At 47.5% G+C, this 62481-nt stretch overlaps 2 protein-coding genes across 5 annotated transcripts; both read left to right on the top strand.

Annotated features, from left to right (window-relative positions):
* Window positions 1–2911: 2911 nt before the first annotated feature.
* ZNF16 (zinc finger protein 16) lies at window positions 2912–25799 on the top strand. Its single transcript, XM_060393546.1, has 5 exons — window positions 2912–3198; window positions 5608–5668; window positions 8700–8872; window positions 11443–11648; window positions 21359–25799. Exons 1-5 carry the CDS (start codon window positions 2912–2914, stop codon window positions 23116–23118), a joined length of 2487 nt encoding a protein of 828 aa, XP_060249529.1. The 3' UTR covers window positions 23119–25799.
* A 6203-nt stretch (window positions 25800–32002) lies between these two features.
* ZNF250 (zinc finger protein 250) lies at window positions 32003–46314 on the top strand. 4 transcript variants are annotated; one of them, XM_060393586.1, is made up of 7 exons: window positions 32003–32055; window positions 34575–34682; window positions 35848–35913; window positions 37871–37964; window positions 38175–38301; window positions 38392–38505; window positions 40550–46314. In XM_060393586.1, exons 4-7 carry the CDS (start codon window positions 37920–37922, stop codon window positions 41872–41874), a joined length of 1611 nt encoding a protein of 536 aa, XP_060249569.1. In that variant the 5' UTR covers window positions 32003–32055; window positions 34575–34682; window positions 35848–35913; window positions 37871–37919; the 3' UTR covers window positions 41875–46314. The 4 variants fall into 4 exon arrangements, with proteins under 4 accessions (XP_060249569.1, XP_060249568.1, XP_027828612.2 ...); XM_060393585.1 differs by lacking the exon at window positions 35848–35913; XM_027972811.3 differs by lacking the exons at window positions 34575–34682; window positions 35848–35913.
* Window positions 46315–62481: the final 16167 nt, after the last annotated feature.

Below are 62481 nucleotides of genomic sequence, written 5' to 3'. Positions count from 1 at the left end.
TTTACCTTCCAGACTTGAATAGTGGAATCAATGCCTTTGAAGCACTGGAAGAAGTTCTGCAAAGATGACCTGGCCCATATTAGAGCCTATCCTATTAATATTTTCAGCCCAGTTTCTCCATTCTGACTAAACAGTCTGAAAGTCACAGCTCTAATAATAACCAATGTTTTCAAAAGAGAGAGCCCATTGTGCTTTCATGGTCTCTCAGAACAGGCCTCCCTCTCACAGTTCTCACAAGGCTTATCTTCCCACAGGCTTTGTAGCCACATAATTCAGTGCTTTTCGAGGGGTAGTTTTGTTTTTGGTAAATTCCCTTTCATTGAATCACAGAATTCTGTTGTGTCATAGTTTTTACAAATTTTCAGGTACTTTCACACATTGGAGACATGTGGCATGCACTGATGTACATGTCTGGATTTGTCACCTTGTGCTGCACCTGCTATTGAACGGGTAGATTGCTTCTTACTTTCTGTTTTTTCCTATTTTCCATAATTTACTTCTGCATAACCAAATTGTCTATATCAAAGAATTTTTCCCACTACTCATTACTCTGTATGCCCTTCATTTATTATAAGTTATTTTTGATACATTTATTTTTCAACTGTAGGGAATATGCTGTGCACAGGTCTGTACTATAATTAATAGGTCTTCTTTGAAAAATAAGAATGACTTTCTCATCACCCCCAGGCAAAGGCTGGGAGCAGTAAAAAGTACATCGTGGGAAAACATCTTGAAAACAAGATATTGAAGTACTGATGCGACTGATGGAAAACCATTAGTGACTGTTCTCATACCAGAGCCTTGAGGGGTTGCTGAGAAAGGTCATCACCAGCTGAAGGGCTAAACAGAGTCATGAAAGGCCTGAAGGTTTGACATTGAGGACTGTGAATTGTATATATTTATCCCCGATCTGAGATTGTTAAAAACAGATATCTCTAGAGCACATACAGGGAAGTAGATGTTAGCAATAAAAAGCATGCAAGGATTAGGATCTGGGGTTTTGCCTGCGAATGGCATCCCCTGATGCCACATCAACCCCCTGATCCCCGCTTTATTTCTGAGTCTTGTTTTCTTTATTTTTCTATGGCACCGCTCCCTCAGGTCAGTTCGATGTTGGGCAGGTCCTGACATCAATAAATGTTTGAATGTCTGTTAGTGTTAGCCATGGACAACTAAGCTTGCCAGTCTTCCTCCTCACTTTCTGAGGGCATCTCTTCCTCAGGTCACACTTGGAAGCTCCTGCCCCATCTGTGCCTGTTAGTCCATCTCAGAGGGAGGTCTTTGAACTTGGGTTTCTTCTCTCCCTCCCTCCCTCCCATGCCAGCTTTCATGGCTCTGAGCAATTGCTTCTCTGTCTTTGCCTTCTGTTTTCTCTTCCCAGTGAGGTCATTTTTTGGTTTTGTATTCTGAGAATCTAAATCATCCTAGGAGATAATTGGTTCATATAAGTGTTCCTACTTTATGCTTTTAAGTATTTCCTGCAATAAAACATGAATAACTCTTTCTTCCATTCTTTTATGCTGTGAATATAGGATGGAAAATACAGAACTGGCTCCAAAGCAGGAAATTTCTGAAAAAGTGGACTTCTAGAGAACAAAATCAGGACATGTAAGGAGTATTTCCAAGGGATCTGATTTTGAAGAGATATCTAAAATGGAGGGAGGGATGCAGAATTGCTGGGAGAAACCTCCAGTAGAGGGATTGAAGGAGGAATTCTCCCAGAAGACCCAGTTCAGGCCAGTGACAGTGGCAGGTGTGAGGACCTCCAAAGAGGAGAGAGGCCCAGAGCTCAGTGCTGCTGAAGACTGCACTGCAGATGTGAATCCTGACAAAAACAGTAGGCCATCTTCAGGGAGAGTCTCTCCCAGAGTATGTCATGTGGAGAAAACTTGCAGTCAACTGTGGACCTCCTTAACCTTCAGGGTGTCTGTGTAGGAGAATGAGCTTGTCATGCAGATGTTTTTGTGAAAGTGCCCAGGCAGAGTTCAGTTTTCAGTGAGAACCAGAGCATTAACAGTCCAGAAAACCCTTTGAAAACTGTGCTGTGTATGGAAAAGCTTTTGCTCAGAGTACCAGAGAATTCACTGTAACACTCACATTGGAGAAAGACTCCATGAGTATGACACACATGAGAAAGCTCTTAGGACACATCCACCTTACATTCAGCCTCTTACAGTTCACTGTGGGGCAAAGCCCTGTGAGTGCAGTCAGTGTGGAAAAGCCTTTAGTTATGTCTCCAACCTGATCCATCATCAGAGGGTATGCAGTGCAGAGAAGCCATACACATGTGTGGAGTGTGGGGAGGACTTCTGGAGACAGCATCAGAGAACCCATTCTGGAGAGAAGCCCCATGATTGTGTTGAATGCAGTTAAGCCTTTAGCACGTGATTTTCTCTTATCCAACAGCAGAGAACTCAGACATGAAGAAGACCTATGAGTGTAGTGAATGTGGAAAATCCTTCCATCAGTGCTTACAGTGCTTACATTCAACATAAGAAGGTTCACACTGGAGAGAAGCCTTATGTCTGCAATGAGTGTGGAAAACTCTTCAGGGCTCATCTTTGCTTCATCCCACATCAGAGTATTCACACCAGGGAGAATCCTTATGGGTGTAAGTGTGTGAAAACCTTCAGTCACAATGGACACCTTATTCAGTATCAGCAAATTCTCCCTGGAGAGAAGCCCTATGAGTGTGATAGTGTGGGAAAGCCTTCAACCAGAGTTTTAGTCTCATTCACCATCAGAGGACACACAGTAGCGAGAAGCCCTATAAGTGCAGTAAGTATGACAAAGACTTCAGCGTGCTCTCCTCCATGGTGCAGCATCATAAGGTTCACATTGGAGAGAGGCCCCACGAGTGTGACAATTATGGGAAGACCTTTGGAAAGATAATCATGATAAGTACGAGAGGATGCACAAAGGGGAAAAGCCCTATGAATGCGGTGACTGTGGGAAAGCCTTCAGCCAGAGCACACGTCTCATCCACTATCAAAGAATACATGCTGGGGAGAGCCCTTATGCATGCAGTGAGTGTGGGAAGGCCTTCAATGTCTTCCCCCTCCTCATTCAGCATCTCAAAGTCCACATTGATGAGAATCCTTACTGGTGTAGCAAGTGCAGCAAGGGCTTCAGCCAGCATTCTCAGCTTACTCAGCATCAGATGGTTCACAATGGAGGGAAGCCCTATATGTGCACCAAGTATGGGAGAGTGTTCAGGGCACGCCTGTCCCTCCTCCAGCACCAGAGAATCCACACTGGAGAGGAGCCCTACAAATGCACTGAATGTGGGAGATCCTTCCAACAAAGCTGTCACCTCACTCAACATCAGAGAACCCACAGTGCAGAGCAACCTTACATGTGTAGTAGATGTGGGGAAACCTTCTGCCTGAGAAGAGGTCTTATTAATCATAGGGAAGCACACAGACTCCACAGTGGAGGGCAAGCCCATCTATATGATGACTGTGGGAAACTGGTAGGTGCGCAGGCAGCATTCCTGCAGCAGCAGAAGTTGCCCTGTGCAGAGTGACCCATTCTGTCATAAATTCTTCCTTATTTCACAGCAGTAGAGCCCTACTAATGAGAAAGCTCACTTTATGACTTTCATTTTGGAAATTCAACCCTTAAGGAATTAAACTGTCAGTGTGCTGCTTACTGAAGGCAGGTTGCCAGATTACATGGTAAACATTCCAGGGCAGCATGCCTTCCTTCAGATTCAGAGGATAGCTCTCTGTTTGAGTGTTTTAAATGAACGCAGTTCAGCTCAAATATATTTTCTTAGATCATGTTTTTACAACACCAGGCCTTAGTGTACAATGAAGTGTTTCATTATCCCCTGCCTTTTTCTTTCATCTTCATCATCTATTTCAGCTTCAAGAAAAGTAACTGGGATCCATGGACTTTCAAGCCTGATGGAACTGGATTGGGGTTTTCTTCTTTTTCTTTTTTGATATGGACCATTTTTAAAGTCTTTGTTCAAGATGTTACAATATTGCTTCTGCTTTTGTTTTGGTTTTTTGGCCTCGAGATATGTGGGATCTTAGCTCCCAGACTAGAGATCCAACCCACACTGCCTGCATTGAAAGGCAAACTCTTAACCACTAGACCACTAGGGAAGTCCTGAGGTTTTCTTATTTGTTTGCTTTTAGGGCCTTTTCAAATGTTTTGTTCTATTGTGAGGGATGTGATAACTTTAACTTCAAAGGGGTTGTCCCTTTTTGGTTGAGAAGCCTTAGGCACATTGCAAAGTTTGTTAAGAAATTAGATGAGACTCCTGTGTAAATTCAAACTGTTGACATCCTGCTGAAAAGTCAAGAGACTCCTGTAAACTGGGGTTTACTACGGGCTGAACTCAGGTGGACACAGGCTGGCAAGGGGCTGGGAGACAGCTGACAAATTGTGTTGGTGTGATCTCCATCCACTTCTGGGGGAGAGGAGGCGAGTGGGCAGATCTGTCCCTATCACTGTGTGGCCTCTTACTGAGAGACTCTGGTGGGGGAGGCAGGTCCTCCTGATGAAGTCATGGCACCAGCTGGCTTCCCATGGGTTGGTTACGGTTGCTGTGTGGGGAGTTTGTCGGCTTTGGATCCTGACTGTGAGCTGCAGACATGCTTTGCCCTCCCCTGGGCAATGTGGCCCAGTGGTGTCTCGGTGCCTGTGTTCTTGCCGCCTGGTGCTTGAGGTGCTGCTTGCTTCCTGGGAGCTAATTTCCTGAGCACAGTCTTCAGAGTTGCTGCCCTGGTTCCTCATGTGAGTTCCCTCCCATGTCTTCAGAACCCTTCTCCAGAACTTTCTATGGTACTGCCATCTAGTTTTTTTGTGGAGGAAAGATTAGCATCAAAATGGTTGGAATAGGTTATGAGAGATTCAGCAGAAACAGTCCCTGACAGGCAGCTCTGGAAACAAGTCTGGCAACTGAAAGTGGTTCTGGGAGTCTGATGAGAAGCTGGCACCACGTGTGCCTACCCTTTGGAGGGGACAGATGAGTTGGACCTGGAGGGGGTACAATGGGCAGTGCATTGTGAGTGAGGCAGAGGGAGAATGCAGTTGAGTGAGCAGTATGAGCTGTTCAGGCACTTTTCAGTAATAAGTTTATTCCACTTCCCCTGCTTTCAAAGAAACTTTCTCTTAGAAGTTAACGGACCTCCCCTCCTTACATGGACTTGACCTATGGCTCAGGCCTTATCTCCCAGGCTCTTGTATATCTAGAGGTTGTATTGGTCTTTATTCATTGGAGAATTTTGAAAAGCTAGTAGGAAAGTCCACCTCTTGGTGATACTCTTCCTAAGCACACTTTACCACAAATAGCTTTGACATTTCTTAAAACTGTAATTAATACACAGAGATAATGATGGTTATCAATTGCTGAACAAAAGTGCTGACTCAGTCCATAGACCTTTACCTTTTATCTTAGTATCAGCCACGGTCTATTCAAATGTCCTTTCGCTGGGCACATTTTTGTGGGTTTTGTCTTGGATATCTATGTTTTTCATCTTCTGTTTCCTGTTGCTGCTGCCTGGCTTTGTGTGGACCATGTTATTTTCCCTGTGGTGGATGTGGAGAGCCTGTTCATCTTCCTCACTGTGTTTTCATTCTCCCTGTCCTTTTCAGAGTGGAATTTTACCTGACACTTGCCCATCCAAGCAAAGGTGATGTTTCCAAGGGCGATGCTGTGAGATGTGTCATGTGGTCCACAGGCTGAAGGGACCTGTGCATCTTCAGGGTCTCACCTTGTCCTGTTCCTACTGGCTGAAATAGTGACTGAGCTCTGGGCAGGGTGGGGCCCATGCTCCTCCCTCTTCAGGCATACAGCCCTGAAAAGGCACAAACAGCCCTCTGCCGCACTGAAGCCACTTTACATCAGTTGAACTTTATTCTAACTAATCCAGTACTTGATACCAGAGAGTAGGTTGGTGCTGAAACAGAACCTACTCCATGTGCAGTTGGCTTAATAGTCAGGCAGTGAGGGTAGTCAATCTTAAAGGAAATCAGTCCTGAATATTCACTGGAAGGACTGATGCTGAAGCTGAAGCTCCAGTACTTTGGCCACATGATGCGAAGAACTGACTCATTGGAAAAGACCCTGATGCTAGAAAAGATTGAAGGCAGGAGGAGAAGAAGATGACAGAAGATGAGATGGTTGGATGGCATCACTGACTCCATGGACATGAGTCTGAGTAAGCTCCAGGAGTTGGTGATGGACAGAGATGATTGGTATGCTGCAGTCCATGGGGTTGCAAAGAATTGGACATGACTGAGCGACTGAACTGATCTGAACTGAAGTGAGGGCAGAGGTGTTACAGGTGGAAGCTGGTGACCCTTGCTATGTATGGCACAACATTTGATATGACCCTTGCTTGAGATACATTAGGAGTAGACTAGTTACGACTATAACCATCACCCTAGAGAAGTTGGTTCAGAATTGTTTGGACTGTTGGTGAGGATTGGTTCCTTCTTGCCACTTTCAGCAGAGCCCCCCTAGAGAGACTCAGGCTTCAGGAAGACAGATATAGGCACAGGGGGAGGAGAGCACAGCTTGGCAGGGAGTTTCCCACTGCCTGTGGCCTGTGACTTGTGCCTGTGTGGTCAGCAAGCCCAGCACTGCAGATGGTCTCAGGGTACCATGAGCTGGAGAGAGACAGGAGGAGAGCAGGCACGTAGAAAGCAATGAACACAAGACAGGGGACCCAGGGCTTTAACCCATGACTAGATGGGACCTTTGCATGTGGAACTAAATGGAAGCTAACCTAGTTCCCAACTGCCAATCAGTGGCCCCTCTACATCTGGGCAGTCCTGATCAGCGCAGCCTCTTGCCTCACTTCTCAGGTGGGTATGAGGATAGGTCATGGACAGTGAAGGTGCTGGAGAGCCAAGTCAGACCTGGTGAGGCACAGGGTCCATAGCTCTCCTCCTGGAGCTGAGTATGGGTACTGGGTGCTGTCCCGGGGATGCCTCCCCACCAGGAGAGGGCCTCCAGCACTCATGTAAAGTTGCCCACAGGGGACGCTGCACACCCTGCACAGAGACAATGGCTCAGCTCACTTAAGTGTGTGCAATCATTGCATTTAAAGTATCCACACCATATGCACAGCAGCCCCACAACAGACTAACCCTTGGACACGGCAGGCAGCTTGGATGCTGCTGTTTGCCATCCTCCTCCTTCTCCATACTGCAAGTTGGGCGTAAGGCACAGGCCAGGTCACCTTTAGTTCAAGGACCTGGTGGAGAAGCTGCACCTTGTCCAGAGGGATTCAGCTGAGCTGCTTCAGGGACTGGATGGGACTTGGTTTGTTCTCTTGGCAGGGGCTACATCTTGCTGCAGCGGGGACTACATAGGAAGAGTGGAGAAGCAGCTCGTTATCCCTGTTACCCGTTCTCTTCCCTCTGAATTAGCCAGTGGAAAATCCTCAGGTGGGGAACCCAGGTCTCTGATTACTGTCTAGGGGAAATTGCCATACAGACTTGTGACTTTACATAAGAGAAGAATATTTGAACTTCAAGTGCTGACCAGCATTACCTAGGGTCCTAGCATTTCCAGCCCAGTCATATGAAGTGGTTTCACAGCATCCCTTCCATCCTAGGGTCTGAAAAATATTTCCTTTGTATTTCACTCATTCCTTGCTGTCCATTTGTAGGTTTGTAGCTCATTTAGAGACCACCACTGTGTGTGTTGTTAGGTCAGGGTCTGCTTTTGCTTTTCTCCATTGAGGGAGGCCGTTTTCTCAACACTTTCTGATGAACAACCCGCTCTCTTGCCATTTATGGTGGAGCTACTGTTGCCACGTATTAAGTTCCATTTGAGCAATGTCCAACCCTGAGTCTTTGAGTGCTCTTTGAGTGTCTTGAGTGCTCTTTGTTAATTCCCCAGTATTTCAGAGTGTCTTGCTGTCTGTAGAAGAGATTTCATGTTTTGTTACATTTTCTGATTGCTTATTGCCAATGCAGAGAAATGTTCCTTTTTCTAAGTTTTAAGATAAATCCTTTCACCTTCTTTAATAAAGAAAAAGTATTTAAGGTGATATATTTATATATTTTTGTCTGGAAAATACTTAGTGGATATTTTATATTTTATACTTTACACTGAGTTCTATAGATGTGGAATAAAGTGTTTTGCTTTCATTGCTTTATAAATAGTCTGTAATTTTCCAGCTGGTATCACTTTTCATCCAAAGGTTTTGTAGACAGTGTTTCATAAACTCCAACAGTTAGAGTTTGGGGAGTCAACTTTTTATTACATATCTAGTCTAATCTTGATAGTTTAAAAGGCATACTTTAAAATATTTGTATTCTTTGTGTTGTCATCTACAAATCTGCACTTGGCATCTTTTGTCATCAAGGTCTAACTGTATGGTCAATTTATGTAGATGTTCCATGGGTAGGCCCACAAAATGTGTATTATCTATATAACTAGTGAGCCTTTTGACACCTAGGCACTCATTTACTGATGGAGGGATTGTTCCTCCTCATGCAGCATCATGTTTTTATCAACCAAAACCTGTTTTGATTGCAGGTACCTATGTATCTAAGTCCCTGGTCCTTCCTGCATTCATAATGGCTTGTTGCACCAACCCACTGATCCGCGGGGCTCCCAGGGTTCCCAGCACCTCGCGGAGGCATGGGGAGGGCTGGTCCCGGGTCAGCAGTGGAGCCGCCGAGTCGCTTCTCCTCCCTCAGCCTAGAGCAGCCACATTGGGCGGGGCTAGGCGGGTCCGCAGGCCGGAAGTCGAGGCGGGACTCCCGAAGCACAGCCTCGAGGCCGAGCAGCTCGGTTATCTCTTGGTTGCGCTCTTCCCCGAGCAGCTCTAGGCGGCGGCTGTTCGCGTGGTGGCGTTTTCGCGTTGCTGATCGCGCTCCCTATGACTCCGATGCACCGGCGGTGGGTGCTGGCCGCGGGAGGCCTGTCTCGGGTGCGCGTGGGGCCGTGGAATCGTGGGCGGCTTGCAGTCTCGGAGGGCCCCTGACGGGAGGGCGTGTGAGGGGCGCCCTGTGGACGCTGTGCGACAGAGCCGAGCACTCCCTGCCCTGGAGCCGGGCGGCGGGACCGCTCGGCGAGGCAGCCGCAGAGCGACCGGCAGGTGTGCGCGAATAGTGTTCTGTCGCGTGTGGTTGGGGCGGAGGAAGGGCCTCCGGAATTGGTGCAAACGTTAGAGCTGTCCGGAGCCGGGGGAGAAATGAATGGGGTTGCCGCTTGGCGCCCGATTCTGCCTGAAGGCACAGTCGGTGGTGGATTCGCCCTCCGGGTGGAGAGGGGGCTCACGGAACGGGGACGGATTTATTCTCCCCCAGGGGAGTGGGACTGAGGATGGGTCAGGCCCATCCTGGGGCTGTCTGTCGTGGAGTAGTGGCTGGTAATTCTCACAGTTGTGTATTTGCTTAGCACCAGGTGAGCCGTTAGCCAGGAGAATATCTGCTTCCAAGCTCATTGGTAGAATCCAACTCCTGAGGTTGCTTTTTCCTTGCTGACTGTCCTTATCTCCTGGAGACCCCACTTCTTGCGCACGATCCATGCATCCGAGTCAGCAATGGCTCGCGTGATTAGATTGGGTCCACCAGGTAATTCGGGCCTGTAGCCTTAATTTCCTCGGCAAAATCTCTCTTGTTGTGTAGTGTAGGTCCCGGGGATTAGGATGTGGACATGGATGGGGAGGAGCATCCTGCTACCTCCCGGACAGGATCCCACAACTACTAAAGTGGGAAGAACAAGATGTAAAATGACATAGTTTGGTGTAATTTATAATAAAAAGACAAAGAAAACATACTCATGTTTGCTTGTGTAAGCTTAGAGTAACCAGGATGGGCATCTTGGAAACTGGGAATGGGCACTGTGGCAGGCTGGGGGATGTTTCACCTTATGGTCTCTTTAACCTTTTGAATTTTGAGCTATGTGACTGTGCCCCTGTTCAGAGGCAGTGATGATAACCTCAAGACTTTAAAATGAACTGAATAAATACTACAAAGGATGGACTCTCCCATGGGAGAGAGAGAGTGAAAGTTCCCCCTGCTCTGTTCTATTGCTGCATGGATGAGTGCCTTGAGTCAGTGTTTTCCCTGCTTGTGCACTGTCTCTCCAAGCGGCCACGCCAGGTGAATCTTCCTGAAATGTTTCATTAATTCTGCCTCCCAGTGGAGAAATGCTGCTGGTGCCTCACTTTCCTCAGGTAGTCAAAGCCTCGTCCAGTCTGTGCACCCCCGCCTCCCCCAGGAACTGCCTCTGAGGTGCGTTCACACCTCTGTCCTGTCTCACCTCTGCCGCCTTCTGCCTTTCCAGCCAGGACCTGGTTTAAATGCCCACCTGCCCCAGGCTCTGCCCCTTCTCTGCCCAGCGCACCTGCCCATCTCACTGATGCATTTGCTGTTATCTGTCTCCCCACTGAAATCCGTGAGGGTGGTGGTCACACTGTCCTCAGAATACCTTGACATATAGTGGGTGTTTTGGAAACACTGAAAGCATGAGTCCAAGAGAAGAAAGTCAGTCCAAGGGTTTGGAGGCAGTGTCTGCCAACATTTCCTGCCTCGTCTTCATTACTGAAGGACAGAGGGGTCAGTGGTACCTGCTCATGGTGCGGTGTGAATCAGGGGCCGAGGGATGTTGCCCCCTCCTAGGTGGGATGCTGGTCAGGGCATGGTGCATTTGCTCAGAGGCAGGGTAGTAGGGAGGGGGAGAAAATCAGTAACTTGTCCATATGGGGTCCCATCCTGTGCCTGATTGGGCAGGCCTCCCTACTTGGAGATACCAGTTAGAGCTGGAGATAAGCCCAGTCTTCAACGTCTTCATGGGGTAAAGGATGTTGGTACCTCAGGACTGGAAAGATTAGCCAGGGAATTTGATGTGGATGCAGAAGTGAATCCTGGGACACCAGCGTGAAGAGGGACCTAAGGAGGAGTCTGGGAGGGAGCCAGCCACTGGTGCAGTGGGAGGGCAGCCCAGGAGGGTGGGATGGGGACAACCACTGTGGGTGCTGCTGGGCAGCAGAGCTCAAGCTGGTCAGTAGAGTGGCACTGTGATGACTCCGCGCATGTCCGTGCTGAGGCTCCCCTGGCAGCCCGGCCTCTGAAGTTGCTGCTCCCTGGGAAGGTCAGTTGGGCCACTTTCAGGGCACTGTGTCAGGACCAGGGTGGCCCACAGCAGATGCAGGTGCCGTGAGAGCTGCTTTCTCTTACCATGGCAGTCTTGGGCCCTTCCAGATGTGCTCACAGACACTGTGGGTCACCTTGCTCTGTGGTCAGTATCTCATTCCTTCCCACCTGTGTTCCTGGCTTGTGAGTCTGTGTCTCCTTGGCTGGCTGACCTCCATTGGTTCCAGGATCAGAGAATGTGGTATCAATCATCAGGCCTTCCTGAGGTCTCAGGGTGAGGGGTGGAGGAAGTGACCCCTGCTTGGTGTGCCAGTGAATCCCTGGAGTTAGCCCCTCTGCACATTCACCTGTGTCCTTGCTGGTCTCCAGGTCCCAGCCATGCCCAGCTTCAGAGTATGCTCTAAAGAGGCAGCAGTGGAGCTCTCAGTTCCTGGACCATCCCCTTGGACCCCTAGAGCCCAGGCCTGTGTGGAGTGATGCTCCTGCCGAGACCCACGCTGGATCTGCACTTCATGTTTCCCTCTGTTGTGGTGACGCTGAGCCAGGAGCCACCTCCCCTCACCATCAGCAGCCAGGTACTGGGTGTGCATTCCCCACTGATGCCCTTGTTCTGGGGAGACTTGGTCTACATTCCCCTGCACTTACCTCTGGAGGTGTCCTGTCAGCGTTTTGGGCAGAGCGCCTTGTGGACTTGCAGGGCCAAGGCTGGAGGTCAGAGAGGAAGTTGGCCTGGCACCTGGCTGCCCTGGTGCCCTGAGCGGGACTCTGGTTTCTTCACCTGAAATAGAGGGTGTGACATGATGATCACCAGCTGAGCGCTGCCTAACTTCCTTGCCAGACTGGTGGTAGGCCTGCCCTGAGGTCTCTGCCCTAATCCAGGCCTTGGCCCTGTTCCCTCCTGGCTGCGTTCACACTGCCCAGCTGCTCCCATCCCTGTTAGATACCAGACAGTCCTTCCTGAAGACACCTCACCAAGTTGCCTCCTCTGTGGCCCTTTCAGCAGGGATCAGGGATTACACACTGTTAGCTCTCCTTGCTGGGATCTGATGATGGCTGTTTTACAAGAATACACCTACATGGGAAGTATTATACTGAGGACATGTGGGCAGAGTATCCTGGGCAGACTCTGTGTGGCCAGAGAAGGTTGGGCTAGGGGCAGAGATGGTCATAGGTGTGTTGGAAGGATGAGATGGGTAGAGGATGAGAGGCATGATGGGGCCAAGAAGTGGCTCTGAGGGAAAAACTTGCTGCCAGATGACCAAGGGTGTGCCAGGCAGAGAATGGCGAGTTATATCAAGACCCTTGCTCCAGGGAAAACACAGGTTGATGGTAGCTCATGTTTTAAAAGCCACTATAGAGCAAAATAGTGGAATAGGCAGCTCCAAACACCCATTTCTTCACATAAACTGTTAAAACAAAAACAAGTAGAAGCTATCAGGGCCAACGTAGTCAGAAATCTAGAAAACAGGTTTACAGCAACCAAGCAAATGCTGAATCAAGAAAAAGGCAACTTAAAAATGAAAGCTTCGCAGATACTTCCTGGTTCAGCATCATATTGAAAGTGAGCATCCTGTGTTCCTAGTGTGGGACCCAGAGGGAGCAGAGCAGAACTTATTCAGAAATCACTTTGTTCTTCCCTATGTGGGGTTGGAAAAAGAATTGAATCCAACTGTTTGTCTCTGTGTTGCCTAACTCAGAATTACTTGGTGGAAAGTGCTGGGCTCAAAACACAGAAACATGAACTGAACTCCCTTAGGCACTTGGGACATCACTTAATAGTACAGTCAACTTCCTAAAGCCCAGGAGGGAAGGGCAGAGAAATGAGGACATTCAAAAGCACCCTCGTATGTCAGGGAATTTAGAAAGCCATGTACAGACCCAGGATAGAAGGTATACCCAGAAAAGACCTATAAAGATTGTAGTGTCACCTCCAGCTGATCTCTGTGATCTGTGGAAGCAGGAGCCACAGAGAGTAATAATTAGTGCTGAAGTAGTTTCCCAGCGGAGCACAGTAAATATTCTCAAATGTCCAGTTTTTAACAAAAAAATCATAAAGAATACACATAAGCAGAAAATACAGCTGCTTATGTCAAATAATTAATTGACAGAAGTGTCCCTGAAAAAGCGCAGATACTTAACAGATTATAAATAAGCTGTCTTAAATGTGCTCAAAGATCTGAAAGAAACCATGGACAGGGAACTAAAATCTATGCACGAACAAACTGAAAAAGTCAGTAGAGATAGTTGTAAATATACAATTCACATTTTATTTATTATAAAAAGAAACAGAGTGGAAGTCCTAGAGCTGGGACTTCCTGGTGCTCCAGGGGCTAAGGCCCTGCTTGGCACTGCATGGAGCACAGGGTCGATCCCTGGCCAGGGAACTGAGATCTCACAAACCTCGTGGTGCAGTCAAAATAAAGAAGTCCTAGAGGGAGAGCTAAAGAAACTGAAGTGAAGAGTTTTCCGGAGGATTTCAATAGCAGGTGTGAGCAGGCTATAGAATTGGTGAACTTGAAGTTATCCAGTCTGAGTAGCAGAAAGAGAAAAGGTTGAAGAAAAGTGAACAGAGCCTAACAGACTCATGGTGAAAGGCTGTTGCTGAGCCATGAAAGATGCTGGGATTCTTGTCCTTTGGAGGAGAGGAATTCAATCTGCGGTCAGTGACAAGGCTTGACTGCTCAGAGCTTTTGTGTAATAAAGATTTATTAAAGTATAAAAGAGATAGAGAAGGCTTCTGACATAGACATCAGAAGGGGGCAGAAAAAGTGCTCCCTTGCTAGGTTTTAGCAAGAAGTTATATACCTATTAGCAAGTTGCTAAAAGGAAATGTCTCAAAACTCAAGAGTGGCACCAGGCCCCTCACCCACAACATACGTTTTGAGATAACATTGGCACAAGGTGAGTCATCTCGGGCCATACAACAATTGACATGAATCTTGAAGAAAGGCATATTTCCAAGCAAATACATAGTCTCATTCACATAGCTTAAGAGAACATTTCCGTGAGTAAAACATACTGGTTTGTTGAGCCATTATCAGTTCTAAGTCTTAGGTGGAACCGACTTGAAGAAAGATAGAGTCTAAGATAAATACATAGTTCATTAACATAGCTTAAGAAAAACATTTCCATAAGAAAAACTCATTGGTTAGCTCAGGTTTGAGAAAAGTTAAGTTCAGGTGGAACCAGGTGTCATTATGGCAACACAGAATTTTAAAAGAAACTTCCTTTTAATTTTGTATAGAGAAGGGAAAAAAATCTGACAACTGTGGTTTGTTTCCTCCTGCTGATTAAGACAGAGAGAAACAATGTCTGACACCTGCAGCCTATTTCCTCTCTTGGGGCCCCTAGCCTTCCTGCCTGTTACCCTCTCAGTGGGACACACATGGGAATCCAAGAAAGAGGGGAGAAAGACAGAAAGGGGTGGAAAACATGTTAAATTTGATGAAAGATGCAAAAAAGCTTTGCACCTACATGTCTAGAAAGCTCAGCAAGCTCCCAGTAGGACAGAGTCAAAGAGATCCACACTAGGACTCATTATAATCAAACTGTTGGAAGATTGAATCTTGAAATCAACAAGAGAAGCAAACCATCTTATATAAGGTATCCGCAATAAGATGAACAGCTGGTTTCTCATCAGCCCTTGGAGGTTGGAAGGCAGTGGGATGACATTTAAACTGCTTAGAGAATGAAACTGCCAACTAAGAATTCTACATCTGCCAAAATTATCTTTCAGAATAAAGACAAGGTATTCTTGGACAAACAAAAGTTCAGGGTGTTTATCACCAACAGACGTGCCCTGTGAGAAGTGTCAGAGGAAGTGTTACAGGCTAAGAGGAAAGGGTATTAGGCAGGAGCTCAAAGCTACACAGAGAACCAAAGATCTCTGATAGAATTAACCACATAGGTAAGGATAAAAGCTAGTATTGTTGTATTGGTTTATAACCTCACTTATGATTTAAAAGACAAATGTGTGAAATGATCATAAACCTATACTACTGAACATATAACATGTAAGGATACATTTGTGACTGCAACAACATAAAGGTAGCAACATATCTGTAGAGGAGTGGAGTTTCTTTATGATACTGTGGCTACTTTGGTTAACAGTTCAAACTTGGTGGCTTTATTCTGAGGATTTAACATACAGCATGGTGACTATAGTTCATAATGTATAGTGTACTTGTCAACTGCCAGGAGAGTTGATCTTGAAAGTTCTCACCACACACACACACACACACACACACACACACACACACGTTACTGTGCAAGGTGATGGATATGTCGGTTATGGTGGTCATCATTTGCATATATATGTGTATCAATTCATCCCATTGTGCACTTTAAACTTAATATGATGGACTTTCCTCGTGGTCCAGAAGTTAAGAATCCACCTGCCAATTCCGGGTACACAGATTTAATCCCTGCTGCAGGAGGATCCCACGTGCCACAATGCAGCTAAGCCTGTGTACCACAGCTGCTGTGCCAGTGCCCCAGAACCCGTGAGCTGTAACCACTGAGGCCCGTGTGCCCCTAGAGCCCATACTTTGCAACAAGAGAAGCCACTGCAATGAGAAGCCTGTTCACTGCACCTAAAGAGTAGTGCACCCCCTACCCCTGCAACTAAAGAAAGATGATGCAAAGCAGTGAAGACCCAGCACAGCCAAAAATAAATACATTTCTTTATTAAAAAAAAAAAGATAACAACTTACATGATGTTCTATGGCAATTTATTTCAATAAAGATGGGGCAGGGGACCAAAAAAGCTGAAGGGAGAGGGCCAGATTAGATTGTTTTAGGATGTTAGAGTATTAATTATAATCGCCATGATACAACTAAGAAAGTATCTTTAAAATATACACAAAAGGAATAAAGAAGAAAATCAAATGGTATGCTGCAAAAAATAAACTGAACACAAAGGAAGATAGTAATAGATCAAATGAGGAACACAAAGGTCAAAGACATTGAAAAGATTCAACAAGCAAAGTGGTAGAAGTAAGTCCTTCTTTGTCAGTAATTAAATGTTAATGGTTTAAACTCATGTCAACAGGCAGATATGTCAACCGGCAAATACGGACAGAATGGATTTAAAAAAGTATGACCCAACTGTATACTGTCTACAGGAGGCTTACTTCAGGAGGCTTCCAAAGGAAAAAATAAGCTTAAAGTGAAAGATGAAAAAGATATGTTCCACGCAAATAGTAACAAAAGAGACCTGGGGTTACTATACTAATATCAGACAAAGTAAACTATGTCAAACAACTGTACAAGAGAAAAGAAGGATATTATATATTGATAAATGAGTTAATTAATCAGGAAGATTGTTGTTCAGTCACTTAGTCATATCTGACTTTTTGCGACCCCATGTACTGCAGCCCACCAGGCTTCCCTGTCCTTTACTATCTCCAAGAGTTTGCTCAAACTCCTGTCTACTGAGTTGATGCTTTCCAACCATCTAATCTGTTGTCCCCTTCTCTTCATGCCCTCAATCTTTCCCAGCATCAGGGTCTTTTCAATGAGTTGAGTCTTCACATCAGGTGGCCAAAGTTTTGGAGCTTCAGCTTCAGCATCAGTCCTTCCAATGAACGTTCAGGGTTGATTTCCTTTAGGATTGACTGGTTTGTTGTCGTTGCTGTCCAGGGGACTCTCAAGAGTCTTCTCCAGCATCACAGTTTGATATATATTGATAAGTCAATTAATCAAGAAGATAGAGCAGTGATAAACGTAAACACTAAAAAGAACCCCAAAACATATGAAAGATGCATAGATTTGAGCGAAGAAAGAGATGCTTCGGTAGCAGTTGGAGACTTTAATACCTCACTTCCAAAAGTTAAGAAAAACATCTAAACAGAAGTTTAGTAATGAAACAGGGAAATTGAGCAATACTATAATTAATAGATCTAATAGACATAGATATACCCTCTGCCCAAGGGAGCAGATACACAGTCTTAAGTGCATATGGAACATTCTTCAATGTAGACCATATATTAGACTACAAAACCAGTCTCAATCAATGTTGAAATAATATAAAGTATCATCTCCAAGCAATAACTGCAGGAAAACTGGAAAATGCACAAATATGTTGAAGTAAAACCATACACTCTTAATCAGTTGGTCGAAGAAGAAACCACAAGGGAAGTTAGAACGTACATACAGACAAATGAAAACAAAGCCACAAACTACCAGAACTCACAGGATACAGGGAAGCCCAGAGTGGAAATTTACAGCAGTCAATGCCTATATTAGGAGGAGGATAGATAGGTCTTAACAGCAGTACCTGACTTGACATCCTAGGGGTCTGTGAGAAGAGTAAATGAAACCCAGAGCTGATGGAAGGAAATTATGAACATCGGAGCAGAAATAGAGACTGGAAAAGCAATAAGAGAATCAATGTATTTAAAAGTTTTTTTGAAATGATTTAACAAATGACAAAAACACCATACTGAAAATCAAGTGAACATGGGATGGGGACATTATTACCAACTATACAAAAGTGAAAAAGAGTAAAAAGCAGTTCAGTCCAGTCACTCAGTCATGTCCAACTCTTTGCAACCCCATGAATCACAGCATGCCAGGCCTCCCTGTCCATCACCAACTCCCGGAGTTTACCCAAACTCATGTCCATCGAGTCAGTGATCCCATCCAGCCATCTCATCCTTTGTCATCCCCTTCTCCTCCTGCCCCCAATCCCTCCCAGCATCAGAGTCTTTTCCAATGAGTCAAATCTTCGCATGAGGTAGCCAAAGTATTGGAGTTTCAGCTTTAGCATCATTCCTTCCAAAGAACACCCAGGACTGATCTTTAGAATGGACTGGTTGGATCTCCTTGCAGTCCAAGGGACTCTCAAGAGTCTTCTCCAACACCACAGTTCAAAAGCATCAATTCCTCGGCACTCAGCTTTCTTCACAGTCCAACTTTCACATCCATACATGACCACTGGAAAAACCATAGCCTTGATTAGACGGATCTTTGTTGGCAAAGTAATGTCTCTGCTTTTTAATATGCTATCTAGGTTGGCCATAACTTTCCTTCATTGCACACCAACAAATTAGATAACCTACATGAAAGAGCTAAATTCCTAAAAAAGAGACATATTACCAAGAGTGACTCAAGAATAGGTAGAAAGTAAGAACACACTTATAACAATTAAAGATTGAATCTGTAACTTTTAAAACTAACAAACCAGGGCCAAATGGCATCACAAGACATTTAAAGAAGGATTTATGCTGTTTTGTCAAGCTTGCAAACTATACAAGAGGAAGGATAATCAAAGACACCACAGGAAAAGAAAATTACACATTAAGACATTTTGTGGCTGTATATACAAAACCCTCAACAAAATGCTAGCAAACTGAATCCAGCAGTGTTAATAAAAGTGTTATATCCCATGACCAAGTGGGATGTAACCCAGGGACACAAGAGTGGTTCAACATAAGAACCAATCAGTGTCATTTACCACATTAAACGAATGAAGGGGAAAAGCTATAATCATCTCAATTGATGCAAAAAAAAAAATGTTTGACAAAACCAAATTCATTTTCATAATGAAAACACTGAGAACTCCATTCAAGGCAACCTCCTCAACATGATAAAGGGCGTTCATGAAAAACCCACAGCTAACATCATGTCATTAGTGAAATATTAAAAGGTTTTCCCCATAAATCAGGAAAATTTGCCTGCTTTCACCTCTGCTCTTCAGTTCTGTTTTGGAAGTTCTAACCAGAGCAATCAGGCCAGAAAAAAAAAAAAAAAAAGGGGATTCAAATTGGGAAGAAAGAAAGAAAACTACCTCTGTTTGTATAAGGCACAATCCTATATATATAATAGGAAATCCCAAAGAATGCATTAGAAACCTGCTAGAGTTAATAAATTCAGCAGAATTGCAGAGTACAGGTGAGTAGACAAAGTCAGTTGTGTTTCTATACACCAACAATGGTGGGAATGTAGAATGGCATAGCCATGGTGGAGTACAGTTTGGCAGTTCCTCAAAGTTTAAACATAGTGTTACCATGCGTGCCTGCTCAGTCACTTCAGGTGTGTCTGACTCTTTGCAACTCTATGCAGTGTAGCCCACCAGGCTCCTCTGTCTGTGGGATTATCCAGGCAGGAATACTGGAGTGGGTTGCCATCCCCTCCTCCAGGGGATCCTCCCAACCCAAAGATTGAACACATGTCTCCTGCGTTGGCAGGCGGGGGTTCTTTACCACTAGCACCACCTGGGAAGCCGCGGCATTACCGTGTTACCCAGTAATTCCACTGCTGGATACATACCCACAGAATTCAAGGCAAATACTCATCAAGTACATGGACGTCAGATTCATAGCACTGTTCACAGTAGTCCAGAGGTGTAAGCAACCCAGATGGCCCGCAGTGGATGGATGCAGAAGCCAGCTGTGTTGTGTCTGTACCGTGGAATATTATTCAGCCAGAAGGGAGTGGGGCACTGGTACCTGCTGCAGTGACTGGACCTGCAGAAACATTAGGTTGAGAGGAAGAGTCCAGACATCAAAAGTTGTGTGTCATGATTTCATGCACACGCAAGGTCAGGAATGAGGTAAATCCGTGGAGACAAAATGCAGGTGGGTGGTCACCAGGCGCTGGGGGCCAGGAGATACGGACGAATGCACCGGGGCTTTGAGGTGATGGAAATGAAATGTCTTGGAACAAGATACAGATTTTGGTTGCACAACATTGTAAATGTACTAAATGCCACTGAAGTGTTCATTTAAAACAGTTATTTTGTTTGTTAACTTCACCTCAATACACATAACAGTAAAATGAAAACAGAGCCCCTCTGGGGACGGAGAGGGGTGGAGCCCCCGTCCGAGGCTGCGGTGCCGCCGGGGGCTTGTGTGGCGGGGCAGGTGCTGCTGAGTCTCTGCTAGGCCCCTTGACAGCCACAGCCATGCAAGGACTTGTGAACATGGCTCCGATGGGGCACTTTTCACAAACCTGGGAGCAGCTAATCATACAGGTCTCCATTGTTTCCTCTTGGGAAGTCTAACAGGTTTGTTGTGTGCTGGCTGGGCCAGTCGGTGCCACACTTGTGGGGGCAGTGTGGCAAACAAATGCGTTTGTTTACACATCTTTTCCTTCACCATTAAACCCAGTGTTTTTAATGAAAATTTTTCTTAAAGCATATTTCTGATTTTATATTTCCTTTCAAAAAAAGAACTTTCATTATTGTTTCCAGTAATTCTTATGTTGCAGAGAATTTTATCCAGTCTAGCAAATCAAGAATGCCATCACCCTTACCCATAGGACTCACTCTTGTTTCCCATCTCAGTAAAATCCTTCCAGGCCAATAGTTTCTCTGGCCCCAAAAGCAGTTTCCATTTCCACTCCCTCAGGAGCCACACCAATGACCTTGTCTCAGTTGGGTCAGCAAGCCATGCCCCACAGGCCAGATCCAGCTCACAAGTTGTTTATGACCTGCAAGCAAAGAACAGTTCACACTTTTTTAAGGATTGTAACAGAGCAGACCTTATGACAGAGACTGCAGCCGCAGAGCCCAGAATGGGTCCTCCCTGACCCTTCATGGAAAAGCTGTGTCCCTTCTTGTGCAGCCAGGAGAGGGCGGGGCTCCCTGGGCCATCCTGTCCAGACCCTTGTTTCCTGCAGTGACCGCCCTGTTTGTCCCTGCAGCCCTCACTGTGCCCCTATCACACATGGGAGCCCTGCTGGTGCCCCACAGCTGGGGCCCTGGGAGAAGATGGAAGCCCACCTGCAGGTGATGACAGGCCTGCCTGACGGTCAGCAGGAGGGTGAAACAGGTTGCCTCTGTGTGCAGCCACATGGTCAAGCTCCACCGAGGGGGTCTTGGCACAGACACTGTGCAGGGCCTTCCAGCTGGGCCATGAGTCAGGTGACCAGAATGCAAACTGCCACCACCAGACACATTGGCAGGGCAGTCAGGCTGAGCATACAACACAGCTGGGTCTTTGTTGAGGAGAATAGAGGCCTCCAGGTGACGTGGGGAGACAAAATGCTGTTGTGGGGGGAGAGTCTAGAAGTTCCAGTAGGGGAATGGAAATCATTCCTGAATCGAGGGGCAGGTCAGAGGGCAACAGGCCCAAAGAGGCTGAGAGTACTGTGGGGTGCCCTTCACCTACCCACTCAGCACCCCTGCGTGGCCCCAGCCTTGGGATATGGAGCCCTGTTGGGAACAGTGGTCAGAGAAGTCCTCTTCTGTGAGGTATTTCAGCTGAGACAGGCTAAAGGGAAGGAGAGAGCATGAAGACCATTGGGGAGGTGGCACCATGAGACTTTCTGTTTGTCATTTCAGGCTGGGACACCAGGACTAAGGGCCAGGAGTTTGTTCAGAAGGAAGAAGTTTCTGAGGACTTGGAATCACATGTAGAAATATCAGACAGCTCTGGCAGTGATACTCCCCAGACACCTGAGCTTGGAGTGCTCCGTGGTGGTGTAGAAGAAAGAGACTGGGGGGTCTCTGAGGATGAGAGGCAAATGCACCATCCTCACCAGGAGGGGGCCTTCACTCTTGCACAGATGCTTCTCAGGAGCCCCTCAGGAGAGAGAGAGGTGGACTGGGATGACATCAAGAGCAGCTGCAGCCGGAGCCCAAGCCCAGTGGAGTGTCAGGGGCCTCCTGCGGAGGAGAGGCCCCATCCACGTGGCGTACAGAGCCTGCCCTGCAGCCTGGACCTGCCCAGCTGCACAGGACTTAACGTGGCCAAAAGCCCGTTCATATGCAGCGAGTGTGGGAAAACCTTTGAAGGAGACCCTGATCTTACACAGCATCAGACAGTGCACACTGGACACAAGTCCTTCATCTGTAACGAGTGTGGAAGGCTCTTCAGCACACACACAGGCTTCCTTCAGCACCAGCTCACCCACCATGGGGAGAAGCTGCATGTGTGTTCTGAGTGTGGGAAAGCCTTCTGCCAGAGCTCTAGCCTTAAAAAGCACCAGAAGTCCCATGTGAGTGAGAAGCCCTACGAATGCAGTGAGTGCGGGAAGACCTTCAGGCGCAGCTCCAACCTCATCCAGCACCAGAGAATCCACTCTGGCGAGAAGCCGTACGTGTGTCCTGCCTGTGGGAAGGCCTTCAGGCGCAGTTCCAACCTCGTCAACCACCAGAGGGTCCACACAGGGGAGAAGCCCTTCGAGTGTACTGAGTGTGGGAGGGCCTTCAGCCAGAGCTCACACGTGAGGAAGCACCAGAGGGTCCATACCGGGGAGAGGCCTTACTCATGTAGCGAGTGTGGCAAGCCCTTCAGCCGGGTGTCCAACCTCATCAAACACCACAGGGTCCACACGGGCGAGAAGCCCTACAAGTGCAGTGACTGCGGGAAGGCCTTCAGCCAGAGCTCGAGCCTCATCCAGCACTGGAGGATCCATACTGGGGAGAAGCCTCATGTGTGTGCTGTGTGTGGCAAGGCCTTCAGGTACAGCTCGGTGCTCCAAAAGCACCAGATCACCCACACGGGGGAGAAGCCGTATGAGTGCGGCGTCTGCGGGAAGGCCTTCAGCCACAGCTCCGCACTCGTGCAGCACCAGGGTGTGCACACGGGCGACAAGCCCTACGAGTGCCGCGAGTGTGGAAAGACCTTTGGCCGCAGCTCCAACCTCATCCTGCACCACCGGGTCCACACGGGGGAGAAGCCCTATGAATGCACTGAGTGCGGGAAAACTTTCAGCCAGAACTCAACTCTCATTCAGCATAAGAGGATCCACAATGGGTTGAAACCCCACAAGTGTAACCAGTGTGGCAAAGCCTTCAACCGGAGCTCCAACCTCATCCACCACCAGAAGGTCCACACTGGAGAGAAGCCCTACACCTGCGTTGAATGTGGGAAGGGCTTCAGGCAGAGCTCGCACCTCATTCAGCACCAGATCATCCACACGGGCGAGAGGCCCTATCAGTGCAGTGAGTGTGGGAAGTCCTTCAGCCAGTGCTCCGTTCTCATCCAGCACCAGCGGATCCACACTGGGGTGAAGCCCTACGACTGCACGGCTTGTGGAAAAGCCTTCAGCCAGCGGTCAAAGTTGACCAAGCACCAGTTGATCCACACCAGGGAGTGAACCCCTCGTCGCTTCACCCTGACCGCCTGGCTGTGCCTCGCTCTCCCTCCCCAGACTTGAGGTGCTCTCACTCACTCTGTCCACCCATGAGGCCACCGTCCACAGAGGCCACCGTCTACACTGTACTGGGGGCCCTCCTGTGGTCCTGCTCCTTCTCCCAAGTCCCCTGCCATCACCCTTGTCTCCTGTGAGCTATTTCTCTTTGTTGTTTGTTTTTCCAGTTTGTTATGAGACAGCTGTGCTTGTTAGAAGGGAAAGGATTATAGAGGCTGTGCACTCATCCATAGAGTTTATTACTGTAAAGGAACATAACCAAGAAAGTAAATGACATTTGGTTTGAGACCACCACAGACCTTGGTGTGCTCACTAGTCAAGGGACTGAGTCCTTTGTCATTGGTTGTGGCTGGTATCTGTTTTCATGTCAGGTTGAGAGTTTTCAGGTCTGGTTGCTGTCACCCCCCGTACCCCCCCGCCCCACATCCTACCTGGTAATGGGACTTGACCCTCCCTGCCTCCCCCTTTCCAGGGTGTCCGTCTTCAGTCTGTGGTTATGTGTTCTTGCTCTGCGGTGGTCCAGGCCCTGTGGCCCCACTCAGGCTGCAGCACAGTTGTACATGAGGCAGTTCCTGAGCTCTGGTCCTGGACCTCACCAACAGGGGCCGCTCTACATGCTCCTGCCTTCCTCTGTCAGGCTCCCGGATCCATCGCCAGACATTTACAGGGCACCTAAGGGGCATTTACAATGCCCCTAAGAGGTGGGCATTGGCTCCCGACTCCCTGCACAGGGGAACTTAGCCCAGAAGCCACACTTCTGCCACCAGGGAGGTCATGTCCTGGGAAGAATGGGGGACCCCTCCGCGCTGTGCCAGAAGGAAAGGAGGCAGTGGCTTGTAGTCACGAAGGGAAGGGAAGGTGTGGCTTCTGAGTTTTCAAGGAAGTAGAGGCAAGGCCAGCAGTTGCAAATGTGGAGGGAGAGGTGGTTTGAGGCTGGAGAGAAGAGAGGGTGGAGGGGTGACTCGGATGCACAGGCGAGTCCATGGGCTTGGGTGGCACAGGCTGCCCAGGCTCCCCTCCAAGGCCCCGTGAAGCAGCTGTCCCTGCTGCCCTGTAGAGGCCCTGTCATACCCTCCCCTACACTTTGGGCGCCATCCCACCCCGTCTCCCCAGGCAACAACTAATGGGATACAGTTTCCAGACTTGGCCTCAGCCTGACAAGACTGCTCCTATTCTTACTGTCAGGCAGCTCCTCTGGCTTCACGCTCCTCCTCCGTCAGTCTGGCTTTGATTTATGATTCCTTTTCTCAGTAAGTATCTGTGTCCGCCTCTACTCCACTCTGTCACTGATTGGCCTGCTTGCTGCTGGCCTGCGTCGCTCAGCCCTGCTGCACATGGTGCGCTGTCACATCCTCTGCTACAGTCAGAGATCCCTCCAACAAGAGGCTAAAATTGGTGCAATACCAAATTTGTGCAAGACTGCTCCACGGAAGGGGCTTCAGCCACCTCCTGCTAGGCCTCCTGGAGTCTCTGGACCACTCATGATGGCACTCAGTTGTCCAAGGGCTTCTGATGCAAGAAATTGCCCTCTTTCCCCCATACAATATGCCACTAGAGCTGCAATTACTGAAACTGGACCTCCTGAGCCCATGACCCTTTGTACCCAGCTGCTCATTACGCTCTGGGTCACAGAAGCAGTACCCATAAAACTTAGGGGTTACCGAGCTGCCTTGGTGCAGGATGGAGCTGAACCTGGGCCTTTGGCCTGTTCCACCTGAAAGAGGAATAGCCTCACCTAGTCTCAGCCCCTTTCCAGATGTCACGCTGCTGGACCCTGTCCACCTGGGGAGCTCCAGGGTGGGATGACTTCGGGGGAACAGCAGTGGGAGTTCCAAGACTATAGGCAGAGAAGTGACAACTGTCATGGAAGATGGAGCTCAGAGGGAAGCTGCTCCTCATTTCTAACCAGGACGAACCTGATACAGGGCCAGACTGGAGGGTCAGCATGACTGGCCAAATACCAGGCAGTTGTCTTAGCACCCAGTGACTTGACTCACAAACAGCCTCATCTGCACATTTCTACAAACTTGTGCTGTCACCTAAGAGTTGAACCCTTTGGTGTAAAAAGCTCCAGGAATCTCTTGCCTCACAGATGCCCCCAAATACTAATCAAGCTCTCTAGATGGCTCTCCCTATACTTAGGCACAACACGAGGCCTCCCCTGCATGCCCTCATCCCCTCCAGAGTTCCAGGTTTTACTGAGAGTGGCTAAGGCGCTCTTGTCAGTTTTACCTGCTGCAGGCTGCAGAGTCCACACAGCTCGTTTAAACAGGCTCTGAATTAGCTGAGTGAAACATGGTGTGTCTCTCATCAAACATCAGGGTGAGTGGTGACTAGCAGGCTGGCACCTTGAGGCCTCATCCTCCTCATTTTGTGCCCACATCTGGAAAAGGAGAAAAGCCAGCCGAGTGCTCTGCCCTCTGATGCCAGCAGGAGACTGAAGGCATCCAGGCCCTCACCTGGGCCCAGGGACCTTCCCTCCAGCCGCTCCTGCTGACCGCAGTAGAGGCCCAGGCTGGTGACCCTTCTTGCTCTCAAGCCACCTCAGACCTGTTCCAGAGGCCTTCTCTACCCTCCTCAGAGACCTCCTTTATGTCAATAATAAAGCTTTTCATACCTTCAAAAAACCAGAAGCTCTGCTTGGCCTCCACACCTTCTTCCACTCTGGTCTTTGGTTTATGGACGTCAAGTTCCTCTGTACTGTGACTTCTCCCTCAACTCCTTGTTCTGACAAAAGCCCGGCTGCTGTGACTGCACAAGTTCCCCGGAGCCCTCACCCTTTCCCACGACCTCGAGAATTAGAGATCAGGAGGACAATCTCCTGGCTCCTGATTTCCACATCCATACACTTCTGCCTTCAGCCAATAATCCCAGCTCCATTGAGAACAACAGAAAAGCAGCCCTAACAGCTCAGAGCTGCCCTGCGTTAGGGCTCCCTGGGCAAAAATGCCAGTTGGGGCCCCTAGGCCCAGCTCCAGGTGGCTCCCTGGTACCAACTGTGCCATGGTTTCCATGTGCTGGCAGAGTTCTGGGAGACTCCTCCATGGATCCCACAGCCCAGGCCTCACAGATGATGAATGTAGGGGAAAAACTGTCCGTTGACACCCATGGCCTCTCCGTGCAAGGAGAAGCAGGGAGACTGGAGTGGTGTGTGAGAGCAGGGCCAGGGTCCAGGACCATCCTGAAGTTTCTATGGCTTTGGAGGCAACTCAGGTCTGAGTGGAAAACAGGGCCTTGATGGCTGAGGACAGTGCAGGCCATGCCAAAGCAGCCAACCACGTAGGATGAGGTTGGTTCTTTCCCCTGGGGCTTGGCAGACACTGGCCCCTGGGCTTCCCTGGAAGTAACACAAAGGCATGGGGTGAGGTGGAGGTGGCCTGACTGCAGGTACCCTGTGAGGCTTATTCTGTATGCAGGTTCTTCTGGGCTCATGGGCCAGACTGTGAATCTTCCAGACATTAGAACATTGACTGGGGAGACCACTGCCAACTGGAAATGTGATAGAAAGATGGTCTCAGATTCAGGGGAAAGGACCAATCTCATTCTATGTGGTAGCGGGGTAACAAGATAGCCTTTTGGAAAAAGGACAAAACTAGACTTACTCTTTACATCTCTTGGCAGCATAAAGTCCAAATGGAACAGAGATTTAAATGTAAAGAAACAAAACCAGATGAGTACTGGGTGAAAACATGGGTGGATTCCTCCAGAACTGGGAAGTTAGGGAAATTTTACTGTAGCTTGAAATCAAGCAACAATAAGGGAAAACATGATAAATTTCATTGCACAGAAATAAAGTTTTGCAGGACCAACACCTTTATATTCAAAGTAAAAAGACAAATGGTGAACTGGAGGAAGTGTTTACAACTTATGTTATACATAACATAAAAATTAATGTACATAAGGCTATTTAAAATTAGGGTTTCGTTTTCAACAAATGTTGTTGTAATTATTGCATAACCGTATGCCAACAAAGTGAATCTCAATCCTTGCCCCACACCATCTAAAGAATTTAACTCAAAATGTATCATCAACTAAAATGTACAGCAGAAACTTCTAAAAGAAAACATAAGAGAAAACCTACTGACCTTCACTTTGGTCAAGATTTATTAAACAAATAATCTTTGGTGAAGATTTATTAAATAGGACACAAAGAGCAGGAATTTTAGAGGAAGGAATTCAGTGAGTAGGAGCTCATCAAGATTTAGAACATTTGTTCCTCAAAGGAAAAGGCAAAGCATAAATTGGGAGAAAATATTTGCAAAACATATATATCTAAAAAAGGACTTGTACTCCATGCTATAAAGAAGTCCTGGTGACTTCCCTGGTGGTTCAGTGGGTAAGACTCCATGTTTCCAATGCAGGGGACCCTGGTTTGACTCCTAGTTGGGGAACTAAGATACTGCAAACTGCAACTAAGCCTGTGAGTCAAAGCTACTGAGCTCACACAATCTACAGAAGCCCGCACTGGAACGATGACATGGTGCAGCCAAAAATAAAATAATAAAAAAATAATTTATTAAAAGTGATTTTGGAGTCTACTCTTTATACCATCTCTCTGGTATCATATTGATTGCTTATATAACTTGTCAGTTGCATCAAAAAAGACTGTAAGTGCTTGCAATTTTTAATCTTAGTGTTAAGAACAAAGTTTAAAAAAATCTACAACTTATGTCACAAAGGGTTAACATAATCAGTTCAGTTCAGTTCAGTCACTCAGTCATGTCTGACTCTTTGCAACCCCATGGACTGCAGCACACTTGTCCATCACCAACTCCCAGGGCTTTCTCAAACTCATGTCCATTGAGTTGGTGATGCCATCCAAACATCTCATCCTCCATTGTCCCCTTCTCCTGCCTTCTATCTTTCCCAGCATCAGGGTCTTTTTCAATGAGTCAGTTCTTCACAGTAGGTGGCCAAAGTATTGGAGTTTCAGCTTCAGCCTCAGTCCTTCCAATGACTATTCAGGACTGATTTCCTTTAGGATGAACTGGTTTGTTCTCCTTCCAATCCAAGGGACTCTCAAGAGTCTTCTCCAACACCACAATTCAAAAGCATCATTCTTCGGTGCTCAGCTTTCTTTATAGTCTAACTCTATAGTGCTTCTAAAATGAGAGGAAAGAGACCAACAAGCAGGTTCACAGAAAAGTCAGTGAAAGTGGCTCTTAATCATATGAAGAGATGCTCAACCTCACTCCCAAGAAAGATGCAAAAGGAAATTACACCAAGATGCTATTTCTTGCTTCTCAGATTGCCAAAATACCAAATATTCGACAACATTCTTTGTTCACAAGGCTGTAAGGAAACCTCACCAGCGGAAATGTAAGATCCTACAACCCTGTGGAAGGGAACTGGGCAACACACAGAAAAACAGATACAAGTGCCCATTTCTAGGAATCTATCCTAAAATTAAACCGGCCAAACTGAAAAGACCTAACTAAAGCTACTTACTACAGCACTAATTTTATGGCAAAAGATGTCCAGTAATAGCAGACTGGCTGAATACACGACAGCACATTCACAAGGGAGGTGAAGGCAGCTGCATATAGGAGAAAGGGACATGCCCAGACGCTGCCAAGGAGAGGTGGCTGGATACTGACAGGAAAATGCCAAAATGTGGGGCCAGTGGGAAAGAACTACTGTTCACTGACATTCACTCAGATTTTATGGAATGGAGCCAGAAACCATAGTGTTGATAAATGGTTACCGATAGGGCAGCGTGGTAAGAGATTGGTGGGAACAGGGAGGGAAGCAAGTCTTCTGAATGTACTTTCTTTTGTGTACTGGACTTTGAAACCATACAGGGTTTCAGTTCAGTTCAGTCGCTCAGTTGTGTCCAACTCTTTTGCGACCCCATGAACTGCAGCACGCCAGGCCTCCCTGTCCATCACCAACTCCTGGAGTCCACCCAAATCCATGTCCATCGGGTCAGTGATGCCATCCAACCATCTCATCCTCTGTCCTCCCCTTCTCCTCCTGCCCTCAATCTTTCCCAGTATCAGGGTCTTTTCAAATGAGTCAGCTTTTCACATCAGGTGGCCAAAGTATTGAAGTTTCAGCTTCAACATCAGTCCTACCAATGAACACCCAGGACTGATCTCACTTAGGATGGACTGGTTGGATCTCCTCACAGTCCAAGGAACTCTCAAGTCTTCTTCAACACCACAGTTCAAAAGCATCAATTCTTTGGCGCTCAGCTTTCTTTATAGTCCAACTCTCACATCCATACATGACCACTGGAAAAATCATAGCCTTGACTAGATGGACCTTTGTTGACAAAGTAATGTCTCTGCTTTTTAATATGCTGTCTAAGTTGGTAATGACTTTCCTTCCAAATGTACATGATCATAAAACAAAATTGTATCAAAATGTTAAAAATGTAACTTTAAAAAGCAAACAAGTGAAATAGTAGAGTTAAGGTCATATCCCAAATGGGATATATCCTAACAGCAAGAAGAACTGCAAAACAAATCTGGACTATTTTCAATAATCATAGTGTTAATAATACTGATATTGTTATCTGACATCATTACATAGAACTAATAAATGTGTTTATATAATTAGAACCTAGGATTTTAAATACAGGAAAAAACTGCCTCCATCTGGAGCTGAGGATGAGCCAGGGGACACTGTGAGTAGCAGTGGTGCCCACCTGGACCTTTAACGGCTCATACCACCTCTGGACACTCTGATTCACATATTGATAGTGTGTACTACCTGCTTTCCCCACTCACAGGTAAAGCCTATGAGAAAGGGACTTACTGGGAATGTTGCTTGTTTTACCTACTCATGTAGCTCCGGCACTTAGAACACTGCCTAGCATGCAAGAGGCGCTCAATAAATACCATGCCTTTGAAGAGTTGCAGAGCTGGACATACACACAAAAGCTAGTTGTTGAATTGCTAAAAAAAATAAAGCAAAATGTTAGTTGCTGAAACTAAGCAAAAGACATGCAGGTATTTCATTGTAATATACTTTCAATTTTTATGGATGAACATTTTAAAAATAAGTTGTTGTTCAGTCCCTAAGTCGTGTCCAGCTCTTTGCAACCCCATGGACTGCAGCCAGGCTCCCCTGTCCTTCACTATCTCCCAGAGTTTGCTCAAAGTCATGTTCACTGAGTCAGTGATGTTATGCAAACATCTCATCCTGTCACCTCCTTCTCCTCTTGCCCTCAGTCTTTCCCAGCATCAGGGTCTTTTCCAATGAGTTGGCTCTTCGCATCAGGTGGCCAAAGTATTAGAGTTTCAGTATCCGTCCTTCCAATGAATATTCAGGATTGATTTCCTGTAAGTTGACAGGTTTAACCTCCTTGCTGTCCAAGGGGCTCTCAAGAGTTCCCCAGCACCACAGCTCAAAAGCATCAAGTTTTCAGTGCTCAGCCTTCTTTATGGTCCAAATCTCACATCTGTACACGACTACTGGAAAAGTCACAGCTTTGACTATACAAACCTTTGTCGCAAAGTGATGTCCCTGCTTTTTAACACGTGATCTAGGTTTGTCATAGCTTCCCCTCCCTCACCCCCTCCAAGGAGCAAGCATCTTTTAATTTCATGGCTGCAGCCACTGTTCAGTGATTTTGGAGCCTAACATAACTCAGCAGTGGAAAAACCACAGCTTTGATTATATGGACCTTGAAATAGCTGGGAAGAGAAAAAGAAAGCAGGGTGTGCTGAGATCCTAGAAGCATCAGTTCTCTGCTGGGACTAACGTTGCCAGGCTCAAGCTCCTCATTGTTAAAAGGTAAACTGAGGCATATTAGAATTTGTGAAGAGCTTATGTGAGCAAACAGAAGATGGAATAGTGGTATGGAGTGCTCTGCCAGCAGGAGCTCTATTAGTTTCTATAGACGGAAAAGCAAAGCAAGGGCTTTGACAGGCCACGACTTAAGCCGTCAATTTAATTGGAAAGCCTAGCTGGGGGCTTCCAAGGCAGCAGAGCCACCCCCAGCCTAATGGCCTCCTCGTTTAATTATGTTAACACTGGCAACTGGCCAACACCATCGAGGATGGTCCAAAAATAGGGCCAAATCGGACGACCTGGGTCCTGAGCTTCAGTCTCTTGGCAGAGAGAGGACCCTGCCTCACCGGGGTGTGTGGGGCAGACGAGTTCCCTGTGGGAAGCTGACCTCACCTTTCCCGAGTAGAAGCTCTGCCCCTGACGCCGGGGCCCGCTATCCACAGAATTACTGCCACATCCTGCCCCACTTCCAGCCTCGGGCCTTTCCCCAGACCACCTTTCCCGCCAAAAGTCGGGGCACTAGCTTGGTCCTCCCAGCCAGAGAGCCATCTGGAAGGACTCCTTGGGGGAGACAGCGGGTGCGGCAGGCAGCAGCGACGGCCACCTCTTCGTCTCGCCCCCGCTGGTCCTGCCCTGCCGAAGTGCGCAAACACTAGCGTAGGGGGACGGGGAGGAGGTCGCCGCCACACAAGACGACCACCGCCAGCCAGCGCCAGGCCCCGCCTCGGCAGGTGTGACATCTGGAGGCAACAGGGCGAGGATCCACCCGACTCGGGCTCGGGCTGCGCCCGCAGAGCCAGAGGTACGAGGTACCCGCAGAAGCTTCCGCGAGGCCGCCGGATGTGCAGCCTGTAGGAGACCCGGACGCGGCGTGGCCTATCTAGGCGCGGTGGAGGCTGCGTCTCTCGGTGGCTCTGGAGAGTGCGTCCGTCAGGAGAAAGGCTCAGGGCGGGGAGGGCGGGAGGGCGGGGCCCAAGGCGGACTGGGAAGTGTCGCGCCCTAGGAGTGGCGGCCTGGGAGGCGTGGGCGGGGCCCTTGGGGGCGGGGCGCCCTGCGATTGGCGGATGCGCAGACGGGGCGGGGCGCCCCCTTTGTCTGAGTGCGGTGCGGGCGGCCACCCCTGCGGATGAGGCAGCTGCGGGGACGGTGAGTCGGGGCGCGGGCTGCATCTGCACCCTCTACCCGCGCGCCGGGTTGGGGGGCCAGGACCCTCCACGCGATCGGGTGCTGCCCGCGAGCTTCCCTTGCCTTTCCCTGCCCACTCCGAGCCCCTACCCCGCTCTCGCCTCCCCTGGGCCCTCCCCGCTCCCGCGAACGGCGAGCCCTACGCCGCCGGTACTCGGCGGCGCCCGGAGCTCCGGCCTCGCGCGGGGCCCGGGTGCGGGCCGGGGGCGCGAACACTCATTCCACCGGGATCGCCATCGGCATCTCTCCGGGGAGAGTGCTTCGTCCCGAGTCCACTCCCGCCTCCATTTTTATCGAGGCTCGTCTCTCGGTTATTTATGAAAGCCCCTTTCGTGAGCGCGAGCAGCCATTCCCGGGGTCCGCGGGCGCCTGCCCAGCGCGACGCTTCGGGGCCGGGAAGCCGGACCCTCGGTGTGCGCTGCCTGGCGTTTCCGTTCTGATCAGCTTGGTTCTCTAACGGGTGTATCGAAGACTTTCTTCTCAGACTATCATCTGACTCCGGTTGTGATGTTTTGTTCTAAGATGGAAGATTTCGAGTGTTCAGTGGTCAAATATTTACCCTCGAGGCTTTTGGCTTTGTGCTGTGTCTTAAAGGGCTTTCCCTACTCCAAGTTTAGTTCTAAAATAAACTCGTTTTCTCTGGTACTTGTGAAACGTTGGCTCCATCTGGAATCATTTTGATGTGGGGAAAGTTGGAAATCCAGCTTCAGTGTTTTCCCTAAACCCAGGTATTTCTGGCACTACTGAATAACTCATTTCGCCGTTGATTTGGAAAACCACCTTTGTCCAGTGTTAAATTCTCCCAAGTCTTGGGTCCATTTCTGGCATTTGTGTTGTTTTGATGTGAAAAGGTTTTGATTTTCATGCACATCTGTGGGTTTCTGCTCCCCAGAGTTTATTCAGGTTCTTTTTATCATATAATTTTAAAATTTAGCTCTTTTTCATTCATTAGCTGTGTGCTTTTCAGTATATGATATGAAATGATCTCCTTTAATTTCTGTTCTTTTTTAAAGCTTAGTTACAGCTCAGTTTTATTCAGCAAATAAAGGATAGTACACCCTCAAGGCGTGAGGGCAGGCTACTGGGACCCCAGAGGAGAGGCTAATTTCTGCTTTTGCTTAGCTTTCTGGGAGATTGGTTGAGCTTTGTGCAGAGGACTAATTTTAGACCTGTTGTCTGAGTGAGGTTACTGGAATGTCTTCCTCAGGATTTTAATGCCTGGCCTATCTTGTTTGTTTATAGATATGGCCCTCCTCTGCCCTTTCTAGTCCAGGACTGCTTGGCTCTCTGCACTACCACTTTGTGGTTACAGGGGGCAGCATTAACATTTTTAAGGTTTACTTTAACCTTGTTTCTTGCTGTTTGTGACTAGAACTGTTTTCCCTGAATATTTTCTGACTCCGTGTTGCTGCTGTGTAGAATAGCTACCTGTGTGGATACATGTCTGTGATCATTTACCTCTGAAGCATGTAGGGTTGTGGTTTGGGCTTACAGGTGGATCAGAACTGCCTCTTTGGAAGGTGCTTCCAGCCTGGAGAGCCAGGCTTTGAGCAGATGAAGAAAGAGGAGCGGGTCTTCCAGTGGGAAAACCTAGGGGTGAGGATGGTAAGGAAGAGTGGGGAGACCCTGGAGCTATCCACCCCAGGCCAGGGACTGCAAGTGTGCCTGTCACACCTGTCACCGTTGGCGGGGTCTTTGGGAAGAAGATCTTCAGTAGTTCCAGCAAGAGCTGCTGCTGCTAAGTTGCTTCAGTCGTGTCCAACTCTTAGCGACCCCATGGACTGCAGCCCACCAGGCTCCTCCGTCCATGGGACTCTCCAGGCGAGAGTGCTGGAGTGGGGTGCCATTGCCTTCTCCGCCAGCAAGAACTAGAAGTTACTAAAGCTTAGCTTACAGAACAAAATAACGTTGAATCCTAAGCTCTCTCGTCTCTGCAGCCCCGTTTTCAGTTCCTGTGCCTTAGTCACCACCCGAGCCAGAACTCACTTGGAAGAGTGTCTCACTGCAGTGTGATCACTGCTGCAGAGAACGCTGGCCTGCTCTGCTTTGGTTTGGGTTATTCTCTGGGGCGTGGGTGGATGGGTCACTGTTGTGGGCACCCCTTGGGCGGGTGCTTTTTGTACTTGTTTCTGTGTTGGGGGTGGCATGGCTTCCCTCAGAGCCAGTTTGACCCTCCATGGTGTTAATTCCGACTTCGGGGACCATCTAAACAGGACTTGACCTGCTTACCTGCTCTCCCTTCCTCCCTGAACTCCTGTTGCCTTGAGCTATGGGCCCTGAGTAAAAGCCAGCTTCAGTGCCTGGGTGGCTCCGTTGTCATCCCTGTGGTGTCAGTCAGCAGCCTGCAGTGTTTTTGCATGTCTTTTCATTCCACGCAGATTTGTTCTAGGAGACGCAGACCTTATCTACCAAAGTACAGGTAAAGAAAAAGGAAAAACTAGTTCGTTTCACTTTTACATGTTTTCTTTCTCTTTTATCAGAATATAGAGTCCTGTTCCATTTGAGCTACTATAACAGAGCACCGGAGACCGGGCAGCCTGTAAAACAGCAAATGTCATTTCTCACAGTGTGGAGGCCAGACATCTGAGGTTAGGATCAGCAGAGTCGGGAGCCCTCGTCCTGGCTGCAGACATTGCGTCCTCACGTGGAGGGAGGGGGCTCTTATCAAGGGGACTCCACTCTCAAGACCTGAGCACCGCCCCTGCCCCCCAACATTGAACATTAGGTCATTTGGAGGCACAAACATTCAGAGCAGAGCAACAGGCATACTTTATGATATACTGTTTTCCTTCAGTACTTAGAGGTCATCCTGGGTAGAGCTCTTCCACTTTCTGTTTTCATGTTTCTCTGGAATTCACTGGGTGGGAATCTTGTCCCCTTCTCTGCCCCTCCAGTGCCTCAAACAATTGCCCGGGGGTTTGAGTTAATCTCATCAGATGAGGTGACACTTGAGTTACATGCTCTCTTGAACCTTGCTGTCCTCCGGAGGCCCTCAGAGGAGCTGTGTCATCTCAGTCTGGTGTGCCTACTGCTGTGGACAAGGGCTCACATCCCCTCGTGGTCCTAGGGTCATTGTTGTGCAACAGGAGCATCGTGAACACTTCCATATCCTGTTCTTTCGCTGACTTGTCTGGCCGCTTGGCGCAGCCTGGATCTTGGTCTTCGTGGGTGCGGGACTGGTGGGGAGAAAGACTGGTGGATCTGGCGGCAGCACTATCTTGGAGTCTGTTCTGAAACCACACAATTCATGTGGGATTCGAACTCACGAGCTGAGACTCGAACCCACTGTCTCTTAATTGAAACCACACACCTTTGCTCAGGACTTACTGAAGCTCAGGTTCTGTGTCTTTCAGTGCAAAAGGAATTCACAGCAGGATGCAAAGTGATAGGTGAGAAGTGGATTTATTTAGAGAGATACACATTCCTTAGACAGAATGGTGTCTGTCTCAAAATGCCCTGAAATGTAAGGTGGTTAGTTTCTATGGGCTGTGTAGTTTCATAGGCTGCTGAATAGGAGGATTAATCCAACTATTTCAGGGAGGGCCAGGGGCTTCCAGGAATTCAGGAATTGGGCCACTGCCCACTTTTCACTTTCTGGTCATCTGGCCTTGGAACTGTGGGGACTGTGGGTGTGTTGTCATTTAGCTCATGTATTGCAGTGAGCATATAATGAGGCTCAGCCTCCACTGGAAGGGAAGCCTTCCGCCATCTTGGGCCTAGTTGGTTCTAACCAGTTTATGTCTCATCTCTAAGGGTTGTGCTCAGTCCCCTTCCCTTCTGGTTTCAAGTCCATCGGAGAAAGGCGTGCATTGCCCAGAGGTATGTCTGCTGCACCTAAATAGGCCAGGTGACTTTCTCACCTGAGGGAGAGCTAGCAGAAACCCCACTTCCCCACTGCGGCTGGAGTAGCTGCTCCTTCGGCACTTGTTGCTGTTCTGAAGGGTGGAGTGTGGAGTCATTTCTCCTGTAATTTCATACACTTGTTCAGCCATGCTTGAGCCACTGGCTGCTCCGCTGGGACTGGCAGGGGGTGTGAGAACGATGAGGCAGAGGCCCCCAAGGTGGGTCGGGAACGGTCTCAATGAGAGGGTGATGCCTGAGCGCCAGCTGAGGGGCAGGAGGCAACCGGCCGCGGGCAGGGGCCCTCAGAGAAGGGCTCTCAGCAGCCTCAGGAGCGGAGGCGGGGCTTGGAGCCGAGGCGGGGCCCTGCGTCCCGTGGGGGCGGGGCCTGGAGCCGAGGCGGGGCCCTGCGTCCCGTGGGGGCGGGGCCTGGAGCGGAGGCGGGGCCCTGCGTCCCATGGGGGCGGGGCCTGGAGCTGAGGCGGGGCCCTGCGTCCCGTGGGGGCGGGGCCTGGAGCCGAGGCGGGGCCTTGCGTCCCGTGGGGGCGGGGCAGGACTGTGCTGGCACTGGAGGGCGGATCCAGTGGGCGTGAGAGGGTGAGCAGGACGCCGACTGGATCGAATGCAGGTGCCAGACCAGGGGCAGGCCAGGCCTGGGGAGGGGGTGGGTGTCGGGGCTGGATGTTAAGTGTCTGAGGTGCTAGAGGACACCCATGAGGAGATGGCCAGCTGGAGCGGAAGGGGGTTGCCAGCTTAGCGCACCAACAGGAGCCCTGTGCTCCTGGACGTTCAGGCCTGTGGGGCGGAAGCAGCTCAGGTTACAGACACGGGCTCGGGCAGGAGCCGGCCTGGCTGGAGGCTTCGGGCTGAATGATCCAGTAGCTCCTAGATTAGCTGTGCTGACTGCCAGCACCCAACCGGGAACCCGCGAATGGGGTCCCTATGGGGGCTCATTGTTAGATCCTGCCCAGGTGTGGTCAGGTCATCGTGAAAATGACTGTCTACCTCCTTTGGGTTCCCAGAGGACCAGAGCTGCATGGTTCAGGGAGGCAGTATCTTGTGCTGGTTAGGGTGGACAGGGGTGCCTGCCGTGACTGACTTGCTGGAGACTGGGGTTATCCACCGCTGACAGCAGACAAGGAGTTGGTCATATGGAGGTCAGAGGAGACCCTGACAGGGGCCACTTGGGATGGAGGGGACGGGCCACCTGAGGGAGTGGCTGGATTAGGCCATAGGGAGGATGACTGTCCATGAGAGATGACAGGTGTGGGCAGCTCTTCTAGGGGGTGTGGGCACTGGAGTAGCCTCAGGAGGCAGCGGCTCCCCCGCTGTTGGTTCTGAGAGCTGGTGAGGCGGGACCAGCCCCGTTGTTTCCAGTTCTTCATGCCTGGTGGCACCCTCATGCCTGTTTGTCCAACATCAGTGTTTCAGATGAATTCTAAGCTAACTTTATCCACTCCTTTCATTTTTTCCGGGTGATGGGCCTGCTGGGCTTGTGCCCCCTTCTGTCTGGCGGGGTGGGTGTGGCGCACGCCTTAGCAGTGCTTGCCCCAGTGTTCCCAGAGCCTGCCCAGCCCCAGGCCTCCCCATCAGGTGCTCAGACCGAATCTCAGGGTCCCTCTGGTTGCATCCACCAGAACCGGGCTCCCACTGGAGCCGCCAGGCAGGACCAGGCATGCCCAGGGCATCAGCGGGTCCACAGGAGGGTTGTGGTCCCCACACCACAAGTGCAGCCTCTCCTCATGGGGGTTGTCTCTGGAGGCAGTCAGGCCTGGTGTTTCCCCCTCACCATGATGCGCTCACCCAGCCCTGTGTGTGTGCTGCAGGCCATGCCTGGTAAACTGGGCAGCCCAACGGCCCTTGGGGTGCATGGCATCCCCAGGCGTCTTGGATGGGACCATCCTGGGGCCCTCATATGCTCCTTCCTCTTCCTCAGCCCTACACGCTTCTCCGATACCGTCTCCCTTCGACGTGCCACGGCCCAGATGATGGCAGCGGCCCGGCTCCTGCCGCCACCAGCGGTGCCTCAGGTGAGTAGCCCAAAGGCCTTTGCGGCGCCCCTGCCATCCTCACATCCTCCCACTCCCAGGGGCCTGGTGGCATCTTGAGCATCACTGCATTTTGAACACTGTGGCTCCTTCCTGTTGCCCCCCACCCCGTCCATAGCCCACCCTGCTTGCACCCTCCTTGTCTGGGACATGGACTGTGAGTCCAACCTGCAGCCCCCCCTGTTGTTCCAGGCCAAGGTGACCTTCGAGGACGTGGCTGTGTTCCTCTCCCAGGATGAGTGGGACCGTCTGGGCCCTGCCCAGCGTGGCCTCTACCGACACGTGATGATGGAGACCTATGGGAATGTGGTCTCTGTGGGTAAGGCCCCCTGCAGGCCTTGGGAGGGGGGCGCGGTGAGGGTGCTTGTGGATATTGTACAGATGAAAGGACTTCCCTTCCCATGAGCAGGAATTCCAGGATCCAAGCCCGAGGTGATCTCCCAGCTGGAGCGAGGAGAGGAGCCGTGGGTCCTGGACAAGCAGGGCAACGAGCAGCTCAGGGGCTGGGGCATCAGCCGCTCAGGTGAGCTCGGAGTGGCCTCTGTGCACTAAGGGCTGTGCACCTGCGGGTGCTCCTGGGGTCTGACCTGGCAGGGACTCCTGCGGGTAAGTGGGCAGCAGGCAGAGGCCCAGTGCAGGGACTGGGCAGGGAGGTAAGTGCAGCTGGGTGTGGGTTGGATGCCTTGAGGCAAGGTGAGCACATGTGGCTGCCAGGCCCCTGACAGGTCCCTGCTCTGAATGGACATCAGAGGTTGAGGGACATGGGCTGGTTTTGGGAAGAAGGAAGCACCTAAGTATGAAAGGGAAGTTTCTTAACCTGACTCTTAGTGTGGTTAGAGCTGTTTGCCGTGAGACAAAGGAGCCCACTGTCCACAGCTTGGGGGTTCCACCCAAAATTTGGCAAGACCAGACACAATAGCACAAGTAAAGCTGTAAGAATTGGAAAGAAAGAGGAAAAGCATTGCTTGTAGTTCATGATATTGTCTATATGTGAGAAGACTGATCAGGACCTCCTTGGTGGCCCAGTGATTGAGAATCCGCCTGCCAGTGCAGGGGTCACAGGTTTGATCCCTGGGCCGAGAAGATCCCATGTGCTGTGCCAAGCCCATGTGGCACAACTGCTGAGTCTGCTTTAGTCCGGGAGCCACAGCTACTTGGCCCACGAGCCACAAGCGCTAGAGCCTGCATGCCTAGAGCTCGTGCTTTACCGCAAGGGAAGCCACCGCAGTAAGAAGCCTGCATATCACAACTCGAGAGTCACCCCGCTCACTGAAGCTAGAGAAAAGCTGTCACCGCAGTGAAGACCCACCGCAGCCAAAAATGAAATAAATTATATTAAAAAAAATGCAAACAAGAACATGTTGACGTCCTAGGCACAGACCCCTACAGATGCTTCAGGCAGAGTCCGTCTTGGAAGTGCCTTTCCTGGTGTAGGGACTGCTTGGTTTTGGAGCCTGCTATTTTTCAGGGGCTCTTGTTGGGGTTTGAGGAAGTCCATCGCACAGTACCTGTCCTAAGTTCTGAATGAATTCAACAATGAAGTTTACATCTCAGTAATGCTGTTACCACCAAAAAAAGGGAAAATTGATAGGACTTGAAAATATCCCTGTTACAGAAAAAGCAAAATCCAGTGAATGTGGCCGGTTGCCATTCAGTATGCTTCCTAATAAGAAACCCCAGAGAGACCCTAACCCCCCACAATCAGGTAGGGAGGGCTTCTGGGTCTTGGCCATGAGGCAGAACATGGATCCCCTGGACTGAGAAGGCCCAGCTCTCATTGGCTGTCTCCCCCCTCGGGTCTTGCTCTGCCTGCTGGGCTTCTCGCTCTAGGACATCCCTCAAGGACCGTTTTAACACTGTCCCCAACCAGGCCTTGTGGGAACTGGAGGAAGCAGCAGAGGCGTTGCTGAGATGGGCCTGGGAGGACTGGCTCTGCCCCGTCCCCGTCCCCTGCTGTCACAGCCCTGCCCGCCTGTCGAGTACCCTGGATGAGCGTCGTTCTGAGTAGCCAGTCCTCCTGGGACAGTCCTGTTTCCTGGTGACGTCTTGTCAATTCAGTGGCTCTGTCTTCAAGGTTTACAGTCTGCCATCCTCAGCATACCCTGCTCCCCCCGCTCAACCTGCAGTGCCCCTGACCTGAGAGTAGGGACACCCCTGCCTTCTCGGCCATCCTCACTGCCACCTGCAGGCCCCGTCGTGTTCCCCAGGTGGGAACCTGCAGGACGGGCTCTCAGGAGCTCGCGCTTCGCTCCCGCAGCCCCCTCCTTGCCCCGCACAGTAACAGGTGTAGTCCTGCCTTGGTTCCGCCTCTGATGGCCTCTGGATCCTCCAGGGAGGGCAGGGCTGCGGCTGTGACCGCATGTGCCCCTCCCAGGCTCTCGGATCGGACCTGGCCATTCTCCAGCCACACTGTCAGGTGGGCACCTTTCCTGTTTGTCACCCGCTGGCGACTTCTAGCCGTGGGCACCCGAGGCCGCCCTGTACCAGTGAAGCACCTGCAGGGTGGAATGTACTCTGCAGTCTCAGAGCGGGTGAACACGCTCCCTTTGCTTTGGGTTTTGTTTCAGGATGTGAGCACAAGGATCAGGACCAGAACGCAGACTCCAGCCTGAGGCCGCTCACTTCAGAGGAGATATCAATGATTCTGAGGAAAACGCCTGCCGAGTGGAGTGATCCGGGAAGTTACGAACCTGAGCAGAGTTTCCGGCTGAGTCCCAGCCCTGCCGGCCCCCCTGAAGGCCAGGCTGTGAGCCCCAGCGCGCCGGTCGCCCAGCGCCCGGCCGTTCCTGGCGGGGAGAGGCCCTACCGGTGCGTGGAGTGCGGGAAGTGCTTTGGGCGGAGCTCCCACCTGCTGCAGCACCAGAGGACGCATACTGGGGAGAGGCCCTATGTGTGCGGTGTGTGTGGCAAGGCCTTCAGCCAGAGCTCGGTGCTCAGCAAGCACAAGAGGATCCACACGGGCGAGAAGCCCTACGCGTGCCACGAGTGTGGAAAGGCCTTTCGAGTGAGTTCGGATCTCGCTCAGCATCACAAGATACACACAGGGGAGAAGCCACACGAGTGTCTCGAGTGCCGCAAGGCCTTCACGCAGCTCTCGCACCTCCTGCAGCACCAGCGCATCCACACTGGCGAGCGGCCGTACGTGTGCGGTGTGTGCGGCAAGGCCTTCAACCACAGCACCGTGCTGCGCAGCCACCGGCGGGTGCACACGGGGGAGAAGCCTCACGAGTGTGCAGAGTGTGGTCGCGCCTTCAGCGTGAAGAGGACCCTGCTCCAGCACCAGCGGGTGCACACCGGGGAGAAGCCCTACGCCTGCGGCGAGTGTGGCCGCGCGTTCAGTGACCGCTCCGTCCTCATCCAGCATCACAGCGTGCACACTGGCGAGAAGCCGTACGAGTGTGGCGAGTGTGGCAAAGCCTTCCGGCACCGCTCCACCCTCCTGAACCATGAGCGCATCCACACGGAGGAGAAGCCGTATGGCTGCTACGCCTGCGGCAAGGCCTTCGTGCAGCACTCCCACTTGACCCAGCACCAGCGGGTCCACACCGGCGAGAAGCCCTACGTGTGCAGCGAGTGCGGCCACGCCTTCAGCGCCCGCAGGTCCCTGGTCCAGCACCAGCGGGTCCACACCGGCGAGCGGCCCTTCCGCTGCGCACAGTGTGGCAAGGCCTTTAGCTTGAAGGCCACGCTGATCGTGCACCTGAGGACCCACACGGGCGAGAGGCCGTACGAGTGCAGCCGCTGCGGCAAGGCCTTCAGCCAGTACTCGGTGCTCGTGCAGCACCAGCGCATCCACACGGGCGAGAGGCCGTACGAGTGTGCGGAGTGCGGCCGCGCCTTCAACCAGCACGGCCACCTCATCCAGCACCAGAAGGTGCACAGGAAGCTGTGACCTTGCCTGTACGTGAAGCCACACTTGGGAGCTCGGGCTCCCAGCCCTGGGAAGCCTCCGGTCCGGGCGAAGCCGCTGCCAGTGACACCCAGTGTCACCGAGGAACTCACGGGCAACACCGAAGCGTCTCTGTAAGAACTTCAGAGGACACCTCATTTGCTTCTCTCACCGTCTTGAAGTTACGTCGCAGAGTAGTCTCACAATGTAATGAGTTTTGGTAAAGACAGCTACTATTCATTATTAACGTTAGTTTGTTAGAAATGAGAAACTAAAGGAAGTTTCAGCATAAGGACCACTGTCCCAGCAAAACTTCCTCATGCTCCAAATAAAGGTTTTTTTTCTTAGAATATTATATGCCTTTCCTAAATACAATGGTGGTTCTGATTATTGCACTTAAAATTGGGATGTTGGACTATATTTTCAGTATTCTGTTAAACAGTAAAGTACTGTGTAGAAAAATGGTATTAAAAATATTGTTACCAAGTGTCATCATGTAATGTGGCTGAAAATCCTAACTGTGTGGAACTACTTGTTTTCTATGAAAATGATCTAAAGGTTAATTAGTGAGAAATGATATAAATTTAGAAAACCCTTCATCCGGTCCTTTAATTTTATTTAAGATCAGAAGGGATGTCCTAACTTATTAGTGAAAATTCAACTCAAAAATGGATCTTTCCCCTGAAACCTTTGCAGATTCATAGGATGTCTTGGGCTTCGGGGCCCATGTGGGCTTAGGACTTTGTACTCAGAGCCCAGACCTCACAGCTGCTGTACCACCTGGGTGCCTCTTTTTTTACACATTATGATGTTTCCCAGAAATGTTACTAAAAAAGTCTTTGGTGCACACTTCTAAAACAAAATTCTCAAATAGCTTTGTGTTTACTATTTCTAATATTTCTATTTCTATGATGAAGGGTTTTCTTCATTTTTTACTTCTAGTTCCAAGAGAGTCTAGTGTCCATTGTCATATACTGTGATAAATCTAGTTTATTTATAAGTTTTGTTTTTTGGCCAAGCAATGCAGCATGTGGGATCTTAGTTCCTCGACCAGGGATCGAGGCTGTGTCCCCTGCACTGGGAACACTGAGTCTTAAGCACTGGACCACCAAAAGCCCCTGTTCATTATTTCTGATAATTTTTTTTTCCCTTGATGTTGAGAGCATCATCACCTCAGGAAAAATTAAGCAGTAGAGTGTTGATCCTGAAGTCCATAGCAGTCACTGGTGAAGATGAAAACGTCCCTTAGAGCTAGTCACAGTGTTCATGCTTCTTGCTGATATTTTTAGAATAGGTAAAAAGTATAAATTGTAAACAGTTCATAAAATTATGATAAGCTGCAGAATAATAAAAGGCAAAAATTACTTTTTAAAGTTTAAAATATAAATTTAAAAGTTTATAATTAAAGGTAAATCAAAATAACTGAAAGGAAATTCTAGAAATATTTAAAGTTATCATAAAGGAGCTTTTAAACAAAGTTTAGACAATAATTAGAAAAAACCAAAAGCTTGCAGTTTGTTACAGACTTAATCAGTAAGTAAATGGTGCAACAAGTAAAATGATACAGTTTGGTTAAAGTTGGTAAATTTGGTGACTAGATGAAGGTTCTAGAGTAATTCTCTGAGATGGGTGGGCATGGCATAGGCTTTGTGGATACAGGAGCTGCAGCCCAGAGTGGTCTGTGGTCTGAGTTCCCAAGCCGGTGTTTGCCTGCTTGTGTGTATGTATGACGCCTGGGGATGGTGTGCAGAGACACTGATGCACTTGGGCTCTCTCCTTTCCTCTGCTGATCGCAGGTATTTGATGTGCAAAGGGAATTTGCGAAAGAACCTGAGCACCGGGTACAGGCCAGAGATCCCCTGCACTGTGGCGGCCCTGCATCTCAGTCCAGTTCAGTCGCTCAGTCGTGTCCAACTAACCCCATGGACTGCAGCACGCCAGGCTTCCCTGTCCATCACCAACTCCTAGAGCTTGCTCAGACTCATATCCATTGAGTCGGTAATGCCATCAGCCGTCTCCTTCTCTGTCACCCCTTCTCCTCCTGCCTTCACTCTTTCCCAGCATCAGAGTCTTTTCCAATGAATCAGTTCTTCGTGTCAGGTGGCCGAAGTATTGGAGCTTCAGCATCAGTCCCTCCAATGAATATTCAGGACTGATTTCCTTTAGGAAATTGGGCTGGTTTGATCTCCTTGGAGTCCAAGGGACTCAAGAGTCTTTTCCAACACCACAGTTCAAAAGCATCAATTCTTTGGCGCTCAGCTTTCTTTATGGTCCAGCTCACATCCATATGTGACCACTGGAAAATCCATAGCTTTGACTAGACAGACCTTTGTCGGCAAAGTAATATCTGCTTTGACATCTGTGTCTTTGCTTTTTACATCTGGGTGCCAGCAATTCATGGGGGACCCACCATCACACGTGTCCTCCTTTCCTGGGCCGTTGAACCATCCGTGAGCTGTTCTTCCCAATATAGAAGAAGAACTGTCTGCTTGCCAAAACTCCCCATCCAGTAAGATCCACATGAGCCAACTGCCTCCTTGAGACACAGATCCCAGTTAAATGAGCTCTTTCTATGAGATGTCTGCTGATTGTCCCTCATTGTCCCACTTCCTAGAATGGGGACCTCCATTCCTAGAATGGTGACCTACTCTTCAAAACTTTCTTTCCTTGGTAGACAGGCCAATGTCCTACCTTCTATCTACAGCAGACATGAAGGTGACCCCAAAAAGCTTCAGTTTTGCCAGGAAGTTCTCCCTGCTCCTATACTTGGTCTCAGCTGCTGACGGTACCAATGTTGTGAAGGTGATCGGAGACTGCAGAGACAGTCTAGTGAGGAGGGGAAGGCCTGGTGCTGATGTTTCTGGGGAAGTGGTGGAGAAGTGGCTGACTGCAGGGCTGTTGGTGAGCACGGCACTGCTGGGGGGCCCTGGTGAGCGCGTTGTGACAGGAAGGGATGATTGTGGGTGTCGACAGTAGGGGAGGTGATGGTTTGGGTCAGGTATTGGAAAGAAAAGGCATATTGACCAGCATGGAGTCAGGGGACGGGGGAAAGGTGATGATTTTAGGGTGGAGTATTGTGTGGACAAATGATTACGATGGGCCAGCGGGTACAGGGCAGGCAAGAGTCCCAGCCACTGGTGCCCATAGCCTTATTTTCCTTCCCACCACTCCAGCTCTTCAATGATGCAATTCAGCTAGCTGTGTCTTATGAATAGAACTCCCGGGACCTCCTGGACAAGGTTTTGCAGGAGCTTGAGGTAGGTTCGGCACAAATGTCAGGTGGCATAGAGAAAATGGGTTCTCTCCATAGGGTGCAGTACATAAGCTGGTAGACGGACAGCAGGCAGAACATGCTCGTGGGCATGGCCCCTAGAGGTGTCAGAGCTACAGCTGGGTACAGGCAAGGCCAGGCCTCACCTCCTTGTTCACAGAACGTTGACTTGGAGCAGAAGGAGGAGGATATGCCAGACAAAGCAGCGTGACCACGTCCAGAGCCCTTCTCCCTCCTGAGCCACAGGAGGGCTCTCCATGGCCCACCTGGTGGTGAGGGGCAGTTCAGAAGACCCCTCCCTTGATAATCCTTCAGCTCTCGGTTGAGACAGGCTTCCAGGCCTCCCCCTGCCATACCTCCTACAAACCCAGCTGTCCCATTTGCACTGCCCGCCGCCCCCCCCGCCCCACCAAATTTCCGTGGCCCGTGAAACTTGATCCTTCCGCATGGTTCCCTCCCCTGTGGGTCAGGGTCAGAACATGCCACTAACAGGTGTAAGGCCCATACCAGACCCTGAAGCCAGATTAGAGATGGACCCTCCAGGCCTGTGGGACAGTAAAGAGAATCAGAATATTTTAAAAGGATATTTAGGTGTCTTATTTCTCCCCCTCTGTGAGCTGATGTCAGGGCCTATTCATTGCATTTCCACCAAGGGGTTGGTTTCTAATTCCTGACTTTTTCCTTTTTAATCTCAACAAAGCCAGTCATTAAAAAAAAATGATTTTGAGCAGAGAGCTGTTTGTTCCATAAGTTTTTCTAGAGCTCTTCTGGATACGGCCAGTACATTGATGCACAGCAAGGCCAAGATCACAGGCCCGAGTTTGCTAGTGAAAGTTTGCTGGTCTGGCCATACACAGGAATATACAAACATCATGGTGAACATCAAGCCATGGTGAAGGCACATCGCAAGGCATTTGCATCATAAGAATTTGACTTTAGGAAAACTTCTTTTAAAAACCCATATTTCAATGTAGGAAGCCTTTCTTCATCTTTCTGAGGACTAGTGTGGACACTGTACCTCCTTGGGTGGCAAGGGCTGCTAAGAGCTGTGATGCTGCCTTTTCCATTTATCTCCAGGACTTGTCGCTCACTAGAATGCTTTTATGATCATCTTGTACATCATTTCCATTAAAAATTTTTTAAAATTTATAATAAAGGTTGAATTACGTAAATATTGAGTCGATGTGCCTGCTTTGTGGGTATGGGTTTTTTTAGGCAAGAAGTCCCGAGAGAATGAGTATATCAACAAGCCACGTTAATGGGGGGAGACAGCCGTATTTGTCAAGCAGGGGTTGACGAGGTTAACTTCGTTTATTGTCACAGAGATCATTTCAGTGGAATTTAGGGTTTTAAAAGAATGGGTTTTTGGGAGTCAAGAACAAACATTTTTACCCTTTAAATTATTGATGCTTACAATTTCAACTTAAGAAACAACCTGACTAGGGAATTCAGGAATGTTTACCCTGGTGAGATGGACCCTTAAAACAAGAACAACAATTAAAAAAAACCATTATTATAAATTAATAATGTATTTTTAAAAAATAATGGCTTCATTGAGATATGATTCAGATACCATAAAATTCACCATCAGTGTTGCACTTCCATAACCATTTTGCATCAGTTCCCGTAGAAACAAAGAGTCAACAAATCTTGTTCAGATGAATTATTGGGGCAGTTCTCTGTCTCTGCTAGGGACTAGCTTCAGCCTGCCTCTCCCTAAGGGAGCTCTGGAGGGCAGACTGTCCTGCAGGGTTGATCTTCCCACCAGGGGGATTTTTGTGCCAGTTAGCAAAGTGTGTGAAGAGGAAGAGGTGGAAGGGATGACTTGTAGTGTCCAGGTTAAAGTGGCTCCTGTTTTAGCAAGGGCAGGTCTCTGGGAAAAAGGCAGCTATGAGTTCAACACTCGAAGCAGGTAGGGGGAAAAGCGTTCAGGTGGGGTGCCAGCAACATCCGTGGCCACATAGCCCTGCATTGCTCAGATCTACCTGCTTCTTAACTGTCATTTCATTATGACACACAGGAATACCACTTTGGAGTCTCTTTTGATACTTGTTGAGGTGAAACTTATATAACAAAGTTATCCATGTTAAAGGACACAAAGCGGTGCCATTTAAACAGTTACATTGTTGGGCAACCATCACTTCTCTCTAGTTCTAAAACATTTCAATCACTCTGAAGTAAAACATCTTCCTCATTAAGTAGTTTCTTTCCAATATTCCCTCCCTTCAGCCCCTTGCAAATACTAATCTACATTCTGTCTCTATGGATTTTATCTATTCTGGATATTTTATATAAATGGAATAAAACATGATGTGACCTTTTGTATCTGTCTTACTCTTTCACTCCTTTTTATGGTTGAATAATGTTCCACTGTATTATATAACAAAAGTTGTTTGTCTGTTCATCTATTGATAGACATTTATGGTGTCTTATCTTTCAGCTATTGTGTATGTTGCTGCTGTGAATATGCTTATACATGTGCTTACGTGCTCATCAATGCTTATATGAGTAGTTTTCAATTCTTTCGGGTGTCAGAGTCTGTTGAGGCTGCTGTAACAAAATACCATTGACTTCGTGGCTTGTTGTTCAGTTGCTCAGCTGTGTCCAGCTCTCTGCGACTCCATGGACTGCAGCATGCTAGGCTTCCCTGTCCTTCACTATCTCCTGGATTTGCTCAAACTCATATCCATTGAGTTGGTGATGCCATCTGACCATCTCACCCTCTGTTGTCTCCTTCTCCTGCCTTCAATCTTTCTCAGCATCAAGGTCTTTTTCAATGAGTCAGTTCTTTGCACCAGGTGGCCAAAGTATTGGAGTTTCAGCTTCAACATCAGTCGTTCCAATGAATATTCAAGGTTAATTTCCTTTACGATTTACTGGTTTGATCTCCTTGGAGGCCAGGGGACTCTCAAGAGTCTTCTCCAACACCACAGTTCAAAGGCATCAGTTCTTCGGCGCTCAGGTATCTTAATGGTCCAACTCTTACATCCATACATGACTACTGGAAAAAAACCATAGCTTTGACTATACAGACCTTTGTCGACAAAGTAATGTCTCTGCTCTTTAATATGCTGTTGAGGTTGGTCATAGCTTTCCTTCCAAAAAGCAAGCGTCTCTTAATTTCATGGCTACAGTCACCGTTCACAGTGATTATGGAGCACAAGAAAATAAAGTCCGTTACAGTTTTCATTGTTTCCCCATCTATTTGCCATGAAGTGATAGGACCGGATGTCATGATCTTAGTTTTCTGAATGTTGAATTTTAAGCCAGCTTTTTCACTCTTCTCTTTCACTTTCAAGAGATTTTAAAGTTGTTACAAAAAGTGGCCACAAGGCGGCAGCATTTCTTCATGCCCAACTCTGACTCATTCCGCAGGCAGGGCCGTAAGGAAAATCCTATTCTCAGATGGTCAAGAGTGCAGCGCGCCAGAAGAAACGCTCAAGGGTCTCATCTCATTCCTTCTTCCCCTTCCCCTTTATTCCGCAAAGCACATCCCAATTCCTGGAACACCACTCTGTGGAGGGTGCTATCACTCGTAGGTGGGGCGACCATAAGGAAGGGGGCTGGTGGGGGTCGGGGGGCGGGGGAACCCCAGCCCAAAGGACACATGGAGCCCAGGGAACATTTCAAAGCTCTTCTAGCCCAGAGGTTCCACTGTTCTTTCGATGCAGTAGGCTTGATTTCTCTGCTGGAAGGCCCACCTGGATCCAGAGATTGGGGACTCAATCTAAAAGCGAGAGGCACTCTAGGTCCATTGTGGGGACACATTGCCTGCCTCATCCTCCCAGCTTCCTCAGCTCCACAACACGCCAGCCTTGGTACCGAAGCCTGCTCTGGCTCCAGGGATGTGATACCAGCCCAGGTCACCATGGCCTAAAGGAATAGAGTTAGTATTTCTTGTGTCTTTTCATTTTCTACTTAAAAAAAAATTTGAATTGGAGTATATAGATGAAGTGCTCAGTGAAGTGATCAGTGCAAAGAAACAGAGGAAAACAACAGAATGGAAAAGACTAGAGAGCTCTTCAAGAAAATTAGAGATATCAAGGGAACATTTCATGCAAAGATGGTCTCGATAAAGGACAGAAATGGTATGGACCTGACAGAAGCAGAAGATATTAAGAAGAGGAGGTAAGAATACACAGAAGAACTGTACAAAAAAGATCATCACGACCCAGATAATCACAATGGTGTGATCACTCACCTAGAGCCAGACATCCTGGAATACAAAGTCAAATGGGCCTTAGGAAACTTCACTACAAACAAAGCTAGTGGAGGTGATGGAATTCCAGTTGAGCTATTTCAAATCTTAAAAGATGATGCTGTGAAAGTGCTGCACTCAGTATGCCAGCAAATTTGGAAAACTCAGCAGTGGCCACAGGACTGGAAAATGTCAGTTTTCATTCCAATCCCAAAGAAAAGCAATGCCAAAGAATGCACAAACTATTGCACAGTCGCACTCATTTCACAGGCTAGCAAGGAAATGCTCAAAATTCTCCAAGCCAGGCTTCAGAAATATATGAACCGTGAACTTCCAGATGTTCAAGCTGGATTTAGAAAAGGCAAAGGAACCAGAGATCAAATTGCCAACATCAATTGGATCATAGAAAAAGCAAGAGAGTTTCAGAAAAACATCTACTTCTGCTTTATTGACTATGCCAAAGCCTTTGACTGTGTGGATCACAACAAACTATGGAAAATTCTTCAAGAGATGGGAATGCCCAATCACTTTACCTGCCTCCTGAGAAATTTGTATGCAGGTCAAGTAGCAACATTTAGAACTGGGCATGAAACAACAGACTGGTTCAAAATTAGGAAAGGAGTATGTCAGGCTGAATATTGTCACCTGCTTATTTAACTTATATATGCAGAGTACATCATGTGAAATACTGGGTTGGATGAAGTACAAGCTGCAATCAAGATTGTCGGGAGAAATATCAATAACCTCAGATATGCAGATGACACCGCCCTTATGGCAGAAAGCAAAGAAGAACTAAAGAGCCTCTTGATGGAAGTGAAAGAGGAGAGTGAAAGAGCTAGCTTAAAACTCAACATTCATAAAAATAAGATCATGACATCTGGTCCCATCACTTCATGGCAAATAGATGGAGCGACAATGGAAACAGTGACAGACTTTATCTTCTTGGGCTCCAAAAATCACCGCAGATGGTGACTGCAGCCATGAAATTAAAAGACGCTTGCTCCTTGGAAGAAAAGCTATGACCAACCTGGACAGCATATTAAAAAGCGGAGATAGTACTTTGCCGACCAAGGTTGGTCTAATCAAAGCTTTGGTTTTTCCACTGGTCATGTATGGATGTGAGAGTTGGACTATAAAGAAAGCTGAGCGCCAAAGAACTGATGCTTTTGAACTGTGGTGTTGGAGAAAACTCTTGAGACTCCCTTGGACACCAAGGAGATCAAACCAGTCCATCCTAAAGGAAATCAGTCCTGAATATTCATTGGAAGGACTGATGCTGAAGCTAAAACTCTGATACTTTTGGCCACCTGATGTGAATAACTGACTCATTGGAAAAGACCCTGATGCTGAGAAAGATTGAAGGTGGGAGGAGAAGGGGATGACAGAGGATGAGATGGTTGGATGGCATCACCGATTCGATGGATATGAATGTGAGCAAGCTCTGGGAGTTGGTGATGGACAGGGAAGCTTGATGTACTGCAGTCTATGGGGCCTCAAAAAGTCGGACATGACTGAGCGACTGAACTGAACTCAATTCTCATGTTGAAGAGGTGTATTTTGGGGTTGCATTTGCTCCCCCTCACTTTGGATGTATCCCAGTTTGCTTACACAGTCATCTATGGAAGACATCCTGATATTTGAAAGTTTGTAGGTATTACAAGTAGAGCTGCTGTGCATTATTGCATGATAGTTTTTATTTGGACACCTTTTCAAAGTTGTTTTTTAAATACTAGATGTGCACTGTTTGATCTTCAGGTGAGCCTTGCTTAGCTTTGGGAAAAAAAACAGCTAAGTTGCTCCGTGGCACGTGGGATCTTCCCAGATAAGGGATCGTATTTGAGTCTCTTGCATTGCCAGGTGGAGTCTTTACCACTGAGCTACCAGGGAAGCCCCTGGGTGTTTTTGTTTTTTTTTTGAGTTTACTAGTTCTAGTAGGCGTGTGGTTTTAATTTGTAATTTCCCAACGATTTATGATTTTTGATATTTTTAATGTGTATTTAGTATCTCTGTGCTTTCTTTGGCCAGGTGTTCTGATTTATATATCTTTAATGAGGTTGTTTGTTCCAGATTTTTTGGTATTATTTGAGTATACAACCTTTTATCAGATATGTATTTTGTAGATATATTTCTCTGTTTGTGGCTTGTGTTTAGGTTTTCTGAATAAGGTCTTTTATGAGTTTATTTTTAATTTTTTAAAGGTCATGTTTTAAATTTTGTATCTTTTTTGGGATAGACTTCAGGGGTTTTTTTTCCTGTTAATATTCATAAGCAAAACTGAAGTACTGTAGATACAGCTTTGCATTTTGTCTGTTGAGAAATTTAAGTGAATTTGGTATAAGTCATAAAATTTCTTTCTACTTTCATTTGGTTGCATATGGATTCCAGTTATTTATACAACAGGTTTTGGAGATGTCTTGGGAAGTCAGTTTCCCCAGGTGAAACCGCATCCATGAAACATCAGCTCTTTTCAGCTCCTGTTCTGTCACTGAATTTAACTTACTTTGAGATGATTCCACTGTCTCATACTAGCAGAATCACAGAATGTTTGTCCTTTTTAGTTCTGGTTTGTTTCACTTAGCATAATGATGCCAAAGAATTCTTGAACTAATGCATAATTGCTCTCATCTCACATGCTAGTAAAGTAATGCTCAAAATTCTCCAAGCCAGGCTTCAGTAATACGTGAACCATGAACTTCCAGATGTTCAAGCTGTTTTAGAAAAGGCAGAGGAACCAGAGATCAAATTGCCAACATTCGCTGGATCATAAAAAAGCAAGAGAGTTCCAGAAAAACATCTATTTCTGCTTTATTGACTATGCCAAAGCCTCTGACTGTGTGGGTCACAATAAACTGTGGAAAATTCTGAAAGAGATGGGAATACCAGACCATCTGACCTGCCTCTTGTGAAACCTGTATGCAGGTCGGGAAGCAACAGTTAGAACTGGACATGGAACAACAGACTGGTTCCAAATAGGAAAAGGAGTACGTCGAGGCTGTATATTGTCACCCTGCTTATTTAACTTATACGTAGAGTACATCATGAGAAACGCTGGGCTGGAAGAAGCACAAGTTGGAATCAAGATTGCTGGGAGAAATATCAATAACCTCAGATATGCAGATGACACCACCTTTATGGCAGAAAGTGAAGAGGAACTAAAAAGCCTCTTGATGAAAGTGAAGGAGAGTGAAAAAGTTGGCTTAAAGCTCAACATTCAGAAAACGAAGATCATGGCATCTGGTCCCATCACTTCATGGGAAATAGATGGGGAAACAGTGGGAATGGCGTGTATATTGGAATAGCACGGATTTCCAGTGTGTCATCTTAGGTGTCCATGTACTTGATTCAGATGTACGTAGGTGTCTATCTATTCTTGCTCTGAACAGTGTGTTCAGTAGGGTTCTCTGTGCAACTCAGTATGTACTTTAAGATTATCTATTGGATATATATGGGTGTATGTGATAATGCAAAAGTCTTAATTTATCCTTCTTTCTCTCTTTTTTTAAAATTGGTAATTGTAAGTTGGTTTTTGAAGTTTGTAAGTCTGCTTCTGTTTTATATAGTATCTCATTGGTATACATTGATAGATTCCACCTGTAGATGATATCTGATATTTCTCTCTCTCTGACTTACTTCACTGCACATGGTAATGACTTGGTCCACCTTTGCTGCTGCCAGTGGGATTATTAATCCTGCTTTATGAGTGAGGAGTGTTCCAGTGTTTAGCTGTCTCACTCCATCTTCATTTTTCAGTCTCTAGCCTCGCTGATTGATTCTCTGTCTCGGCTCTAATCAATAGTGCTGTTCTGAATATAGGGGTGCATGAGTCATTTCAAATTATGATTTTTTTCTGTATGTGAGCCCAAGAGTGGGATTTCTGGATCATATGGTAGCTGTGTGTTGAATATTTTAAGGAACCTCCGTGCTGTTTTCCTCAGTGGCTGCACCCATTTACACCCCCACCAAGAGTGCAGGAAGGTTCCCTTTTATCTCCGACCTCTGCAGCATTTATTCTTAGTGGATGTTTCTGATGATGGCCATTCTGACCATGGGGAGGTGATGTCTCAGTGTTGTTCTGATTTGCATTGATTTGATAATTAGTCATGTGGAGGATGTTTCCATGTGCTTTGTGATCTTATACAGTATGAGAAGAGTTTACCTGTTGAAATTGGCTTCTTGAACGTCGACCCTATTTTGAATTCATTTTTTGGTGATTTACTCCGAGGACTTTACTTGACGGCAGGTGTCCTTTTCAGCCCTGCATGCCTTGTGCATATTCAGAGATGATTCAGTTCAGCTCAGTTCAGTCACTTAGTCGTGTCTGACTCACATGGACTGCAGCACACCAGGCCTCCCTGTCCATCTCCAGTTCCTTGAGTTTGCTTAAACTCATGTCCATTGAGTCAGTGACGCCATCCAACCATCTCATCCTCGGTCATCCTCTTCTCCTCCCACCTTCAGTCTTTCCCAGATCAGGGTGTTTTCCAATGAGTCAGTTCTTCGCATCAGATGGCCAAGCTCCACCATCAGTCCTTCCAGAATATTAGCATGTTTTAAAGTTGTTATGGGAAATGGCCAGAAGGCAACAGCATTGCTGCCTGCCCAACTCTGATGACTTAGGGAAAGAGAGCCTGAGGGGAAAGCCTTACTCCAGGATTGTCAGTTTCAGCGAATTGTGCCAGAAGTAACAAAGAGCCAGCAAGTACTGTGTCTCTTGCTTTCTTCCCCATTAACCTTTGTTTCCCAGACACATGCTAATTCCTGCAACTCCACTCTGTGGAGGGTGATGTCATCCGCAGGTGGGGGTGGCCCCAGGGAAGGAGGCTGGTGTTGGGATCACCACCACCAAGAGTCTTGGAGCCCAGGAGACTTTTCAGAGCTCTTCCATCCCAGAAGTTCCAACATCCTTTGGATGCAGTCAGTGTGGCGTGGCTGCAGAACACCTCCTCCCACCACTCCCAGAGCTGGAGATTCTCCAGGTCCTTCTATAGAGGGCTCATTGTCTGGCACATCTTTCTAACCCCCTCAGATCCAAGACACTCCAGCCTTGGGACCCAAGTCTGCTGAGGTTCCAGGTATATGACACCAGCCTCGGTCACCATGTCTGAGGGGCCTAGGGTCAGCATTTCCATTACTTTTTTAAAAAATTGTATCACTTGAATTGGGGAATATAAGTGATTTACAGTGTTATGGATTTCCCCCCGATAGAAGCTTTATTCACTTAGGAAATGGCAACCCACTCCAGTATTCTTGCCTGGAGAATTCCATGGACAGAGGAGCCTGGCAGGCTGCAGTCCATGGGGACAAAAAGAGTCAAACACGACTGAGTGACTTTCACTTATTCACTCATCTATAGATATCTGTATGTTCCTTTTGGGTGCTTTTCCCATATAGGTTATTGAAGAGTGTTGAATAGGGTTCCACATGCTATAAGTGGGTCCTTCTGGATTATTTCATAATTAGGAATGTATCTATGAACCAGCTAACTTCTCCCCACTCCCTTTCCTTCTTGGTAACCATATGTTTCTTTCCTATGTCTGTGAGGCTGTTTCTCTTTGGAAAAGATGTCATTTTAATCCATTTTTAGATTCCACCTAGAAATGATATCATATAATCCTGGTCTTTTCCTGCCTTTCTACTTCACTTAGCATGATCACCTTTATTTTCTTCTTTGTGACTGAAAATGGCATTATTTCATCCTTCTTGATGGCTGAGCAATATCGCATTGTGTCTGTGTACCCCATTTCTTTGCCCATTCATCTGTCCTTTCACACTTGGGTTGCTTCTCTGCCTTGGCTACTGTACCCAGTGTGGCCGTGATGGCAGGGGTGCAGGTGTCCTTTAAAACCTTGGTGTCCTCAGGATCCGGGACTGGGCATGGGATTGCTAGGTCCCACGAACTTATACGTTTATTTCTTTAAAGAACCTTCATATTATTCTCCTTAGTGGATGGTCTGATTTACATTTTCAACAACACTGTGGGAGAGTTCCCTTCACTCCACATCCACTCTAGGATTTATTGTTGGAGATTTTTTTGAGATGACGATTCTGATCTTAGCGAGGCAGCAGGGAGTAGTGGCGTGAAGTGAGATCTTAATTCCCTGCCCAGGTATTGAACCTGAGAAGCCTGGAGGAGAACCAGGAATCCTAGCTACCAGACCAGCAAGGGCTAGAGGCTAGAAGCCATTTTTCCCAGAATCTTTGCCCTCAGTGGAAAATGTGTTTGTCACAGGGGCAGAAACTGTAAATGCATGTACAAAGTTTATCATTAGAGCTATAGCACAAAAACAAGTGGGAGAGCACAAAGAGAAACTGTTTGTTTAGTTAAGACAGAAGCAAGGCAGAGATGCACACTGAGAAAGAAACGGTGTGGGTGTCTTCCCTAATGAGTGCAGCAAAGAGGCGGTCAAGTCATTTATATAGGGCAGTTCTTCCAGGCCTTTGTCTTCCTTCAGGCCAATTATCTTGTTTCTTTTTCCACACCTGACCTACCCTGGGACCCTCCCTTGGGTGTGCACGCACTCCTCAGCCATGACGGATCTCGAAGTGAAGGCTTCTGGGAGGAGCAAGACTCATTATGGCCTGGCATTATTCCTTGACCTTTGACCCACAAGGAGCCTTTCTGCACATGTGTAGTGTCTCTCTTGTCCAAAAAGAGGGGGGAGAAGGAGCCCTTAATCCTTTACTCACACAGGGTTTTGACCCTTCTTTGTCCTTGCCTCGGCTACTGCCACGACTATTACCTTAACGTGTTTACAGAAGACAAACACTGGCTATTTACCTTGCTTCCGTTGTCATTTTCATTTTGGAGGGCAAAGGGGAGACCGATTTTAAATGCCTTCACTGGAGCCCACCTATCTCATCTCAGGAAATGTTAACAGTTGTGAGTATTCAGCCTGTAGCCTCCTCCTTCGTGCCCCATGTGATGTAAACAAGAGGCCAGCTGTAAATGTCTAACCAGAGCCCATCTGTCTCCTGACTCATTCTGACTGGTGTGAGGTGACATCACTTTGGACTTGACCTGCCTTTCTCTTATAATTAGTGATGCTGAACATCTTTTCATGTGTTTTATGGCCCTGTGTCTGTCTTAGTCAGAGAAATGTCCATTGAGATCTTTGGTTCAGTTTTTTAAATTGAGTTATTTATTTGTGTGTTTTTTATATTGAGCTGCATGAGCTATTTTTGCATTTTGGAGTGAAATCTATTTCATTTGCAAATAATTTTTCTCATTCTGAAGGCCATCTTCTTCTTTTGGTTAGGATTTCCTTTGCTGTGCAAATGCTGTTAAGGTTAATAGGTCTCATTTGTTTATTTTTGCTTTATTTTTCATTACTTTAAGTGGTGGATGAAAAACAACTTGCTGAGATTTATGTCAAAGCATGTTCTGCCTATATTTTCCTCAACAGTCGTGTACCTGTCCTTTTGTTCACATCTTTAAACTGTTTGGAGTTTATTTCTGTGTATGGTGTCAGGGAGTATTCTCATATCATTGTCCTTTACATTGTTTAAGGAAGCTCCACACTGTCTTCCAGAGTGACTGTTCTCAATTTACATTGCCAGCATCAGTGAGGGAGGGTTCCCTTTTCTCCACACTCTCCTCAGCACTTACATTTACAGAGTTTTTACCAATGGCCATTCTGAACAGTGTGTGGTGGTGATACATCGGTATAGTTTAGATGTGCAGTTCTCTATATTTATTGATACTGACATTTTTTTCATGTGATTCTTTAGAATGGGTGTGAGTGAAACATGCTTCTTGAACGTCTCCATGTTTTGAATCCTTTTTTGATGATCACCTAGGACATTTCTTGAAGGCAGTGTTTTTTACTGATAGCCCCACAGGCCTTGTGGATGTTAAATGCCCATCAGCACAACTTTTACGCTGTTGTGACAGAAAATGGCCACAAGGCAGCAGCTTTCTTCATGCCCTAGTTTTTTTGGTTGTAGTTTTCATTTTTATTATATATTGTGGTAGCGTGGATTTCCAATGTTGTCTTTGTTTTAGGTATTCAGGAACTTGATTCAGATATGTATCGACGTGTATCTGTTCTTGCTCTGGGTTCTTTTTCCCATAAATATTATTATGGTGTGCTGAGTAGGATTTCCTGTGCAACTCAGTATGCAACTCAGTATGTCTTTTCTGATTATCTATTGGATATAATTTAGTATATATGCGTTAATGCAAGACTCCTAATCTGTCACTCTCCCTCACTTTTTTTTTTTGACAAGCATAAGTTGATTTTCGATGTTTGTGAGGTTGTTTCTGTTTTGTATAGTAGTTCATCTGTATAGATTGTTAAATTCCACCTGCGTATGATAACATCTTGGTTCGTCTGTTCTTCTGCCAATAGCATTATTTCACTTTGGTCTATGACTGAGGAGTATTCCAGCGTCTTGGATCCCACTTAGTTTTCCTTTGTCAGCCTCTGTACATGCTGGTTGTCTGTCTTGGCTCTAGTAAATAGTACTGCTCTGAAAATAGGGGCGCACAAGTCATTTCACATTTTTAGTTTCTTTGGTTTTGAGCCCAGGAGTTGGATTGTGGGATCATATTGTACCTCTGTGTTGAATTTTTGTGGAAACTCCATGCTGTTTTCCATAGTGGCTGCACCATTGACACCCCCACCAAGAGTATAGGAAGATTCCCTTTTGTCTCCGACCTCTGCAGCATTTATTCTTTGTGGATCTTTCTGATGATGGCCATTCTGATCATGGTGAAGTGATTCCTTAGTGTTGTTTTGCTTTGCACTGTTTTAATAATTAGTCATGAGGAATATGTTTCCATGTACTTTGTGGTCTTCTACAGTGTGAGTACAGTTTACCTGTTGAAACTGGCTTCTTGAACATCAGTCCTGTTTTGAATTCTGTTTTTGATGGTTCCCTCCAGGAGATTACTTGTAGTCAGGTGTCTTTTCCAACCCCACAGGCCTTTCGAATATTCAGAGGACATCAGCACCGATTTTAAAGTTGTTGCTATGGAAATGGTCACAAGGCGGCAGCATTTCTTCCTGCTCAACTCTGGTTACTTAGGCAACCAGAGCCTGTGAGAAAGTCCTTCGCTTGGATTGTCACTTAGAGAAGAACGTTTCAGAAGAAACACCTAAGGCTTCTTGTGTTTCATGACATCTTCCCCCTTACCTTTAATCCCCTGGACATATCCCAGTTCCTGCAACAACACTGTACAGAAGGTGATGTCATCCGTAGGTAGGGCGACCCATAAGGAAGGAGGCTGGAGGTGGGACTTCACCACCAGGGACTTGGCACCCAGGGGACTCCCTCAGACCCAGGACACTGCAGCCTTGGGACCTAAGCCTACTCAGGCTCCAGGGGTGTCACCTCAGCACTGGTCACCATACCTGAGGGGAATAGTGTCAGCATTTCTTTTCCACTTTTTTAAGATATATTTTTTCCTTAATTTGTTTATTTTTAATTAAAGGATAATTACAATATTGTGTTGGTTTCTGCCACACATCAACATGGGTCAGTCATAGATATACATATTTCGCTTCCCTTTTGAGCTTCCCTCCTACCTACCACCCCATCCCACCCCTCCAGGTTGTCACAGAGCCTTGGTTTGAGTTTCCTGGCTATCTATTTTACACGTTAGCGTATATGTTTCCATGCTACTCTCTCCATTAGGCCCACCCTCTCCTTCCTACCCCCCTCCCCATGTCCATAAGTCTGTTCTCTATGTCTGCATCTCCTTTGCTGCCCTGCACATAGGTTCATCAGTACTATCTTTCTGCTGCTGCTGCTGCTAAGTCACGTCAGTCGTGTCTGACTCTGTGCGACCCCATAGACGGCAGCCCACCAGGCTCCCCCGTCCCTTGGATTCTCCAGGCAAGAACATTGGAGTGGGCTGCCATTTCCTTCTCCAATGCAGGAAAGTGAAAAGTGAAAGTGAAGTCGCTCAGTTGTGTCTGACTCTTTGCGATCCCATGGACTGCAGCCTACCAGGCTCCTCTGCCCATGGGGTTTTCCAGGCAAGAGTCCTGGAGTGGGCTGCCATTTCCTTCTTCCATATATATGCGTTAATATATGGTATTTATTTTTCTGACGTACTTCACGCTGCATAATAGGCTTTATTTTCATCCACATCATTAGCACTGACTCAAATGCCTTCCTTTTGATGGCTGAGTAATATTCCATTGTGTATATGTACCACAGCTTCTTTATCCATTCATCTATCAATGGACATCTGGGTTGTTTCCACGTCCTCAGTTCAGTTCAGTTCAGTTGCTCAGTCATGTCCGACTCTTTGTGACCCCATGAATCACAGCACGCCAGGCCTCCCTGTCCATCACCATCTCCCGGAGTCCACTCAGACTCACGTCCGTCGAGTCCGTGATGCCATCCCACCATCTCATCCTCGGTCGTCCCCTTCTCCTCCTGCCCCTAATCCCTCCCAGCATCAGAGTCTTTTCCAATGAGTCAACTCTTCTCATGACCTAGCTATTGTAAATAGTGCTGCAATGAGCATTGGGATAAATGTGTCCTTTTCAATTTTGTTTTTCTCAGGGTATGTGCCCAGTAGTGGGATTGTTGGGGCTTACAGTAGTTTTATTCCTAGTTTTTAAAGGAATCTCCATGCTGTCTTCCATAGTGGCTGTCTCAATATACATTCCCACCAATAGTGCAAGAGAGTTCCCTTTTCTCCATACCCTCTCCAGCATTTATTGTTTGTAGATTTTTTGATGCTGGCCATTCTGACTGGTGAGAGGTGATATCTAATTGTAGTTTTGATCTGCATTTCTCTAATAATGAGATGGTGACTGCAGCCATGAAATTAAAAGATGCATGCTCCTTGAAAGAAAAACTATGACTAACTTAGATAGCATATTAAAAAGCAGAGACATTACTTTGCTGACAAACGTCCATCTAGTCAAAGCTATGGTTTTTCCAGTAGTCATGTATGGATGTGAGAGTTGGACCATAAAGAAAACTGAGCGTTAAAGAATTGATGCTTTCGAACTGTGGTGTTGGAAAAGACTCTTGAGAGTCCCTTGAACTGTAAGGAGATCCAACCAGTCCATGCTAAAGGAAATCAGTCCTGAATATTCATTGGAAGGACTGATGCTGAAGATGAAGCACCAATACTTTGATCATCTGATGCAAATAGCCAAATCATTGGAAAAGACCATGATGCTGGGAAAGATCAAAGGCAGGAGGAGAAGGGGACGACAGAGGATGAGATGATTGGATGGCATTGCTGACTCAATGGACATGAGTTTGAGCAGGCTCTGGGTATTGGTGATGGACAGAGAAGCCTGGTGTGCTGCAGTCCATGGGGTCACAAAGAGTTGGACATGACTGAGGGATTGAACTGAACTGAACTGAATAATGAATGATGTTGAGCATTTTTTTCATGTATTTATTAGTCATCTGTATGTCTGCTATGGAGAAATACCAGTTTAGATCTTCTGCCCACTTTGTGATTGTTTTTTTTTTTTTCTTTCTGATATTGAGTTGTATAAGCTGTTTTTATACTTTGGAAAGTAATCCTGTCAGTTGTTTCATTTGATATTATTTTCTCCCACTCTGAGGGTTGTCTTTACACCTTGCTATAGTTTCGTTTGCTGTGCAAAGGCTTTTAAGTTTAATTAGGTCCGCTTGTTTATTTTTATTTTCATTACTTTAGGAGATGGGTCATAGAGAATCTTGTTGTGATTCATGTCATAGAGTGTTCTGCCTATGTTTTCCTCTAAGAGTTTTATAGTTTCTGGTCTTATACTTTGGTCTTTAATCCATTTTGAGTTTATCTTTGTGTATGATGTTAGGAAGTGTTCTAATTTCATTCTTTACGTGTAGTTGTCCGGTTTTCCCATCACCACTTATTGAAGATACTATCTTTTTGATCCACTGTACATTCTTGCCTCCTTTGTCAAGGATAAGTTGCCTGTAGGTGCGTGGATTAATCACTGGGCGTTCGCGCTTGTCCCATTAGTTTATGTTCCTGTTTTAGTGCCAGTACCATACTATCTTGATAACTATGGCTTTGTAATATAGTCTGAAGTCAGGAGGGTTGATTCCTCCAGCTCCAGTCTTCTTTCTCCAGATTGCTTTGGCTATTTGGGGTCTTTTGTGTTTCCATACAAATTGTGGAAATCTTTATTCTAGTTCTGTGAAAAATGCCATTGGTAATTTGATAGGGATTGCATTGAATCTGTGGATTGCATTTAATAGTATACTCATCTTCACAATATTGATTCTTTCAACCCAGGAACATGGAATATCTCTCCAACTGTTTATGCTATCTTTGTTTTCTTTTATCAGTGTCTTATAGTTCTGTTCACAACTTTTTATCTCATTTTTAAAAGATATAATTTGAATTGTAATATATATGTGATTTGAGGGCATCCCTGGTGGCTCAGTTGTTAAAAAATCCACCTGCAAACCAGGAAATGTGGGTTTAAATCCAGGATAGGAAGATCCCCTGGGGAAGGAAATGACCACTCACTCCAGTATTCTTGCCTGGGAAATCCCATGGACAGAGGAGCCTGGTGGGCTACATTCCATTGGGTTGCAAGAGTCAGACATCACTCGGTGGGTAAACCACCACATTTAGGTGATTTACAATGTTGTGGGTTTCCCCCCTGATATACAATAACTATGGGGCTTCCCAGATGGCACTAGTGGTAAAGAACTCACTTACCAATGCAGGAAACATAAGAGATGCAGGTTTGATCCCTGGGTTGGGAAGATCCCTTGGAGAAGGGCATGACAACACACTCCAGTATTCTTGCCTAGAGAATCCTATGGGCAAAGGAGCCTGGTGGGCTACAGTCTGTGGGGTTGTAAACAGTCAGACACACAACTGAAGTGACTTAGCTAATTAGCTATACAGCAACTATATTCACTTGTACTTTGACATTTATGTTCTTTTTGGGGTTATTTTCCTGTATAGGTTATCCAGAGTGTTGAGTAGGGTGCCTTGTGCTACACAGTGGGGCCTTGTGGATTGTTTTATAAATATTGGTGTGTGTATGTTAATCTGAGCCAGCTAATTTCTCCCTGCCCACCCTCCCCACCCCAGCTTTTTTTCTTGGTAACTGTAAGTTTCTTTTCTAAGTCTGTGAGGCTGTTTCTCTTTGGAAAAGAAGTTCACTTGTATTCATTTTCAGATTCTTCCTAGAAGTGATATCAT

Source organism: Ovis aries, chromosome 9 (assembly GCF_016772045.2).
Source record: "Ovis aries strain OAR_USU_Benz2616 breed Rambouillet chromosome 9, ARS-UI_Ramb_v3.0, whole genome shotgun sequence".
Taxonomy (NCBI): domain Eukaryota; kingdom Metazoa; phylum Chordata; class Mammalia; order Artiodactyla; family Bovidae; genus Ovis; species Ovis aries.
The sequence above is the reverse complement of the archived record's forward strand: the minus strand, read 5'-3'. Positions and strand labels throughout refer to the sequence as shown.

Bases quoted from the DNA above. Each gene is read 5' to 3' on its own strand.
- ZNF16 (XM_060393546.1), top strand. From the start codon at position 2,912: ATGCACAAAGGGGAAAAGCCCTATGAATGCGGTGACTGTGGGAAAGCC. The intron at 3,199-5,607 runs GTATGGGAGAGT...TGTCCTTTTCAG, and splicing joins AAGCCCTATATGTGCACCAA to AGTGGAATTTTACCTGACAC. The intron at 11,649-21,358 runs GTACTGGGTGTG...TTGTCATTTCAG, and splicing joins CCCTCACCATCAGCAGCCAG to GCTGGGACACCAGGACTAAG.
- ZNF250 (XM_027972808.3), top strand. From the start codon at position 37,413: ATGGGCCTGCTGGGCTTGTGCCCCCTTCTGTCTGGCGGGGTGGGTGTG. The intron at 37,965-38,174 runs GTGAGTAGCCCA...CTGTTGTTCCAG, and splicing joins CGCCACCAGCGGTGCCTCAG to GCCAAGGTGACCTTCGAGGA. The intron at 38,302-38,391 runs GTAAGGCCCCCT...TCCCATGAGCAG, and splicing joins TGGGAATGTGGTCTCTGTGG to GAATTCCAGGATCCAAGCCC.